Source organism: Eschrichtius robustus, chromosome 6, assembly GCF_028021215.1.
Source record: "Eschrichtius robustus isolate mEscRob2 chromosome 6, mEscRob2.pri, whole genome shotgun sequence".
Classification (NCBI taxonomy): domain Eukaryota; kingdom Metazoa; phylum Chordata; class Mammalia; order Artiodactyla; family Eschrichtiidae; genus Eschrichtius; species Eschrichtius robustus.
In genome coordinates, this window is record NC_090829.1 from 99,871,078 (window position 1) to 99,943,166 (window position 72,089).

A 72,089-nucleotide genomic window follows, 5' to 3' on the forward strand; every position below is an offset into this window, starting at 1 on the left:
AGATCCAAAAAAATATTGCTACAATTTATGTCAAAGAGTGTTCTGCCCATGTTTCCTTCTAGGAGTTGTATGGTTTTCAGTTTTACATTTAGGTCTTCAATCCACTTTCAGTTTATTTTTGTATATGGTATTAGAAAATGTCCTAATTTAATTCTTTTACATGTAGCTGTCCATGTGCCAGTCTTCAAATATACAAAGGGACTGTATTCAGTGAGTGGCAGCCAGCTGTTTGCAAACCCAGATGTGCATAGAACAAGATAAAATGGGTGTAAACTAAATTAGGAGGGACTTAATTTTGTTTGGAATAGTTTCTTATAAGCAATGAAGTTATTGAATAAATATTCTTCTTTAAAAGTGATGAGAGTTTCTCCTTTATATTTAGAGGGCTCGCATGCTGCTGCTGAAGGAGATGCACAGATTATGTATCTTAAAGGTTCTTCTCACAACTTTCTATTGTCAAAACTTCAGTAGATGGGACTATCCCAAAGCAAGCTCTCCCTCCCTTTATAGGCTCTCATTTACCCCACCTAACAAAGCCATCTGTAAATTTTACATCTGTGAGAAATTTTTAGTATAGCAACGAAGCCTTCTGTGAACTAAGTTTGTCATTGAGACAGATAAGATTCTAGTTTCTGAACAGCCATTCAAAGAAAAAAATTAGCTGCACATAAAGAAATGTGGATAAATTATCATTACTGATATTTTTACTAGAGTCTTTCCTTAAAATAATTTATCTTCAATTACTTTTTTTTCTAAAGACTTACATTTTAGACTTTGGCATTTGGTCCAATTCTGCATAATTTTGAATTACAGAAAAAAGAAGATGTATTAACTGACTGGTATGTTGTAAAAATCTTTTTCTAAGATACAAGGAATAGATTGATTGAATAGCTTTTTAAAATAGGTGTAAAATCTTTAAATCCCTATTCTGTCACAGCTTTCCTCACAGAAATGACAGTAATCTGACTGAACTTCTTAACTAAATTATGCAGAATCATCCACATTAAGCAACACTCATTTTATTCATGGTATAGAGAATCATAGTCTGGCAGTGTTAGGCTCACAGTATAAACAAAGATATCGAGGTTAATTCCTTTGTCTGGTGTTACTTGCTAGGTCCTCTGGCAGAGCCCTGATTAGATCCCAGGCCTCTTGATTCCCAGGTTAATACAATTTCTAGTAAATCAGGCTGCTTCTAACCTATTGGTGTATGTCTCCTACAACTAATTCACCAACATTGGGTGAAGTCACTTAAATGATTATGTAGCCAAAATAGCTCTGAAGGAAACTTCCCTGGGAAGGTTTCAATACTTGCCTTTTAATATTCATTGTTCCTTCTGAATCCAAACAGGCTTGCTCTGAAAGTATTCTTCCCATAATCATTGGTCTTCAAAGCATACCTATTTTGAAATCAATACTCATTTAACAGCTGAAAAATATTCCTAATAAATTGTTTGGTGAGGAAAAACATTATACAACAAAATGTAAACACACAAACACACACACAACACTTCTCTGAAAAAAGAAAGCAAACAAAAATATTGACCAGTCCCATCTCTGAGTGATCATATTTTGAGCGGTTCTTTTTTTCCGATTTCCTTGCTTAGCTATAATATTTAAAATCCAACAATGAGGCCAAAAAAAAAAAAATCAAAAGGCTCTCAAGTCCCAATCTTCTTGTGATTTTGATTGGGAACATAATTTAAAGTGAGCGTACTTGAGAACTCCTTAGCATTTTGTAGTTCAAATGGAGAGCAGCAATGAACAGCTAACATTTGAGGCTATCAGACAGTCTGCCTACTTGTGAACATTATTCTAAATATAATTTTCCAGTGAAATGATTTGGTTCTTAATACTGCTCAAATATGCCCTCAAATATTAATATCTTAGTGGCTAAAAAGCTACTCAAATTTGACATTCAGTATATTAGGTAATCTGAATTAAAAGCACTACATTCTGAAAGAAGGTTTGATTATTATTAGGGCAAAAGCAGCCTACTAAAAAAATACATTCTTAGTTTTCAATGTATAATTATAATTCTATTGTATAAATGTCATTAATTTGCCTCTAAAATTGTAATTACTCACTATTTCATGATCTATTCAAATGGTTCAATCAACACTCTTTCACTAAAGAGGTAAAATCATAGAAATAAACCCAAAGTATAAAAGGAACATAAAACATTATTTTTACATTATGGTGCTGGTTGAACATATTTTAGGAATAGATGTCCTTCTAAACTCTCTTGGCGTGTCAGTATATAATGAATCACCCTTAGGACCTATGACATCTTTAAATCTAACCTAACTTTTAATCACTAGTGTAAGTCTGCTTACTGGTATTTGGTTTTCAGTATAAGGCAATGTACCAGAATCTTGTTTAAAGTGGATTTTTATATTCTTGAAGCAAACCAGAGGTATAGCTCTATTTGAATGGCCCCTGCTTTGACTAAAATCATTGAGGCTGGAAAGATTTTTATGTAACAATTTGTTTAAGGGCTCTAAATCAATCTCTGCCGATTATTAATAATCAATTAGTAAATCAACACTGGGACTTCTTTTCTCTGGAACCAAAACTTTAACCCTATAGCTCTTGTTATCTGATTTAATCTTCATCCCATTAGTCATTCTTATTATTTCCTGGATTGTTCTGTGTATCATTTCCAGCTGAGTTCTTCTGAAATTATTTCTTTGTTATTACCATGATAGCTCAGCTGTGGAGAGGCCTTCATATGACTGGAAATCTTAGGCCTCTTGGGGCTTGCTAAGGAATGTCTAAAATCCCACTGCTCCAAATACATCTCCACGGTTTCACTGTTTTAAAACTGTTCCCTTGGTAATCTGGAGAGTGTTAAGAGGTAGGGAAGGAGGGAGAAGTAAATTCTCCCAATGCAGTAGAAATAGTTAAGGGCTGAATTTGAGGAATTGTGTCTCCCAGCGTAATGTTGGTTTGGGCTCTGGTGTCAAGATTATATCTAGGAATATGAACATCTGGGCCTAATGAGATATCAGCATGCATTTGGATCGTGAATAAACAACCTTCCTCCAACCTGGTCACCGCTGGCTACATCAATAAAAGGCTTGTCGATGATTACAAAAATCATTCTCTGACACCTATTGACCAACTATCTTCCCCAAACAGGGCAGATTTAATCACTCTGGAAAGCAATTCCATTCATGGATTATAGTAAAAATGAGATAGGCAATTTCTAGCTGTTTTTCGCCCAAAAACAGTCACACACACACACACACACACACACACACACACACACACACTCCTTGTGTAGAGAGCTCTCCTGCTTCTTGGAGCACCCATCAACCTCACTGGAGGGGTCCTGAGGAAGGATTTCACACACAAATGACTGGACTAGCAATATTAGTGACTGCTATTCGGACAGCTTTTAAAATGCAAGTGTTATTCAAGGTGAGAAATATAGCCTCCTCTTAACAGGCCTTTTCTTCGTTGACCCTGGTTATTTTGGCAGAGACCAGAGGACACATATGTTTTAAAGACAAGAATTGGGGAGGAAAGGTCTCAATTACAAGTGTGTTGCTTCCACAGAGCACAGATGCGAGGCAGCCTAGGAGCTGAGGGAGGGGCTCTGAGTGGAGGAGAAATGCCACCCTCCACCCTCTTAGGCTTCTGCACAGCCCATGTCCCGTCCGATGTGAACAGGTCTGGTCGCACCCTCAAATGATTTCTAAGCTTTCTGTCAATAACCTAGGATTCACGGAGTATGAGAGTGAATCTTTTCCTTCTTCCCTCTGCACTTAGTGGTTAACTCGAGAAAAAAAAATGTAGTCTTTGTTTCCAATGTTGTTTTAGGAATATCAGGAAATTCATTTGAACAAGATGTGTTAAAATATTATTCCTATGTAAATGAAACAAGTATGGAAGTCAGGGGGATAAAGAAATACAAAAGATTAAAAGCATTAAAAATTATTCTAAATCGGGTAAAGTCTGGATCTGAGGTGCTGCAAAGTCCCTTCCAACTCTGAGATTCTAAAGCTTTATCACCTATATTTGTATGGCATATCAAATTTACAAAGTACTTTCACATTTATTCTCTAATTTGAATTTTACAATTACCTTAAATCAAAGCACATGAGCCCCACAGATAAAGAAACTGAGGCCGAGAGATTCTGGATGGTTCCTCCAAAGTCACCAACTCCTTGCAACGGTTGAATTCTGATTATGAGCAAGGTTTCCTGACTCCCAATCCAATGTTTTACAGCCTTTAATTCACACAGTACTCCATGCAAAGATATGAGATAAGTTATACCAACATATTGGAAAGCCTCTTGGCTAAGATAGGGTTCTAAATGAGCAAATTTGTGCAGATAAACTCACTAAAGCTGTTTTTATTCTGTTGCCTTATTAGCATGCCAAAATCTGGTAGACGTATGGTTCCAGCCTTCAAGAATATTAGCTGTTAAAGATAATAGAATTATAAATTAGTTCCCTTTACACTTATATTATTTAGACTCACTCAACAAACAAGGGGCAAATATACTCAGGTTCCGGGTGGGGTTTATAGTTGGGATAAAAGGAGAAGTAAGAAAGGAACCTGGTCTCCTAAGGCTTTAAGGAGAACTGGGACATCATTACAATGATTACAACTGCATCTTCACAGTTCGGGATCCACAAAAGCTGGAGAAGTGAGAGAGCATCTCTGGGAAGCCAGTGTGAGTGCACATCTCCTGTGCCCAGGACTCACCCTTATAGCCCTGCTTCTTTCTCTGGTTGTTTCTTTATCTTCCATGTAAATTAACCTGTCTATACTCTCCTTTTCTCTGTCTCATATCTTTTATTGATTTGAGCTGATTATTATTGCCTTCTTGGGTAATATTATTACCCAAAGTAATATATTACCTTCTTTAATTTTTCTGAGCTATTCCACTTTTGACTTACCTCTGCTTAGAGGATCAGTTTGAATGTGTTAGTTACCAGGACAGACTTACTGGGGCTCTGACCACCTTTATATATAGGTCTATTGCCTATATCTTTGGCTCATGTCCCCCATCCTCAGCTTTCCCAAGGGTTGTGAGGTCACGTGGCACAAACCATAGTTACCATAAGCAAGGACTATTTTTTTTTGGCAGTGTTTTTATTTTTTTATTTTTTTAAACTTTTTATTTTATATTGGAGTATAGTTGATTAACAATGTTGTGATACTTTCAGGTGTACAGCAAAGTGATTCAGGTATACCTATACATGTATCTATTCTTTTCAAATTCTTTTCCCATTTAGGTTGTTACAGAATACTGAGCAGAGTTCCCTGTGCTATACAATAGGTCCTTGTTGGTTATCCTTTTTCAATAAAGCAGTGTGTACATGTCAATCCCAAACTCCCTAACTATCCCTCCCCCCAGCGCTTCCTCCCTGGTAATCATAAGTTCATTTTCTAAGTCTGTGAGTCTGTTTCTGTTTCGTAAATAAGTTCATTTGTATCATTTTTTTTTAGATTCCATATATAAGCGATATCATACGGTATTTCTCCTTCTCTGTCTGACTTACTTAACTCAGTGTGACAATCTCTAGGTCCATCCATGTTGCTGTAAATGGCATTATTTCATTCTTTTTAACAGCTGAGTAATATTCTATTGTATATATGTACCACATCTTCTTTAACCATTCCTCTGTCCATGAACATTTAGGTTGCTTCTATGTCTTGGCTACTGTAAACAGTGCTGCAATGAACATTAGGGTGCATGTATCCTTTCGGACCATGTTAAGCAAGGACTTTATCCCAAGGATGGGGGCAGGCTAGAAGTCAGAGACCTCTCATGCACTATACTTCCTGGTGTTCCTTATTTTTTTAATCTTAACTTGCTAAATTTTTGTTAGTATTTCATTTTATTTTGAATAATCTGATTTATTGCTTCCTGTCTATCCTCTTGGACCCAGTTTCAAATAAACATATGTAAATATAAATATTTTAGTAACACTTCAGACAGTAAGAAAATTGGATAGCAGTAATAACAAAATCAAATAAAGTAGAAGTCCTCTTACCTTATGCAATAAGGACCAGTAATTGGTTAGTAAAAAAGGCATTTAATGTGAGGGATATTTTTTAAATGATATATTGTTTAAAGATCATATTTTAACTTAATACATGTAAATATCTTTTTATCAGAGTGTTCCGTAGTTGTCCATGTTGTATAAAGACCATCATTCCTAATACAACATCTCTAATTTCTAACTCTGACTTCTTTAAAGTAAAATGAAAATTTAACACATTTGCAAATTAATGTTGGTGTGTAAGTTTTAAGATTTTGAGAAAATTTTCCCAATCATTTATAAATTTCTTATCTATACCTCATTTACAAAGAAAATTTCATTTAGAACCACAGATTATCATGCCTTAATCAGAGAACTGGACTTAGTTTTGATAGAAATAACTTTGTTTTCCACTCATGTTTTACTCAGTTATATATTTGAATGCATTAAAAATTTTAAAATAAAACCATTTAAAATAACATTAAAATATTAAGTAACATAAGGCAGCAACAAAAGTGATTCTTGATATGTCTGTGACACAACTGATGGAAGCAATAGTACCAATATGGCTTGGAGAATAAAGTAGTCTTCTGGTCATGAGTGTTTGCTGTGCCATGAGCCTCAGTCACTGTGCTTTACAGAGAGAAGAGAGAGAATCCATTCAACCAGCAAGTGAGCTAAGGAGTTTTCCTGAACATATATATTCAACATGATTCATAATTTCTCTTAGGTTATAATAACATGTAAGGTTCAAAATGGAGAGGAAATTCCACTGGTGAATTTTAAATAAAAGTGATTTCCGTTAGAAGAATACAAAAGAACACACAATTAAGACTGGTCAGTATAGGTAAATAAACAATAAGAAACAGAAATAGGAACCTCCTCAGAATACACACAGAAATAAAATCCAAGTGAATGAAGTAAAAGTAGACTTCTGTTTGCCAAAAATTCAAGAAGCAGAGAACATGTAGGAGTATTTCATAACAGACATTCTTTAAATGCACTGGAAAACCAGAAACGACAGGGAAACCAAAAAAAGAGAAACAAATACCACGTACGTGAGCTGAGGCGTAGCTGCTCTTGGAGATGTGTTAATCTTGGATTTTAACACAGATTGAAACAGTAGCAGAGACACCGGAATTCAGAAATGCAAGGAGTTGGAACTGAGATCACCAATATAAGTTGGAACCTGAAGGGCCTGCACTCAATGAAAAGGTTAAAAAGAAAAAGGAAAAGGAGAGCCTCCGGGCACAGGGAGAATGTAAGGAAGTTTACTTTAGTTTGGATTTTGAGGGGCTAAAAAAAAATTTCCCTGCATTGGGGCTGTACCAAACGTTGTCTGGTTTGGACAAGAAATCGCCATAGAAATCGCCCTTACACCAGGAATACTTCTGCTAAGAGTCATGGGATCAAAAAAACATAAAAATTCCCTGATAGGACATGGTTTCAACCTAGGCTGCACAGGATTCCTATGAGAATGAAAATGAGTTTACAGTGCAATTATAAAATAACAGGAAACAATCTACCAGGAATCGGACAGCATATACAACAGGAGATTTCAAATCCCAATAATAGCAGAAGATAGAATGATCTGACAGAGATTCTGAAGTAAATTGTTACGATGATTAAAGAGAAAAAAAAAAAAACTAGAATTGAAGATGTAGACAAAAGGACACAAAAGCATACGAAAATAAGATGTAGTGATAAATGGATATAGAGGTGGCCAGATGGACAAATATGTGTACATCAAGTGTCGTAAAATGTTCATAGTAGAATATAGCTGGTGGTTATACAGGTGTTCAATGTAAAGTGACTTCTTATCTGTTTGAAATTTTTCATAGTAAAATACTGGGAGAAATATACCACGAACAAAGAATGGCAAGATACAAAAAGAATCAACTCAACAACTATAAAAGCTGGAGAAATATTTACAAAACTGTTTGCAGGCATTAGCCATCAGCAAAGAAGGACCACAATAAAATACCGAGGACCACAATAAAACTGAAATAAGCAAGTTTGGGAACAAATCAGAACCATCTCACCAGAAGTACACAACTCAAATGATAGAGACCAAAGTTTAGCATAGAGCACCGGCAGTGGTCCTCAGATTGTGGTCCCCTGACTAGCAGCATCACCATCACCTAGAAACTTGTTAAAAAAGCAAATATTCAGGCTCCTCCACAGAACCACTGAATCAGAGACTCCAGGGGTAGAGCCCAGCGCTCTGATTCTGATGCTCTCTTATGCCTCAGAGAATCACTGGTTATAGGGAAATAGAACTTCTGATATAAGGTAGCTAACAAAAAATTAATGATAACATTAATGATAACACATAATCTTGAGAGAATTCCCTTTCAAGTCCAAAATGAGTAGCATTATCACTTCTTTCAATGGAGTACTTGAAAATAATTTTACTTTCTACATTAAAAATGTTGGTGAATTTTATTGTCAAACTATTAAAACTGATAAGGAAGTTCAGCAAAGTCATGCTGGATATAGGATTAATACACAAGTTATATAAAATTTAAATGTGGTTCTACAAGGCAGAACTATTTATAAAATGTAATTTTTAAAAGATATTTATTATATTTATTATTTGTTATAAATATATTGTATTTATTATATTTTTTATAACCCAACTATAACAAATCTAAACCTAGTAATCTACACTATAATAACTTTCACTATATTTATATTATTCATTCACAGCTCAGCTACCACTACATTATCACCATTACACGCAGGAAACAAAATACCTGTTATCACAACCCTTACCCTAGTTACCCTGCTATCAATAGGAGGACTCCTGCCAAGATCAGGGTTCATACCCAAATCAATAATCATCCAAGAAATGACAAAAAAACCCACATTATTTTGCCCACACTAATAGCCATCACAGCACTACTTAACTCGTATTTCTACATGCGACCCACTCCACAGCACTGATCATGTTCCCCTCCACAAACAACACAAAAATAAAATGGCAATTTGACTCTACAAAGCAAATAACCCTCCTACCAACCATGATCATAATATGCACTATACTCCTACCCCTCACACCAATACTGTCAGTATTGGAATAGGAATTTAGATTAAACCAAACCAAGGGCCTTCAAAGCCCTAAGCAAGTATAATTTACTTAATTCCTGCCTAATAAGGATTGCAAGACTATATCCTACATCAACTGAATGCAAATCAAACACTTTAATTAAGCTAAATGCTCCCTAGACTGGAGGGATACATCTCCCAGGAATTTTTAGTTAACAGCTAAATACCCTGGTCAATTGGCTTCAATCTACTTCTCCCACTGCCAGGGAAAAAAAAGAACTTCGAGATGGGATAATCCTATCATCTCAGAAGTCCTCTTTTTTACCGGCTTCTTTTGAGCCTTCTACCACTCAAGCCTCGCCCCTACACCTGAATTAGGTGAGTGCTGGCCACCAACAGGCATTCGCCCTCTAAATCCACCAGAAGTACCGCTCCTTAACACTTCCGTGCTACTAGCCTCTGGTGGATCTACTACTTGAGCCTACCACAGCCTTACGGAGGGAAACCGCAAGCATGTACTCCAAGCCCTTTTTATTACAATCGCCCTAGGCATATATTTTACACTCCTACAAGCTTCAGAGTACTATGAAGCACCCTTTACAATTTCAGACAGAGTATATGGATCAACTTTCTTCATAGCCACAGGATTCCACGGACTGCAAGTAATTACTGGGTCCACCTTCCTCATTATCTGTTTCCTACGCCTATCAACATATCACTTCACGTCCAACCATCACTTTGGCTTTGAAGCCGCTGCTTGATACTGGCATTTTGTAGATGTTGTATGACTATTCCTTTACGCATCTATCTATTGATGAGGCTCATAATACTTTTAGTATTAATTAGTACAATTGACTTCCAATCAGCTTCGGTATAACCCGAAAAAGAATAATAAACTTAATACTGGCCCTATTGACAAACAGCACTGGCCTCATTGCTCATACTCATCGCTTTCTGACTCCCCAAGCTGAATATTTATACAGAAAAAACAAGGCCTAATGCGTGTGGATTTGACCCCATAGGATCAGCCCACTTGCCTTTTTCTATAAAATTCTTCCTAGTAGCAATCACATTTCTTCTCTTCGACCTAGAGATTCTCCTTCTACTGCCCTTCCCCTGAGCACCTCAAACAAATAATCTAAAACCAGTACTCACCATAGCCCTGCTCCTAATCTCATTATTGGCAATTAGCCTGGCCTATGAATGAACTCAAAAGGCCCTAGAATAAATTGAATATGGTATTTAGTTTAAAACAAATGATTTCGACTCATTAGATTATGACTAAATTCATAATTACCAAGTGCCTTTAGTATATACAAATATTATTATAGCTTTCACAGTATCTGTTGTAGGACTGCTAATATATCGATCCCACTTAATATCCTCACTATTATGTCTAGAAGGCATAATATTATCGCTATTCCTCGTGGCAACCCTAATGATCCTAAATTCACACTTCACTTTAGCCAGCATAATACCAATCATCCTGTTAGTGTTCGCAGCCTGCGAGGCCACACTCAGATTATCCTTACTAGTAATAGTATCAAACACATATGGCACCGACTATGTACAAAACCTTAACCTCCTCTAATGCTAAAATTTATTGTCTCTATGATTATATTAGTACCCCTGACTTGGTTATCAAAAAATAATATAATTTGAATTAACTCTACAGCCCATAGCCTACTAATTAGCCTCACAAGCCTGCTTCTCCTTAATCAGTTTAATGATAATAGCCTTAATTTCTGATTAATGTTCTTTTCCAACTCCTTATCTACACCACTATTGATCTTAACGATATGACTCCTACCACTATTATTAATAGCCAGATAATCTCACCTGCTCAAAGAGTCACCGACCCCAAAAAAACTATATATCACTATACTAATCATATTACAAACATTTTTAATCATAACATTTACAGCCACAGAACTAATTTTATTTTACATTATATTCGAGGCTACACTAGTTCCTATACTCATTATCATCACTCGATGAGGTAACCAGACAGAACACCTTAATGCAGGACTCTACTTTTTATTCTACACACTAGTCGGGCCACTCCCACTTCTAGTAGCATTAGTGTATATCCAAAACACTACAGGCTCTCTAAATTTCTTAGTACTCCAATATTGAACCCAAGCACTACCCAATTCCTGATCTAACGCTTTCATATGACTAGCCTGCATAATAACTTTTATGTTAAAAATACCCCTCTATGGCCTCCACCTTTGACTACCCAAAGCACATGTAGAAGCCCCCATTGCAGGCTCTATAGTCCTTGCAGCCTATTACTAAAACTTGGGGGCTACTGCACACTGCAAATTACAGCAATACTCAATCCGCTGACAGAATGCATAGCATATCCCTTTCTTATGCTTTCCCTATGAGGAATAATCATAACCAGTTCAGTCTGCACCAAACAGACCTAAAATCACTTATCACATATTCTTCCATCAGCCATATAGCGCTTTTCATTGCAGCTATTCTTATCCAGACGCCTTGAAGTTATATAGGAGCCACTGCTTTAATAATCGCCCACGGCCTCACATCATCTATGCTACTCTGCCTAGCAAACTCAAGTCACGCGCGAGTCCATAGCTGAGCAATAATCTTAGTCCAAGGCCTACAAACCTTCCTCCCACTAACAGCCACTTGATGACTGCTAGCAAGCCTAACAAACTTAGCCTTATCCCCAGCTATTAGTCTGGTTGGAGAGTTGTTTGTGGTTATATCGTCCTTCTTGTGATCAAATTTTACCATTATCTTAATAGGAGCCAACATTGTAATTACAGCCTTATACTATCTATATATATTAATTACAACACAATGTGGTAAATACACACACCATATTAATAACATTACACCCTCTTTCACACGAGAAAATGCCCTTATAGCCCTTCATGTTTTATCCCTCCTACTCTTGTCACTAAACCCCAAAATTATCCTAGGCCCCTTGTATCGTAAATATAGTTTTAAAAAAACACTAGATTGTAAATCTTGTAACAGAAGACTGAAACTTCTTATTTACTGAGAAAGTATGCAAGAACTGCTAATTCATGCTCCCATGCCTAACAGTATGGCTTTTTCAAGCTTTTAAAGGATAGTAGTTATCCGTTGGTCTTAGGAACCAAAAAATTGGTGCAACTCCAAGTAAGAGTAACAAACCTATTTTCCTCTTTCACTCTGGTCACACTGCTTATACTAACAATCCCAATTATAGTAACTAATACAGATCTTTATAAAAGCAACAAATATTCATCATATGTAAAAAATACTGTCTCATGTGCTTTCATTACCGGCCTAATTCCAAGAATAATATTTGTCCACGCAGGCCAAGATATAGTTATTTCAAACTGACGTTGGATCACTGTTCAAACCCTTAAATTAACACTTAGCTGCAAAATAGATTACTTCTCAATAATATTCGTACCAGTAGCATTATTTGTCACATGGTCCATTATGGAGTTCTCAATATGATGCACACACTCAGATCCCTACATTAACCAGTTCTTCAAATATCTACTCCTCTTCCTCATCACCATGCTAATTCTTGTTACTGCCAACAACCTCTTCCAACTTTTTATTGGGTGAGAGGGAGTTGGAATTATATCCTTCCTGCTCATTGGGTGGTGAGACGGGTGAACAGACGCAAACACAGTTGCTCTCCAGGCAATCCTATATAACCGCATTGGGGATATTGGATTTATTGTATCAATAGCATGATTCCTGTTTAACCTAAACACATGAGACCTGCAACACATTTTTATACTAGACTTAAATCACTCAAATCTCCCCCTCATAGGACTCGTACTAGCTGCAGCTGGAAAATCAGCCCAATTTGGACTTCACCCCTAAATCCCTTCAGCAATAGAAGGCCCTGCTCCTGTATCAGCCTTCTCCACTCAAGCACAATAGTTGTAGCAGGAATCTTCTTGCTTATTAGATTTTACCCTTTAACAGAAAACAACAAACTTATTCAAACCATAACACTATGCTTAGGAGCCCTTATCACCCTATTCACAGCAATATGTGCCCTCACCCAAAACGACATTAAAAAAATGGTCGCTTTCTCCACTTCAAGCTAATTAGGCCTAATAATGGTAACAATTGGCATGAACCAACCCTATCTAGCATTCTTGCACATCTGCACACATGCTTTTTTTAAGGCCTGCTATTCATATGCTCCAGATCTATTATTCACAGCCTGAATGACGAACAAGATATTTGAAAAATAGGAGGCCTATTCAAAGCTCTTTCACCACAACAGCCCCTATTATTGGAAGTTTAGCACTGACAGGAATGCCTTTCCTCACCAGCTTCTATTCTAGAGACCTGATCATCGAAACTGCTAACATGTCTTGTACCAATGCCTGAGCCCTGCGAATAACGCTAGTTGCCACCTCCCTCACGGCTGTCTATAGTGCTCGCATTATCTTCTTCGCACTGCTAGGACAACCTCCCTTCTCTCCCTTAACCTCAATCAATGAAAACAACCCACTCCTAATTAACTCCATCAAACACCTATTAATTGGAAGTGTCTTTGCCAGGTTTATTATCTCCAGCAACATCCCCCCAACAAAGGTCCCCCTAAAAACCATGCCCCTATACCTAAAATTAACTGCCCTTACAGTGACCATCCTGGGCTTTGTACTAGCACTTGAAATTAGTCTTAACACACAAAACTTAAAATTTATTTACCCTTCAAATACCCTCAAATTCTCTAGTCTTTTAGGATATTTCCCCACTATCATGCACCATTTACCTCCCTACCTAGACCTATCAATAAGCCAAAAATCAGCATCCTCCCTCTTAGACTTAATCTGACTAGAAAAGATTTTACCAAAAACCACATCCCTTATTCAATTAAAACTCTCCATGCTAGTCTCAAGCCAAAAAGGCCTTATCAAACTATATTTCCTATCGTTCCTTATTACCCTCATCCTTAGCATGCTTTTACTTAATTACCATAAGTAGTCTCCGTAATAACTACAACAGGAATAAACAGCGACCAGCCAGTAAGAATTACCAACCAGGTACCATAACCATATAATGCTGCAAGCCCCATAGCTTCCTTGCTAAAAAAACCAGAATCACCAGTGTCATAAATAACCCAGTTTCCCAGCCCATTAAACACAACCTCCACCTCTTCATCCTTTAAAACATACAGCACCATTAAAAGCACTATTACCAATCCTGAAAGAAGTGTCCCCAAAACAATCTTATTAGGAACCCAAACTTCAGGATACTGCTCAGTGGCCATAGCCATCATACAACCAAACATATCCAAAATCCCTCCTAAATAAATCAGAAACACCATCAAGCCTATAAAAATGAACCACCAAAATTCAACACAATCCCACACCCAGCACCGCCACTCACAATCAACCCAAAGCCCCCATATATAGGTGAAGGTTTTGAAGAAAACCCCACAAAACTAATCACAAAAATAACCCTTAAAATAAATACAATGTATGTCATCATCATTCCCACACGGATTCTAACCATGACTAATGACATGAAAAATCATCATCGTCATTCAACTATAAGAACACCAATGAGCAACATCTGAAAATCACACCCACCAATAAAAATCATCAACAGTGCATTTATTGACCTCCCAACCCCATCAAATATCTCGTCATGATGAAATTTTGGTTCTCTACTAGGTATGTGTTTAATTCTACAAATCCTAACAGGCTTGTTCTTAGCAATACACTACACACAAGATACAATAACTGTCTTCTCATCAGTAACACACAACTGCCGAGACGTTAACTATGGATGAATCATTTGATACATCCATGCAAATGGAGCTTCCATATTCTTTATTTGCCTTTACATTCACATAGGATGTGGTCTATATTATGGATCCTACACCTTTCTAGAAACATGAAACATTGGAATTGTTCTGCTATTTACAGTTACTGCCACTGCATTCATAGGCTACGTGCTACCATGAGGACAAACATCATCTTGAGGAACAACAGTCATTACCAACCTTCTCTCAGCAATCCCATATATTGACACTACTCTTGTCAAATGGATCTGAGGTGGCTTTTCCAGAGATAAGGCAACTCTTCCACGATTTTTTGCCTCCCATTTTATTCTCCCTTTCATCATTACAGCACTAGCAGCGGTCCACCCACTATTTCTCCATGAAACAGGATCCAACAACCCCACAGGAATCCTGTCCAACATAGACAAAATTCCATTCCACCCCTATTACACAATCAAAGACATCTTAGGCGCCCTGTTACTAATTCTAGCCTCACTAATACTAGTCCTATTCTCACCCAACTTACTAGGAGACTCCGACAACAATACCCCAGCAAACCCACTCAACACACCACCACACATTAAACCAGAGTGATATTTTCTATTTGCATATGCAATTCTACGAACAATCCCTAACAAACTAGGAGTCCTAGCCTTAATACTTTCAATCCTAATTTTAATATTTGTCCCAATACTCCACACATCCAAACAACTAAGTATAACATTCCGACCCCTTAGCCAATGCTTATTTTGAGTGCTAGTAGCAGATCTACTAACACTAACATGAATCAGAGGGCAACCTGTAGAACACCTCTTCATCATTATCGGACAACTAGCATCTATTTTATGCTTTCTTCTAATCCTAGTACTAATGCCAGTAACTAGCATCATTGAAAACAATCTCCTAAAATGAAGAGTCCTTGTAGTATATCATATTACCCTGGTCTTGTAAACCAGAAAAGGAGAACAACACACCTCCCCAAGACTCAAGGAAGAAGCCCCAAGCTTTACCGCCAGCACCCAAAGCTGGAATACTACTTAAACTATTCCCTGAAATTTTATTATAGGACATTTACAGAACTGTTAAGTACTATGTCAGTATTAAAACAGTTCATCTTATCACAAACTATTATGTACATCGTGCACAACTGTACTACCACATCAATAAGTACATACACCCCATATGTATGTATTACATTATATGTATAATCGTGCATTACATTATTTACCCCATGCTTATAAGCATGTACATCATATTATTAGTATTACATAGTACGTATAGATTATTAATTGTACATAGTACATTAAGTCAAATCATTCCCAGTCAACATGCCTATCCTGTCCATTAGACCACGAGCTTAAGCACCAGGTGGGGGTTTCTATTAATGAACTTTGTTCATTCTATTAATGAACTTTGGTTCTTACTTCAGGGCCATCTCATCTAAAATGGCCCACTCTTTCCCCTTAAATAAGACATCTCGATGGACTAATGACTAATCAGCCCATGCTCACACATAACTGCGGTTTCATGCACTTGGTATTTTTTAATTTTTAGGGGGGGATGCTTGGACTCAGCTATGACCTTAAAAGGTCTTAACACAGTCAAGCAAATTGTAGCTGGACTTTAATTGAAAATTATTTACCAGCATCGACAATCCATGGTGTGCAATTCAGTCAGTGGTTATAGGACATAACAATATTATATGTATATACATGTGCAATCAACACTAGCATTCCACTTTCCCCACCTCGTCTAAAAATAAGCACCCATCAAATCAGGCAACCTCAAAAACACCCCCATCATACCAATAAACTATTTAGATATTCACTACCCATATAGACAGACATCCCCCTAGATTCATTAACCACTTTATCAAAAATTTAATACTAAATCCGACACAAACCACAGAACACAGCCATATAAATATCACCTGTACACAACAAGTTGATGTAGCTTAAATCTCTAAAGCAAGCACTGAAAATGTCTAGATGAGCTTGCTAGCTCCATAAACACACAGGTTTGGTCCCAGCCTTTCCATTAATTTTTAATAGAATTACACATGCAACTATCTATACTCCAGTGAGAATGCCCTCTAAATCACTAAGATTAAAAGGAGCAGGTATCAAGCACACTATACCAGTAGCTCATAACGCCTTGCTCGACCACATCCCGACGGGAGGCAGCAGTGATAAAAATTAAGCCATAAACGAAAGTTCAACTAAGCCATGTTAATTAAGGTAGGTAAATTTCGTGCCAGCCACCTCGGTCATATGATTAACCCAAGTTAATAGAAATACGTCTTAAAGCGTGTTAAAGAGTAATACAAAATAAAGTTAAATTTTAATTAAGCTGTAAAAAGCCGTAATTAAAGTAAAGATAGACTACGAAAGTGACTTTAGCACGTCCTGATTACATGACAGCTACGACCCAAACTGGGATTAGATACCGCACTATGCTTAGCCCTAAACCCAAATAATTATAAGAACAAGATTATTCACCAGAGTACTATTAGCAACAGCTGAAAACTCAGAGGACTTGGTGCTTCACACCCCTCTAGAGGAGCCTATTCTGTAACCGATAAACCCCGATAAACCTCACCAGCCCTTGCTAATCCAGTCTACATACCGCCATCTTCAGCAAACCCTAAAAAGGAAAAAAAGTAAGCGCAACTATAGCACATAAAAACGTTAGCTCAAGGTGTAACCCATGGGGTGGGAAGAAATGGGCTACATATTCCACACCAAGAACATTTTCTTACCTGCACGAAAGTTTTTATGAAACCTAAACACCAAAGGAAGATTTAGTAGTAAATTAAGAGTAGAGTGCTTAATTGAGTAAGGCCATGAAGCACACACACACCGCCCGTCGCCCTCCTCGAGTATATAACAAAAATCATAACCTACTGGCAAATACTAGTTTATTCTGTGAAAGGAGATTAAGTTGTAACAAGGTAAGCATACTGGAAGGTGTGCTTGGATAAATCAAAGCATAGCTTAAATAAAGCACCTAGTTTACACCTAGGAGATTTCATAACCTATGAATGACTTGAACTAAATCTAGCCCACACCCCTTCCCATTATATTAGCATGAACTGATCAAATAAAACATTCACCTAACATTTAAATTATAGGAGATAGATTTAAATACTTATGGCACTATAGAGAAAGTACCATAAGGGAATGATGAAAGAAACGTTAAAAGTAACAGAAAGCAAAGCTTACCCCTTGTACCTTTTGCATAATAATTTAACTAACAAAATTTTAACAAAGAGAACTTAAATTAAACCACCTGAAACCAGACGAGCTACTTATGAACAGTTATTAGAACAAACTCATCTATGTGGCAAAATAGAAGATTTATAAGTAGAGGTGACAAGCCTAATGAGCCTGGTGATAGCTGGTTGTCCAGAAAAAGAATTTCAGTTCAACTTTAAATAACACTAAGGACCCCTTATAGGTTTTAATGTATATTTAAATGTTAGTCTATAAAGGTACAGCTTTTCAGAAATGGGTACAACCTTAACTAGAGAGTAAAAGTAAACAGCACCACAGTTGGCTTAAAAGCAGCCACCAATTAAGAAAGTGTTCAAGCTCAACAATAAATATACCTTAATATCAATATTAAATAAATTAACTCCTAGTCTTATTACTGGACTAATCTATAAAATTATAGAAGCAATACTGTTAATATGAGTAACAAGAGATATTTCTCCTTGCACAAGTTTACATCAGCAACTAATAATATACTGATAGTTAACAGTAAATAAATACAGCCCAACACTAAACTATTTATTAAATACACTGTTAAGCCAACACAGGTGTGCACCGAACGAAAGATTTAAAAAAGTAAAAGGAACTTGGCAAACACAAACCTCGCCTGTTTACCAAAAACATCACCTCTAGCATTATTAGTATTGGAGGCACTGCCTGCCCGGTGACAACTGTTAAATGGCCGTGGTATCCTGACCGTGCAAAGGTAGCATAATCATTTGTTCTCTAAATAAGGACTTGTATGAATGGTTACATGAGGGTTTTACTGTCTCTTACTTTTAATCAGTGAAATTTACCTCCCTGTGAAGAGGCGGGGATACCGAAAAATGATGAGAAGACCCTATGGAACTTCAATTAGTTGATCCACAAAAACATGATTAAACCATCAAGGGATAACAAAATTTCACATGGCTTGACAATTTTGGTTGGGGTGATCTCGGAGGACAAAAAAAACTCCTAGTGGTTAAAGCTTAGACTCACTAGTCAAAGCATAGTATCATTTATTGATCCAAAAAATTGATCAACAAAACAAGTTACCCTAGGGATAACAGCACAATCCTATTCTAGAGCTCATATCAACAATAGGGTTTACAACCTCGATGTTGGATCAGGACACTCCAATGGTGTAACTGCTATTAAAATTTCGTTTGTTCAACGATTAAAGTCCTACGTGATCTGAGTTCAGACCGTAGTGATCCAGGTCGGCTTCTCTCTATTATGTATTTCTCCCAGTACGAAAGGACAAGAGAAATAAGGCCCACCTTAAGAAAGTGCCTTTAAAATAATTAATGATATAATCTCAACTTAATAAGCAAACACAAAACAATCACCTGAGACCAGGGTTTATTTAGGGTGGCAGAGCCTGGTAATTGTGTAAAACTTAAACCTTTACACCCAGAGGTTCAAATCCTTTCCCTAACAAAATATTTATAATCAATATTCTAAGGCTTGTTATCCCTATTCTTCTAGACATATCATTTTTAACATTAGTAGAATGAAAATTCTAGGCTACGTACAACTCCGAAAAGGACCAAAAATTGTAGGACCACATGGCCTACTTCAACCCATTGCTGATGCAATCAAACTATTCATTAAAGAACCACTATGACCAGCTACCTCTTCCATCTCCATATTCATCATCACGCCAGTTCTGACTTGACTCTATCCCTAACAATATGAATCCCCTACCCATGCCATACCCCCTCATTAAAGTAAACCTAGGGGTGCTATTTATACTAGCCATATCAAGTCTAACTGTGTATTCTATCTTATGGTGCGGCTGAGCCTCCAACTCAAAATATGCACTAATCAGGGCTCTATGAGCAGTGGCACAAACAATCTCATACGAAGTAGAACTAGCAATTATTCTCTTATCTGTGCTCCTAATAAACGGGTCTTTCACTATATCAACCCTCACCACAACACAAGAACAACTATGGCTGATCTTTCCATCATGGCTACTGGCCATAATATGATTTATTTCTACCCTAGCAGAGACCAACCGAGCCCCGTTCAACCTAACAGAAGGAGAATACAAGCTTGTGTCTGACTTTAATGTAGAATATGCAGCAGGCCATTTCCCTATGTTTTTCCTAGCAGAATACACTAATATCATCATAATAAATATATTCACAAAAATCCTGTTCCTGGGAGCATTTCACAACCCACATACACCGGAACTATACACAATCAATTTCATCGTCAAAACACTGTTATTAACAATATCCTTCCTATGAATTCGAGCATCCTACCCTCGATTCTGATATGACCAGTTAATACACCTACTCTGAAAAAAATTTCCTGCCTTTAACACTAGCCCTGTGCATATGACAAGTATCACTACCCATCATAATGGCAAGCATCCCCCCACAAACATAAGAAATACGTCTGATAAAAGAGTTACTTTCATAGAGTAAATAATAAGGTTTAAGCCCTCTTATTTCTACAATTATACGAATTGAACCTACCCTTGAGAATTCAAATTCTCCATGCTACCATACTACAATAAACATAAGGTTCCTATAAATAAAGATAATAAAAGATATGCAAAAAATTTATGAAGAAAATACATAAAATCTTACTGCAAATCATAGAGAAATCTATGAGAGATATCTTACTGAATGGGAAGATTCAATACCACAAGAATATAATGCTCCCAGAATATGCATGTGTACATATGTATACATACATGTGTTTTATATATATATATATACACATACGTATGTATAAATACATATTTTATATATACATACATATATTACATATATACATATGAATGTGACTTTAAAATATCAGGTAATTCCAATCAAATTCCCAAATATGTTTTTAATTGAGAAACTGGTCACAAGATGTATGTGAAAAAAGAATCAAGAACAACAAAGAAAATCTTAAAAGATAAGAGCTGGTTTACCATGAAGACTTGCCATAATTAAAACAATGTGGTACTGAGAATGGAGCCCGCATTTCCTCAGAGCTGGACCACCTGGCTCGGGGTCTCTTCCCTCCACTGTCACTGAACTGCCCTGGAGCCTGAGGGGAGGGCAGCCTCACTGAGGCTGCCAGCTCTGGAGGGGCCCCAGCAGCCGAAGCCACGACAGTCCTGGGGACCACGGGCTGGATCACACATCCTGGGGTAAGCCAGCTGCCATGTCATGAGGACATACAAACAGCCCTAAGGAGAGATCCATGTGGCAAGGAAATGAGACCTCCTACATACAGCCACATGACCGTGTGGTTGACAGGCTCTTGGTGCTCCAGCCAGGCATCAGGGCTGTGCCTCTGAGGTGAGAGAGCCAAGTTCAGGATATTGGTCCACAAGAGACCTCCCAGCTCCATGTAATATCAAATGGCGAAAATCTCCCAGAGATCTCCATCTCAACGCCAAGACCCAGCTCCACTCAACAACCAGCAAACTACACTGCTGGACACCCTATGCCAAACAACTAGCAACACAGGAACACAAGTCCATCCATTAGCAGAGAGGTGGACTAAAATCATAAAAAGGCCACAGACACCCCAAAACACACCACCAGATGTGGAACTGCCCACCAGAAAGATAAGATCTAGCCTCATCCACCAGAACACAGGCACTAGTCCCCTCCACCAGGAAGCCTAGACAACCCACTGAACCAACTTTAGCCACTGGGGACAGACACCAAAAACGAGTACTACAAACCTTGAACCTGTGAAAAGGAGACCCCAAACACAGCAAGTTAAGCAAAATGAGAAGACAGAGAAACACACAGCAGAGGAAGGAGCAAGGCAAAAACCAAGCAGACCTAACAAATGAAGAGGAAATAGGCAGTCTACCTAAAAAAGAATTCAGAATAATGATAGTAAAGATGATGCAAAATCCTGGAAATAGAATGGAGAAAATACAAGAAACGTTTAACAAGGGCCTAGAAGAACTAAAGAGCAAACAAACAGTGATGAACGACACAATAAATGACATTAAAAATTCTCAAGAAGGGATCAATGGTGGAATAACTGAGGAAGAAGAATGGATAAGCGACCTGGAAGAAAAAATAGTGGAAATAACTACTGCACAGCAGAATAAAGAAAAATGAATGAAAAGAATTGAGGACAGTCTTAGAGACCTCTGGGACAACATTAAATGCACCAACATTCGAAGTATAGGAGTCCCAGAAGAAGAAGAGAAAAAGAAAGGGACTGAGAAAATATTTGAAAAGATTATAGTGGAAAACTTCCCTAATATGGGAAAGGAAATAGTTAATCAAGTCCAGGAAACACAGAGAGTCCCATACAGGATAAATCCAAGAAGAAACACACCAAGACACATATTAATCAAACTATCAAAAATTAAATACAAAGAAAAAATATTAAAAGCAGCAAGGGAAAAACAACAAATAACACACAAGTGAATCCCCATAAGGTTAACAGCTGATCTTTCAGCAGAAACTCTGCAAGCCAGAGGGGAGTGCAGGACATATTTAAAGTGATGAAGGAGAAAAACCTACAACCAAGATTATTCTATCCAGCAAGGATCTCATTCAGATTTGACAGAGAAATTAAAAACTTTACAGACAAGCAAAAGCTAAGAGAATTCAGCACCACAAAACCAGCTTTACAACAAATGCTAAAGGAACTTCTCTAGGCAAGAAACACAAGAGAAGGAAAAGACCTACAATAAAAAACCCAAAACAATTAAGAAAATGGTAATAGGAACATACATATGGATAATTACCTTAAACATAATGGATTAAATGCTCCAACCAAAAGACATAGACTGGCTGAATGGGTACAAAAACAAGACCCGTACACATGCTGTCTACAAGAGACCCACTTCAGACCTAGGGACACATAGAGACTGAGAGTGAGGGGATGTAAAAAGATATTCCATGCAAATGGAAATCAAAAGAAAGCTGGAGTAGCAATTCTCATATCAGAAAAAATAGACTTTAAAACAAAGACTATTACAAGAGACAAAGAAGGACACTACATAATGATCAAAGGATCAATCCAAGAAGAAGATATAACAATTGTAAATATTTATGCACCCAATATAGGAGCACCTCAATACATAAGGCAAATACTAACAGCCATAAAAGGGGAAATTGACAGTAACACAGTCATAGTAGGGGACTTTAACACCCCACTTTCACCAATGGACAGATCATCCAAAACGAAGATAAATAAGGAAGCACGAGCTTTAAATGATACATTAAACAAGATGGACTTAATTCATATTTACAGGGCATTCCATCCAAAAATGACAGAATACACTTTCTTCTCAAGTGCTCATGGAACATTCTCCAGGATAGATCATATCTTGGGTCACAAATAAAGCATTGGTAAATTTAAGAAAATTGAAATCATATCAAGTATCTTTTCGGACCAAAACACTATGAGACTAGATATCAATTACAGGAAAAAATCTATAAAAAATACAAACACATGGAGGCTAAACAATATACTACTTAATAACCAAGAGATCACTGAAGAAATCAGAGGCAATCTGATTGCCTATGGGATGCAGCAAAAGCGGTTCTAAGAGGGAAGTTTATAGCAATACAATCCTACCTTAAGAAACAAGAAACATCTCAAATAAACAACTTAACCTTACACCTAAAGCAATTAGAGAAAGAAGAACAAAAAAACCCAGAAGTTAGCAGAAGGAAAGAAATCATAAAGATCAGATCAGAAATAAATGAAAAAGAAATGAAGGAAACGATAGCAAAGATCAATAAAACTAAAAGCTGTTCTTTGAGAAGATAAACAAAATTGATAAACCATTAGCCAGACTCATCAAGAGAAAAAGGGAGAAGACTCAAATTAATAGAATTAGAAATGAAAAACGAGAAATAACAACTGACACTGCAGAAATACAAAGGATCATGAGAGATTACTATAAGCAACTGTATGCCAATAAAATGGACAACCTGGAAGAAATGGACAAATTCTTAGAAAAGCACAACCTGCCGAGACTGAACCAGGAAGAAATAGAAAATATGAACAGACCAATCACAAGCACTGAAATTGAAACTGTGATTAAAAATCTTCCAACAAACAAAAGCCCAGGACCAGATGGCTTCACAGGCGAATTCTATCAAACATTTAGAGAAGAGCTAACACCCATCCTTCTCAAACTCTTCCAAAATATAGCAGAGGGAGGAACACTCCCCAACTCATTATACGAGGCCACCATCACCCTGATACCAAAACCAGACAAAGATGTCACAAAGAAAGAAAACTACAGGCCAATATCACTGATGAACATAGATGCAAAAATCCTCAACAAAAATACTAGCAAACAGAATCCAACAGCATATTAAAAGGATCATACACCATGATCAAGTGGGGTTTATCCCAGGAATGCAAGCGTTCTTCAAAATATGCAAATCAATCAACGTGATACACCATATTAACAAATTGAAGGAGAAAAACCATATGATCATCTGAAAAGATGCAGAGAAAGCTTTTGACAAAATTCAGCACCCATTTATGATAAAAACCTCCAGAAAGTAGGCATAGATGGAAATTTCCTCAACATAATAAAGGCCATATATGACAAACCCACAGCCAACATCGTCCTCAATGGTGAAAAACTGAAACCATTTCCACTAAGGTCAGGAACAAGACAAGGTTGCCCACTCTCACCGCTATTATTCAACATAGTTTTGGAAGTGTTAGCCACAGCAATCAGAGAAGAAACAGAAATAAAAGGAATCCAAATTGGAAAAGAAGAAGTAAAGCTGTCACTGTTTGCAGAGCACATGATACTATACATAGAGAATCCTGAAGATGCTACCAGAAAACTACTAGAGCTAATCAATGAATTTGGTAAAGTAGCAGGATACAAAATTAATGCACAGAAATCTCTTGCATTCCTATACACTAATGATGAAGAATCTGAAAGTGAAATTAAGAAAACACTCCCATTTACCATTGCAACAAAAAGAATAAAATATCTAGGAATAAACCTACCTAAGGGGACAAAAGACCTGTATGCAGAAAAGTATAAGACACTGATGAAAGAAATTAAAGATGATACAAATAGATGTAGAGATATACCATGTTCTTGGATTGGAAAAAACAACATTGTGAAAATGACTCTACTACCCAAAGCAATCTACATATTCAACGCAATCCCTATCAAACTACCACTGGCATTTTTCACAGAACTAGAACAAAAAATTTCACAACTTGTATGGAAACACAAAAGACCCTGAATAGACAAAGCAATCTTGGGAAAGAAAAACGGAGCTGGAGGCATCAGGCTCCCGGACTTCAGACTATACTACAAAGCTACGTAATCAAGACAGTATGGTACTGGCACAAAAACAGAAATATAGATCAATGGAACAGGATAGAAAGCCCAGAGATAAACCCATGCACATATGGTCACCTTATCTTTGAGAAAGGAGGCAAGAATATACAGTGGAGAAAAGACAATGTCTTCAGTAAGTGGTGCTGGGATAACTGGACAGCTACATGTAAAAGAATGAAATTAGAACATTCCCTAACACCATAAACAAAAATAAACTCAAAATGGATTAAAGACCTAAATGTAAGGCCAGACACTATCAAACTCTTAGAGGAAAACATAGGCAGAACACTCTATGACATAAATCACAGCAAGGTCCTTTTTGACCCACCCCCTAGAGAAATGGAAATAAAAGCAAAAATAAACAAATGGGACCTAATGAAACTTAAGAGCTTTTGCACAGCAAAGGAAACCATAAACAAGACAAAAAGACAACCCTCAGAATGGGAGAAAATATTTGCAAATGAAGCAACTGACAAAAGATTAATCTCCAAAATTTACAAACAGCTCATGCAGCTCAATATCAAAAAACAAACAACCCAATTCAAAACTGGGCAGAAGACCTAAATAGACATTTCTCCAAAGAAGACATACAGATTGCCAACAAACACATGAAAGGATGCTCAGCATCATTAATCATTAGGGAAATGCAAATCAAAAGTACAATGAGATATCATCTCACACCGGTCAGATTAGCCATCATCAAAAAATCTGCAAACAATAAATGCTGGAGAGCGCGTGCAGAAAAGGGAACCCTCTCGCACTGTTGGTGGGAATGTAAATTGATACAGCTACTATGGAGAACAGTATGGAGGTTCCTTAAAAAACTAAAAATAGAACTACCATACGACCCAGCAATCCCACTACTGGGCATACACCCTGAGAGAACCATAATTCAAAAAGAGTCATGTACCACAATGTTCATTGCAGCTCTATTTACAATAGCCAGGACATGGAACCAACCTAAGTGTCTGTCAACAGATGAATGAATAAAGAAGATGTGGCACATATATACAATGAATATTACTCAGCCATAAAAAGAAACGAAATGGAGTTACTTGTAGTGAGGTGGATGGACCTAGAGTCTGTCATACAGAGTGAAGTAAGTCAGAAAGAGAAAAACAAATACCATATGCTAACACGTATATATGGAATCTAAAAAAAAAAATGGTCATGAAGAACCTAGGGGCAGGACGGGAATAAAGACACAGACCTACTAGAGAATAGACTTGAGGATACGGGGAGCAGGAAGGGTAAACTGGGACAAAGTGAAGAGAGTGGCATGGACATATATACCAAAAGTAAAATAGACAGCTAGTCGGAATCAGCCACATAGCACAGGGAGATCAGCTCAGTGCTCTGTGACCATGTAGCAGGGTGGAATAGGGAGGGTGGCGGGGAGGGAGACGCAAGAGGGAAGAGATATGGGGATATATGTATTTGTATAACTGATTCAGTTTGTTATAAAGCAGAAACTAATACACCATTGTAAAGCAATTATACTCCAATAAAGATGCTCAAAAAACCCAAAAAAACAAAAAAAAAAATGTAGTACTGATGTAAGAAGTGACCAAAAGAACAGTTTTGATAATATAGCCTAGAATCTTACTTTTGTATACACAGGGGCTTTGAAAATAGTGAGGGAATTATTAATTGTTGGAGAGTAAACGAGCTGTCCAACATAAATGTGAGACTGCCCATATGGTAGAAAGATAAGATTACATTTTTACTTCACATCATATTACATATAAAAATAAGATGATTGATGATTTAAAAGCTAAATATGAAAAGCCCAATTTTAAATTTTTTTGAAGAAAATATCAATATCTTCATGACACGCAGTAGCAAAGGATTACTTAATCAAGACACGTAGAGCCAAACAGAATAGAGAGCCCAGAAATAAACCCACGTACCTATGGTCAATTAATCTACAACAAAGGAGGCAAGAATATACAATGGAGAAAAGACAGTCTCTTCAATAAGTGGTGCTGGGCAAACTGGACAACTACCTGTAAAATAATTAAATTAGAACATTTTCTAATACCATATACAAAAATAAACTCAAAATGGATTAAAGACCTGAATGTAAGACTAGAAACCATAAAACTCCTAGAAGAGAACACAAGCAGAACACTCTTTGACATAAACCATAGAAATATTTTTTGGATCTATCTCCTAAGGCAAAGGGAGCTAAAGCAAAAATAAACAAATGGGACCAAATTAAACTTGAAAGCTTTTGCACAGCAAAGGAAACCACTGACAAAATGAAAAGACAGCCTACTGAATGGGAGAAAATATTGATATTTGCAAATTATATGACCAATAACAGGTTAATATCCAAAATATATTAAAAGTTCATACAACTCAATGTCAAAAAAAAAAAACAACCCATAGAACCTGATTAAAAATGGGCAGAAGACTTGAATAGACATTTTTTCCAAAGAAGACATACAGATGGCCAGCAAGCACATTGAAAGGTTTTCCACATCATTAATGATCAGAGAAATGTAAATCAAAACCACAATGAGATATCACCTCAAACCTGTCAGGATAGCTATCATCAAAAAGACCACAGATAACAAATGTTGGAGAGGATGTGGAGAAATGGGAAGCCTCGTGCACTGTTTGTGGGAATGTAAACTTGTGCAGCCACTGTGGAAAGCAGTATGGAGGTTCCTCAAAAAACTAAAAATAGAGCTACTGTATGATCCAGCAATTCCACTCCTGGGTGTATATCCAAAGAAAACAAACACTAATTTGAAAAGATACATGCACCTCAATATTCATAACATCATTATTTACAATACTAAGATATGGAAGCAACCTTAGTGTCCATCAGCAGATGAATGGACAAAGAAGATGTGGGGTGTGTGTGTGTGTGTGTGTGTGTGTGTATATACATACACACACACACACACACAATAGAATATTACTCAGCCATAAAAAAGAATGAAATTTTGCCATTTGCAAAAACAGGGATGGACTTGGAGGGTATTATGCTTAGTGAAATAAGTCAGAGAAAGACAAATATTATATCACTTATATGTAGAATCTAAAAAATAAAACAAGCTAGTGAATATGGCATAAAAGGAGGAGACTCTCAGAGATAGAGAGCAAACAGGTGGTTACCAGTGGGGAGAGAGAAGGGGGGAAAGGCAAGATAAGGTTAGGGGATTAAGAGGTACAAACTACTATGTATAAAATAAATAAGCTACAAGGATATATTGTACAGCACAGTGAATATAGCCAATATTTTATAATAGCTATAAATGGAGTATAACCTTTAAAAAATTGTAAATCACTATGTTGTACACCTGAAATTTATATAATATTGTAAATCAACTGTACCTCAAGTGAAAAAAGAAAAAAACACACAGAGCCAAAACATGAAGGAAATGATGGATGTATTTAACTCTGAAGTTCTTTCATTTGACAAAAGAAACCATAAATAAAGTGAAATACCAAACCATCAATTGGAATAAAATATTTATAGTGCCTAGAACCAATAAATAATTAGTATCTAAAATACATAAAGAACTCATAACTCAATAAGAAGAAAAACTCAGTAGAAGAATGGATGAAGGCTATGAATAGTCAATTCACAGAAGAGTAAACCTGAATGAGCCAAAATATATGAAAATGAGACATATTTTTTCATTGGTTTTTCATCCTTGCTGTTCAGTATGGGTAGTGTACAGGAGGGCAATAAATGGATATTGTCAATCTTCCATTTTAAACTTTAAATCTATTGTTTTGCATCAGTAATTTGAATATTTTTGCAAAAGATAGGACCAAGTCACTGCCTACTCATCCACTTTTGATTTGAAAGCTTACTTTGGATGAATGTATACTCTAGCAGCTTTTCCTTTCCAGCTAGACCTAAGAAAATTCATTCATCTATTGATTTAATAACTTCATTTCTATATAACTCATTGAGATGTTTTTTTTCTCACAGTACCCCACATTAGCACCAGCTAAGAGTGGGGAAAAGTCAGAAAGCTGTTTTTTTTGTGTTGTTTGTTTTGTTTTGTTTTTAATGTCTGCTTGTGTGTCTCACAATTAAGACTCATTCCCTGAGGACATTAAAAACTTTGGTGCAGGAAAAAAATGTGTAAAAGTTTACGCTTAGAGAAGCGATAGAAACACTGACGCTGAGAGCGTTCCAAATTAGGAAATTAGGTTATATTCAAAGGAAGTAATCTAGGGAAGCCAAGGTCAAATGGGAAAATTAAGTGGAAATTGAGAATAGCTAAGGATTAGGAGAGTAACTCACTGATACTTTGTTGTTACAAGCTGACTTTTTAAGACTCATTTACCTCTTGTTGTTTAAATATGGCAGTTTTTAAAATTATTTTTTATTGGAGTATAGTTATTTACAATGTTGTGTTAGCTTCTACTATACAACAAAGTGAATCAGTTATACATATATCCACTTTTTTAGAATCTATTCCCATAAATATGACAATTTTAATAGGGAATTTTTTGTATTAAAAAAAATCACTTGTGGGGAAGTTGTTCAGATTTCTATTTTAAAGAATGGTTAGTGGGTTGGCAGGTTACATTGCCTCTTGTCTCAGTTTCCTTATCTGCAAGATGAAGTGGTTAATAGCACCTACCTCATAAGGTTATTATAAGGACTAAAGGAGCTAATACAGGCAAATACAAAGTGTCTGCAAAATACTAAACACTGGATAAAACTTAGCTATCTAAATTTTACCATATCTAAAGGAAGCCTGCCTGTTTGGATCTCTAGTATATAACTATGGTTTACCGGTTGCCAATGTTTGTGCCTGAAAAGTACTAAATGGTCTGTTTTTAAGAACTGGAATTAAAAATTGTATGTTAAGAGAAAAGACACATCAATGAAGATAACATTTATTACCAAATAATTTCATAGTTAATACGGCTGAACCCTAAACACTTGTGTGTTTCTGAGGGAATATACATAGATTAGGTTAGATCTGACCACGGATACTAAACACACACAGAGACACACACACACACACACACTGTCTCTCACACACTTACACACACACCCCAAATATGTGGGTCGGCCAAAACCTGGGTACGCATAATTTGCATGCCTAAAAGCCATGGAAACAAACCACTATGCTGAAATTGACATTCCATATAGTCTTTGTTGTTAACCAGAAGTTAAAATACTTTCCAACATAACTAAAACATGATTGAAACTACAAAATGTGGGGTATGCATTTTAAAACCATTTTGAACCCAAACCATTAAAACCAAGCTTTTTAAATTTACAGACGAGGGAACTTAGTATCACAGGTGTTACACAGGGCTAGAACATAGGTCTCTTAACCATCTGTCCAATATTTTTCCCAGCCCGCAGTTCAATGATGACTTTTCCAGTTGTGTTTATTGTAAATCTAAGGGATACATTCATATGGCTGCTTATAATGAAAAGTATATATTCAGCATAAGCTTTGTGCCCAGCACTCAGCTAGACACACTGGGGAGATGTGCAGTGTTTATACATGGCAATTTTAATAAAGAGAGCTGGGGATTTTTTCCAAAAGATGACCGAGTGAAAAGTAATGCATGATATTTTCACTTTCACATAAAGTATTGTGGTTAAAAGTGAAGGGTCTTAATTGACGCTGGCAGCGTTCCAATATAGGTTTTACTAACTCCTAGCCATGAAACTTTGGTCAAGTTATTTAACCTTCCTTCAGCCTCAAATTTCTCATCTTGTAAAACAGGGTTTGTGGATCTTGAGGGCATTATGCTAAGTGAAATAAGTCAGACAGAGAAAGACAAATACTGTAGGATCTCACTTGTATGTGAAATCTTAAAAAAAAAAAAAAAAAGACTCACAGATACAGAGAACAGACTGGCAGTTGCCAGAGGTAAGGGGTGAAGGGTGGGCAAAATGTGTGAAGGTGGTCACAAGGTAAAAACTTCCAGTTATAAAATAAATAAGTCCTGGGGATGTAAAGTGCAGTAGGGTGAATATAGTTAACAATAGTGTATTGTATAATATATTCAGAAGTTGCTAAGAGAATAGATCTTAAAAGTTCTTATCACAAGAAAAAAATTTTAACTATGTGTGGTGATGGATGTTAACTAGACTTATTGTGGTGATCATTTCCCTGGTGGCACAGTGGTTAAGAATCTGCCTGCCAATGCAGGGTACACGGGTTCAAGCCCTGGTCCGGGAAGATCCCACATGTTGCAGAGCAACTAAGCCCGTGCGCCACAACTACTGAGCCTGCGCTCCAGAGCCAAAAAGCCACAACTCCTGAAGCCCGGGCACCTAGAGCCCGTGATCTGCTACAAGAGAAACCACCGCAATGAGAAGCCCGCGCACCGCAACGAAGAGTAGCCCCCGCTCACCGCAACTAGAGAAAGCCCGCACACAGCAACGACGACCCAACACAGCCAAAAATAAATAAATAAAATTAATTAATTAATTTTAAAAAGTTATAGAATGCTCTCCATTATTAGAAAAAAAAAAGGGGAGGGGAATTCCCTGGTGGCACAGTGGTTAAGACTCCGTGCTCCCAATGCAGGGGGCCCAGGTTAGATCCCTGGCCAGGGAACTAGATCCCACATGTATGCCGCAACTAAGAGTTCCCATGCCACAACTAAGGAGCCCACGAACCACAACTAAGGAGCCAAATATCAAACAACTATCAAATTATGATGTTGTATACCTGAAACTAATATAATATCATATGTCAATCATATCACATTTAAAAAAAAAAAAACAGGGTCTGCATCTTCCTCAAATAGTTGTGAGGATAAAATGGCATAAATTAGGCAAAGCACTTGTGGGCCAGTACCAAGAATAGAGTAAGTGATCAATAAATATAAAATTATCATCATTATTGTTACCATTCAAAATGTTATTAAAGTTCAGCATTTCTTCTTGAAATGGAAAGAATTCCAGAGGTCCTTCCTTTTGGCTATTAGATAATGATCACAAACAAATTCTTTAGCTAGTCTCTATTTTGTTCATAAATTTAAGCAAGAATATCTCAAAGGGTTATTGTAGGATTCAAATAGATAATCTACATGGAGTGCCTAGGAAAGTGTTTGGATTTGATCAAACTTAGGCCCCCATCCTTTCCTTACTCCATTCACAAAGAATAGGTTATAGATATTTCTGTAAGTAGGCAAATCTAGGAATATTTTCCCCCAATAAAATGCTTAAAATACATGCCTGCAACTTCTAGATGTGATGGAAATGAGACAAGTCAAAGGGGAACATTATAGTGACTGCTGACAAGTTGGATGATGGCAATGAATGGAGACAAGACTTAAAGAGCCTCTGGTTCTTTTCCTTGAACCAGAAAGAAAAGAACTGGTCCCAGAAATGAGGAGCTTGCTAAAATGGTTACTTTGTTACTGAAGAAGGTAAATAATTTGGTATAGATAGGGAGTGTGAAGTGAAAAATAGATGATTTTAAAATCTAATATTTTGTTATTCTGTAAGCATGTTGGATAAAGCTGCCAGCCAAGAAGCTAAACCGACTGTAAAATCCTGTAATGATTAACAAGAGTTCAGAAATGTCCCCCAAAGCAACAAAAGCTGGGGCAGATATTTAATATTATGAATTACGTATCCATTCTGAAGGGCAGAACATGAAAGGACTAAGGGTGGAGGGCCCACCAGAGACAGAAAGACCTAGAAGGAGGTAGCAGGATAAGAGAAAGCAAACTCCTCTTCTTCATAATTTAGCCAAGAGCCTTCCATAGAAGTTTATTATTAATGCAACTGAGCCCTGGTTCAAAGTGTAAAACCAACACCACTAACAGGATTCTCCCCCCACTAGGAATATTGGAAGCCATATGTTATGGGTTGAATTGGGTCTACCCCAAATTCACATATTGAAGTATTAACCCCCAGTACCACAGAGTGTGACCTTATTTGGAAATAGGGTTATTGCAGATGTAATTAGTTAAGATGAGGTCATACCAGAATATGGTGGCCCCTAATGCAATATGACTAGTGTCCTCATAAAAAGGGGAAATTTGGACATAGACATGCACACATAGAAGATGTGAAAATGAAGGTAGAGATCGGGTAGAGATGCTACAAGGCAAGAAATGTCACACTGCCAGCAAACTTCCAGAAGCAGTTGAGAGACATGGAACAGATTCTCCCTCACAGCCCTCAGAAGGAATCAGCCCTGCTAACACCTTAGTCTTGGACTTCTAGCCTCCAGGACTGTGAGACAATAAATGTCTGTTTGTGGTAGTATTTTGCTATGGCCACCCTAGCAAGCGAATACAGAGTTAGCTTTTCTGGTAATATCCCAGTGCTGATTAGCATTGCTACTTGATATAAAGAACTATGTGTCTTCTTAAAAAGAAGAATTATTTGATGTAAATGGAAGAATTCAGAGAATGCTAAAGAACAGATATTTTTCTGGGTTTTTAGGGAGGCCTAATAAAGCTGGAAAGCAAGTGATATGCAAAGGAATGCCTGCCTATATCCAGTGAGCAGGCTAAAAAGAACAGGAAGGATCCAAAGATGTTGGGTTGATTAATTTCATACAAGTAAAAAATATTAGCTTGTTGTATATCATAGTAATAATTAATACATACAATTAATTTTGCAAAAACATTTAGGGAGGAAGGGTTGACTCTTTTGTTCTATCCTAGGGCCCAAATATTCTGTAACTGATAGAATTTCAGAACAGTAGATGACGTTAGACAGTATCTCATCTTATAAATGGAGAAGTAAGAACAAGAAATATTTAAAGGGGCCTGTGCCAGCATGATGCTGGCCAAGGCCAGAAGCCTTTTGTCAGAGAGACTGAAAAGCATTTGAAGTCTTTGAATTGAGTCAGAATCTCTGTCCCTATACATTGCTTGGAGTAAAAGCATGCTTATTCAAAGCATGGTCCTGGAAGTTAACCATGCCAGAATGGTAATGAAACTAATTATTTCCATAGCAACTTTGACCTAACTTTATAAGCCACTGAATAATCATGACACTAGAATCCAGCTAGTTTGTGCCGTTCCTAACCTGGTTATGGGAATGCTGAACTTGAGCAAGGAGAACTTCTAGAGCTGATGAAAAAGCTTCACAGACATGGCATTTGGGAAGGAACAAAATCTGCAAAGTTTTCTCATTATTAACTGTGCTCACTTTCTGTCTTCTTCTCATCACCCCTTGAAGATTAAGAACTATGGAGTAGAATATATCATAGAGAGTCAAACCCCCTCGATTTGCAAATAAGGAGAAGGAGACCCAGAGTGACTGTGCCTTGCCTGAGGTTATACAATGAGTTTTAGAAGAACTGGGCTAGACCAAGTTTTCTTGATTCCTACCTAGCTCAGCTCTTTTTAAATAACAGCACACTGCCATCCCAGGGAAGACTCTATGTATGTATATTTTTCAATGTGAAGTGAAGCAAGCATCCGTGCCTTGCTACTGACCCCTTTAGAAATTGATAACTCTTACGTATGAAGAATAGATAGTAAACAATGCACTGTCGTTGTACAAGTCTGGCCAACTCTTGACCCTTTATGCATTTCATTATCAAAGCCCCAGCTTACAGAGCAAATAGATCCTCTTCCAATCACGTCCATTCAAGGATATTATGTTTCCGTATAAAAGCTTAGGCGTACTGATAGGTACCATGAAACTATACAAATGAATAGAGTAGACAAACTTGTGCCAAACATACATTTGGCCTTGTTCTATGACTCAGTGTGTTTTCAAAGTACTCTAAAAGCAAAATAGTTCTTTGGGGACTAGCCAGAGCATACTTTTATACCCTCTGTGCCAAGATCTCTGCAGTGCAGCTACTAACTGACAATGGTTGGCAGTCCTAAATTCATTCAATCCAAGTGTACGAGGGCCCCACTTTCAATATAATGTCTGGCTCAATGCTGTGGTGCAGAGCCTGCAAGAATTCCTCTGAAGTTAAGAGGTCACACTCCTCTCAGTGTGGAGGGGAACAAGCAAAACCAGCAGTCAGAATCTACTGAACTTAACACTGCTCCTAATTCATTTTTCCGGTGACTCTAGTCTGAATTACTCAATACGTAGACCATAAATATTGAGTGCTAAGGAGCATTCCTAGAGTTTTATTAACCTTTGTTATTCTAAGTGCTTTTCTTCCACATGTCCGCATTTCAACTGGATTGTAAGAGATTAATTGGTAGCCTCACAAAGTGCAAGCATCAAAAGGAGAAAAGGAAACAGAATCCTACATGGCTGTTTAGGCTAGAACATAATCAAGTTAGCAGTTCTACCATTGATAAAATCTAACCCTAGTTTAAATGAAACAGATAGCTTTTCATAAATCATAAACCTTTTCTGAGCGTCTTCTTTTCTCCCAATGTTTTCCAAGGAAAACACTGATTTTGGTTAGGACATTGAATTTGCTGCTCTTCAACACTAGGCCTATTTCTGCTTATTCATTTTTAGATTTCTCTGTCTACTTTCAAATGCCTGAAAATTCTTAGAGAAACAAAACTTTTTAGTCCATAAGTAGAGATTAAAGACTTAATACATCTGAATATACTAGGCTACTCAATAAACATTAAATGAATGAACAATGTCACTAAGGGAAATACTTTCTACGTAAATGGTTTACAACAACTCATTTGCTAAAACTCTTTGATTTTACTGAATTTGAATTCACATGTAACCATTTCTTGCTAAGAATCTAAAACTATACATTGTTGCAATTTTTTAGGGATGGTGAGTGGACCCTTATACACATTGAAACAGAAAACAACAGTGTGGAATCCTCCCTCATACAAGGAAGCTTCCAGCTGTTGTGGAAGAACATGTGGGAATACAGTTCTGAAATCCGCCTGACAACCAGTAGAAAAGCAATAGAGCCACAGCTTCCAAAAAGAATTTCCATTTCCAATATTAACAATTTTAACGTGAATTCCCCATTCACACATTTAACGAAGACAGTTCCTCATTTAATGAATTTGAATAGAGGAGCAATATTACACCTAGGAGAAAGAATATCTTTGAAAAATATTCTGGCCTCTAAGTATTTTCTATAAAAATATAATCTCTTCCCTTTAAAATACCTTATATAACAACACTCAAAAATGTTCATGGCATTCCTCTATGTGTTTGATTTTTCTGTACAGTTTTTTTTAACTGATCTAGCCTTGCCTAAAATTCTAGAAGCCAGATCCTGTCTAGAACGGAGTTTAAATCTCAGCAGGATTCTCTTTTCTGAGGGAAAACTATTTCTTGTCATTCTTGTTTTGGATTGGGGGAAAGTAGCCAGGAATTTTCATAGGTAGAGTCGTTTGGTCAGCTTGCGTAATTTCTGGAATCAAAATATGTCTTCACTGGACAGGGTTGTGAAGGTGATATTTATTCAGTTCTCACATCTGGGGATAAGTGGATGCCCTCACTTAGGAAATGTGGATGTCTGTCCAAGAGGTGTGGGAGCGTCTGCCACAGTTTCCTTTCCAGAGCATTTCTCTCACTGGGTTGCTGCGTCTGGAATTCCTCAGCTTCCTTATGAAAATGTTGATGTTTATTCAGACTTTCTGAATCTTGACAACGATGGACAGATGCCTGTGGCCACCTACGTCTCTGCATGAGAGGCTGGCAGCCCTCAGGACCACTTATTCTGCTGTCTGCTACACATCACCAGAGATTTAAAAACAGACTGGTCAAAGTCAAGTCCAGATAGATGATGTGTAAATGTTTATTAGTCTGAGGTATTTTTTTAAATCTGTGTCTCTTTCTCTTGACAGCTTAAACTCACCCTCCTAGATTAGTTGGTCCAGCTTGATCCTGACAAAGTGAGATGTAGTCTATTTTTTTATATTGGCCCTACAAAAAGTAAGACTCTTTTCTGATGTGAACATGGAAGGAAGTTGTGAGAAACCTAGGTAGGACAACTGAAATCGGTAGAGTGACTGTACCTTTTAGAAAGATAAGCAATTCATTCAAAATATACTGCATAAGGACATGCATATGATTAAATATGCATCACATTTACACATTTTATTCTAAAATCCCAGTGCACTCCAATCCCAGGCTTCTCACCATGATCCCTGAACCCCAGGGGCCATCTGTGTGGTAAAGAATGAATGAAGAAAGAAGTATCTGTAATTGGTCTGAGGATGTCCATGGCTAATCCCACTGTACCTGGATGAGTTTCTTCTTAAACTGTAGTTTGTTTATTCCATGATTAGACAAGGTTCACATCTAAAATCAAACCAGTTTTTTTTTTTTTCTAGCTGTGCTTCTACAACTATAGCAGAATTGGAAAATATACAGTTGTAGGCATTTTGATATCGTGGTTCAATATGACCCTCTGTGAGCATCAGGCCAGCTGGCCAGACTAGTTCAGCTTTTCAAGGCAAGGGTAAAAAACAGTCCCAAAACAGGAAACTCTACTATGGAAATGATTTTGTAATTCAGGGGCTATCTGGGGAACCAAAGATTTAAGTGAAGCACTTGAACTTACCCAACCTTTTGGTGTTCCATAATTCTAGTCTAATCATACAGATGTCTTAGAGTTAAAAGATGAGGCATAAAATCTGTTTGCTGAAAGACAGACATTTCCAACTTATTAAATATCAACACGTCAAGGAAGAAATTACTGGAACCTCTTATAGCTGCTTACATTGGGCAGCAGCCAAAACAAAACATTCATTATTACTGGGTAAAGCTTTGTGTATCTAAGTGGACTGATTTTCAGATAGAATGCATGTATAGATTCAGCATCTGGAAAACTTTTAATAATCTTCAAAAATCTTGGTTCAATTTTCTTTTTTTTTAAAGACTTCTATTTGGAGCTGTTTTTTGTTTTTTTTAAATGGGATTTATTTATTTATTTATTTATTTATTTATTTATTTATTTATTTATTTATTTATTTATTTATTTATTTATTTATTTATTTATTTATTTATTTATTTATTTATTTATTTATTTATGGCTGTGTTGGGTCTTCGTTTCTGTGCGAGGGCTTTCTCTAGTTGCGGCAAGTGGGGGCCACTCTTCATCGCGGTGCGCGGGCCTCTCACTATCGCGGCCTCTCTTGTTGCAGAGCACAGGCTCCAGACGCGCAGGCTCAGTAATTGCGGCTCACGGGCCTAGCTGCTCCGCGGCATGTGGGATCTTCCCAGACCAGGGCTCGAACCCGTGTCCCCTGCATTAGCAGGCAGATTCTCAACCACTGCACCACCAGGGAAGCCCTTGGTTCAATTTTTAACGGTGGACTAACCACAGCTATTGAGATGCTTGGACTACACTTCCACAAAGGATGTTTTAGGTGAAGTTAGGCTAGCATCGTCGGGACTTCACTTCATACCTAGCCGTGCTTCTCCCAACCAGCAGGTGTTGGAACTAACAAAATCAAGGGGGTGACGATCGACAGGACATCGAAAAAAATGAAATTGACATAGAGCCACCATCCTCACTGGTGTGCTTGGTGAAATACTCAGCTCCTGGACACATACATTTCTACCCATGTTTCATTTCTCACTATTTACTTGGTTAAAAAAAAAAAAAAAAAAACTTGATATGTGAATAGATATGTTTACAAGGTTTTAGTCATTCTCAAAATAATATCAATATAATTTCTTCATTTATGTTGAGAAGGAAAAAAATCTATACAGAGAGTTGGAATTTTTCTATTTATATTCATATATAAATATGAATGAGAGAGAGAGATCTTAAGGAACTGGCTCACTCCATTGTGGACACTGACAAGTCTGAAATCTGCAGAGCTTGGAAATTCCAGCAGGAGTCGGTGTTGCAGTTTTGATTCCAAAGGCAGTCTGAAAGCAGAAACCCTTCCTCTTCTAAGGACCTCAGTCTTTTCTCTAAGGCCTTCAGCTGAATGGATAAGACCCACTCACATTATAGAGGGTAGTCTACTTTACTCAAAGTCTGCTTACTAACTTAAATGTTAATCACATCTAAAATATGCCTTCACAGCAACCTCTGAACTGGTGTTTGACCAAACAGCTGGCACCGTGGCCTAGCCAAGCTGACACATAAAATTAACCACCACACTATCTCATGCATAATTCAAATTTTTATCACTAAATATGCTCAGAGGAGTGTGCAGAAAACTATAAATCTACAAATATATAAAATATGAATGATTGATAGGCTTGTCATAAATTATTTCAATTTAATAATTCTAGTTGTCATTGGCTCCTTACTAGACCTTGCCTAGAAAGGGTAGTATTTGGAAGTTATCATCCTTAAGCCTATAGATATGCCAAAATAGGGCAGCTAATTGAAACCTAAGTCAACACCATAAGTAAATTTTTCAATAATAAAGAAATAAAGAATTCAAATTTCCACTAAAACTGAGCTCAGTGTGGAAATGATATTGATACTTAGTTCAAACTCAGTTATAGGTTTTTGGGTTCCAGTTGATAACCTCTGTCTCTGGAAAGGTCATTAACTTACAGTAAGTTTCTGAAATAGCAATAGTTTCTAGGGTAAAGGGTGACATTCTCTGATGGGCAGAATCTGCCAGTTTAACTCTGAAAATTAAAGATGGACAAATATTGCAACCAGATGGCAACCTGGCATACCAAAATGCCGAAAATATCTCTGTCTCCTTACTTTTTTACTAAATACTCACACTCTCACTCCAATTGGAGAACAAAAGAGAAAACTCTTGTCGTTTCCAATGAGCTTTAAATTCTATCTTCTAGTGGCCTAAAGATGTACAACACATAAAAGTGCATCTGTTGCTATTGAGTTGATTAATATTTTATTATAATATAAAGCTGTAGGAAAAGCAAGCGTTTCTCAATGTTCAGAACAAGATTTTTTTCTGTCTTCTGTGTTACTTTTCTACCTCAAATGTAAAAGATACAAAACAAAAACAAACCAAAAAAAGGCGGAGAGAGTGATTGCCTTAGCTTTACAAATCAGAAAACCCTTTTTACTTTTCTCCCTGACTGGTTAGGAATGAGCCATTAGGACATGGGAAGACCACTGAGTTAAGAAAAGAAAGCAAAGTAGATTCTTCTGGCACTTGCTCTATGGAAATGTTTTGTTTCGTACCTGATTTTTTTGGTATGCTATGATCGGTCATTGATGACCAAGAGTCTTTGGTCTGGAAAAGTAATGAAATAAAAAAACACTTGAGTTCCACACTTTCCAGCATCATAAAATTCACCTCATTAAGAAAGAAGTAAAGGTTTCGAGAAAGCACAAAGCAAAAAGGATAAAAATGCAAAACTTCTTTAGGATGAGGATATACCTTTTTCCACTATTTTATTTTTACTTTGCCAAAACATTGTCCTTCGTGGAGTTACTTCTGTGGCATCTAGTACACTGCTGGCTTTTAGGAGGGTGAACATCCTGCTTCTCTGACACTTTAGTGCTGTGGCCTCAAACTTTTTTGATCACATGCCTCTATCAATAAAATTATTGAGCACACAACCACAATGTATAATATATATGTATTTATAAATTATAAAACTGTACCATTTTATAATATATACATTATAAAACTACATACACATAATTTTAAATAAGAAAAATATTTAAAAGTTCTCATATTTTTCCTATACCCTAGTGACTCATTTTGTACCTCACTGGGAGAATACACAGAATCCCATACCCTGCATTTTGCAGAGCAACGCTTCAGCAAAGATTTCCCTTCTATGAGTATTTTGCTCCCAGTAAATTTCCCTTAATTTTAATTTTAAAAAATCTGCACCTTCCTACCCCTCACTCCTCTCCCCTGAAGAGCCAGGTTGCATCCATTTCATTCGCCCGACCACCACATAAATCTCTGTCACCATCAGTATTCTAATTATACCCTTAGCAAGGCCAGTCCCTTATTTCTTCACCAAATGGATGGAACTGTTTCAGACTGTATCCTCAACCTTGTTGCTGCCCTAGATAGTATTAACCACAATCTCCTTAAAATGCTTTCCTCCCTTGATTTCTGCCTCAGTCTGCAATCACTGGCTGCTGGGAACTCAAACCACTCAAGGCAGCCTAAGTAACAGAACTCACATGTGGGTACCCCTCTGAGCAACTCACTGGAACCAGAAAGTTGCAACCTAATTTTCTTTCTCAAGTACGCTATGCCCACTGAATCTCTCATCATTTCTCCTCAGATCAGTTTTTCTCTGTTTTAGCACTGAGTGGCTCTCCTGATCCTGGATTCCTATGGCCTCTACAATAAAAACCCAGTAAAATGGCTAGAGTCTCTCATTACAGTTACACCCATCAAGAAGAGGGAATCTGCTTGACCCAGCTTGAGTCTTATGTCAAGTCCTGATCTCCAGTCAGTTGTGGTCAGTAGTTTGAGGTCTTTTGAGGGTGCGGACTCAGATTGTGGTCAGGGGTGGGCATGCTCCCCAACATGGCGGCAGGAAGGGTGCGAGCTGCATCTCTAGGACAGCTTCTGTGGCTCTCCTCTCTATTATTGTCCTCCCTCTCATGTCCTTCCTTCTTGGATTCTTCCACGGACTCCTTTTCTTCCACCCAGTGTTTAGGGTGTTTCCTCATTCTGTCCGTGGTTCTCTCTCCATTCTGCATACTCAGTCCATTCACCTGGCTCCTGCCACCACGCAACACTGATTGATTTTCACCTCATAAGGCACACAGCACCGCATACCTTCCGTACTTGTGTCTCCAGTTCTAAGTCTGTCCTGAGCTTGAGCCCTCTCCATGCCTACCTGCTGCCTCTCTATCTGATTTCCCACAGCCATCACAACCCAGGCTGAGCTCACCACCTTCAGCTCCATCACTGATCTTCCTAGATATCCCATCCCTAGGGTCACCATCCCTAACCAGCCACCAAAACCTGAGAGGAATTTAATTAGACTCCTGCTCTTGTCTGGACTATGTGTTTTGGCTCTCACTTGAGATTTCTTTTGAAACGTAAATTTCTATTGCTTTAAAATATATGATAAAGCATCACGGTATTCAAAATCCTTATGCTTAAATAACAGAGTGAACTAATATTGATTAACTTATTATAAACGAATTTAGCATATGTCTTCCCAGTTAACAAAGTAACTGTGGACAAGGCCCCAGGTCACTGAGGACAGTGATGCTGGAGAATGCCTTGGAGAACCATGAGATAGTAGCTCTCATTTATTATTCAACCCAACCATAGAATGTAAGTATTTTTAATATTCCCATTTCACAGGTAAAGAAAGATACTGCTCTGTAGAGAGTTTGAATAATTTGTGCAACACTACAGATCCAGTAAAGTGCTGAGGTAGGATTTTGACCCATATCCCAGAGCCCAAACTGCTAATCATGACAGTATGCTTCCTCCTTCTATGTTAAGGAAAGTGGCATATGGTTAAGAATACAGGCTTGGAAGAGATACAAAATTGGTATGAGTTACTGATCACATGCTTGGCCCAGTTACAAAAGCTCTCTGTGCTTCCGCACCTGTACAATGGGAATAATAGAGAGCTGGGGGAGGAGGCGCTTTATAGAGTAAATAGGAATGATGGATGTCGAGTGGTGAGCAAAGGGTCTGACATATAGTTATTGCTCAATAAATGGTACCTGTTACCCTAAATGAAGCCGTGTGGTTGAGGTGAGCACAGCATGAGTTACAACTCTGCTCAGCCAGTAGCACTTTCGGTTACCTTAGACAAAATTCCTTAACTCCCAGGTAGTTACGTTTTAAAGATGCATATCAAATAAGGTTTCCAGTGGTGAAATGCCAGTAAATGTGCTGGGCAGAAGGGCCTTAGATCCTGTGCTACACAACAGGCATTGATGGATATTATTTCCTTTCCCCTTTCAGATGGTGATGTAAAAATAGTAGAACCTGGTCATGGTGTCATAATGGGATCCAACAATTCAACTGGGGAAAATGTGGAATTGCATTTATTGCATAACTGCAGTATTGCTGCAAGGTTAATGAAATGACAGTGAGCCAACCAGGAATATCAGGGGCAGGCTCCCCAATCCAAACCTGTTTGGGTCTAACTAAAAAGTGGAGGTTATCCATTTCAGTTTAAACATGGAAAGCACTCTGGCTCTTTGTGGTTGATTAGGAACTCCAGGATGGTGACAGCATTTCAAGAATCTCCCACACAGTTGGTACTAGTGTTGTGAGCTCAAACCTAAAAAATTACTACAGGATAATACTGGAGTGCAGAGGTCTACCCTCTCCCTCTCCAGTTCTGGAGATTCGTTTCCCTGATACTGCATACCCAGCCTGCTTCTCTCCCCAGAAGATGAGAACTTTTAGTCCACCTCACTTTGAGATCAGGGTGCTATAGCCCAATTTGAGTTACCTAAACGGATCCTTTTTCTTCTTAGATGTTTATAATATAATATTATAGTCTATCATGACTATACTGTGCATTAGATATCCAGGTCTTATTTATCTACCAGTTACAAGTTTGTACTCTTAAACAGCATCTCTCCTATTCTCCCAACACCCAGATTTTGTTAACCACCTTTCTACTCTCTGTGTTTACAAGTTGGGTCTTTTTAAGTTTCCACATATAAGTAATATCATTCAGTATTTGTCTTAGTCTGTCTGACTTATCTCACTTAGCATAATGTCCTCAAGGTCCATCCATGTTGTCACAAATGGCAAGATTTCCTTCTTTCTCATGGCAGAATAATATCCCATTGTGTATGTGTGTATGTGTGTGTGTATCACAACTTTTTTATCCACTCATCTGTTGATGGACATTTAGGTTCTTTCCTTATCTTGGCTATTGTGGATAATGCTGCAATAAATGTAGGAGTGCATATATCTCTTCCATATCCTGTTTTCATTTCCTTTGGATATATACTCAGAAGTGGGATTGCTGGTTCATATGGTAGTTTTATTTTTCATTTTTTTGAGGAACTTCCATACTGTTTTCCATAGTGGCTGCACCAACTTACATTCCCACCAACAATGAGCAAGGGTTTCCTTTCCTCAACATCCTCACCGACGCTTGCTAACTCTTGTCTTCTTGATATTAGCCATTCTAACAGATACGAGGTGACATTTCATTGTGGTTTTGATTTGCATTTATCTAATGATTAGTGACATTGAGCACTTTTTATGTACCTGTTGGCCAGTTATATGTCTACTTCGGGAAAATGCCTGTTTAGTTCCTCTGCCCATTTTTAATCAGATTGTTTGTGTTTTTCTGTTGTCATCAAGTTGTGTGAGTTTTTATATATTTTGAATATTAACCTCTTATCTGATATATAGTTTGCAAATATTTTCTCCCATTGTGTAGGTTGCTTTTTCATTTTGTTGATCATTTATTTTGCTGTGCAGAAGCATTTAAGTTTGATGCAGTCCTGCTGGTTGATTTTTGCTTTTGTTGTTTGTGCTTTTGGTGTCCTGTCCAAAAAAGTCATTGCCCATTGCCAAGACCAATGGAGGAGCTTCTTCCCTATATTTTCTTCTAAAAGTATTATGGCTTTAGATCTTATATTTAAGTCTTTGATCCATTTAGAGTTAATTTTTGTGAGTAGTGTAGATAGGGGTTCAATTTCATTTATCTGTATGTGGTTATTCAGTATTCCCAACACAATTTGCTGAAGAGACTATCCTTTCGCCATTGGGTGTTCTTGGCTCCCTTGTCAAATACTGGTTGACCATATACTTGGGGGGTTAATCCTGGGATCTCTATTCTATTCTGTTGATCTACATGTCTCTTTTTATATCAGTACCATACTGTTTTTACTATAGCTTTGTAGTATAATTTGAAATCAGGAAGTGTGATGCCTCCAGCTTTGTTCTTTCTTGGGATTGCTTTGGCTATTCAGGGCCTTTTGTGGTTCCTTACAAACTTCAGGGTTTCCTTCTATTCTGTGAAAAATGCCATTGGAATTTTAATAGGGATTGTGTTGAATCTATAGATGGCTTTGGGTAATATTGACATTTTAATCATATTAATTCTTCTGATCAATGAACATGGGATGTCTTTCCACTTGTCTGTGTCTTCTTCAGTTTCCTTCAACAAAGTCTTATAGTTTTCAGTGTAGAGATCTTTCACTTCATTAGTTAAATTTATTCCTGAGTATTTTATTGTTTTAATGTTGTTGTGCATGGGATAGTTTTATTTCTTTTTCAGATGTTTCATCGTCAGTTTATTGAAATTCAACATATTTCTGTACATTGATTTTATGTCCTCCAACTTTACTGAATTCATTGATTAGTTCCAACAGTTTTTTTTTTTATTAAGTCTTTGGGATTTTTCTATATGTATATAAGATCATATATTCTTCAACTAACAACAGTTTTAATTCTTTATTTTCAATATGGATGCCTTTCATTTCTTTGTCTTGCATAATTGTTCTTGCTAGGACCTCCAGTACTATATTGAATAAGAGTGGTGAGAGTGGGCACCACTTGTCTAATACCTAATCTTAGAGTAAAAACTTTCAATTCTTCTCCATTGAGTATAATGTTGGCTGTAGGTTTGTCATGCTTGGCCTTTACTATGTTGAGATATGTTACTTCTATATCCAATCTGTTGAAGGTTTTTATAATGAAAGGATTTTTTATTTTGTCAAATGCTTTTTCTGTATCTGAGATAATTATATGATTTTAATCTTTTATTCTATTAATGTGGTGAATCACATTTATTGATTTTCATGCATTGAACCATTCTTACAACCTAGGGATATCCCACTTGGTCATGGTTTATAATGCTTTTAATATGTTCTTGAATTCAGTTTGCTAATATTTTGTTGAGAATTTCTATATCTAGCTTCATCAGGGATATTGATCTATAATTTTCGTCTCTTGTAGTATCCTTATCTGGTTTTGGTATCAAGGTAATGGTGGCCTATTATGAGTTTGGAAGTGTTCCCTCTCCTTCAATTCTTTGCAAAAGTTTGAAAAGAATTGTCTTTAATTCTGATTTAAATGTTTGGTAGAATTCACCCTGAAGCTGTCTGGTCCTGGGGTTTTCTGTGTCGGGAGGTTTTTGATTACTGATTCCTTTCTTTACTTATTATTGGTCTGTTCATATTTTCTATTCCTTGATTCTGTCTTCGTAGGTTGCTTGTTTCTAGGAATTTATCCATTTATTCTAAATTATTTAATTGTTCATAGGAGTCTCTTATAATCCTATGTATTTCTCTAGTATCAGTAGTGTTTCCTCTTTCATTTCTGATTTTATTTATTTGAGTCATCTCTCTTTTTTTCTTTGTTAGTCTAGCTAAAGGTTTTTCAAGTTTGTTTAGCTTTTAAAAAACCCTCATAGTTTCATTGATCTTTTCTATTATTTTTCTGGTCTATATTTCATGTATTTCTGCTCTGATATTTATTATTTCTCTTTTTGTGCTAACTTTGATGAATAGATTCTGATGAGCATAATACAATCAACCTTTCTGAAGTGATAGGTCCAGGATGGATTCTCATTTTTATAGGAATATCTAGTTGAGATTCTCCTTGCTTAGAGAAAAAGAGAATATCCTCCCAAAACTCTTTCCAGGGATGTAGTAAAATATTGTGCCACCCAACCCTTTAATCAAATGACAGTAGCATTTAAAACATCCTATACTTCAACATTTTTATTATCTAGATCCTTGTCTATGGTACCCAAATAACAGTTCATTCTACAAATTCAGTGCAGCATGGGTAACCACCCCATTCAGCCAGGATACAGACTTTCTACCCAAAAGCCAAAATTGCCAGGAAGACATTTGTGGCAGGAACTTCTAAGTACCAACTTAATCTACATTTTTCCCATCTTCTTCACAAACAGAACCCTGATTTTATTCTCAGCGGCAATAGGCCCAGCTTAAAAATTATATTCCCCAGCCTCCCTTAAAGCTAGGGATGGCAGAGGTACTTAGGTGGATGTCTGGGAAATCTTAAGGAGCACTGATTCATCTAGGAGAGAAGACTTCTTACCTTTTTCCTTTTCCCCCTTCTTCCTTCCTATTACCTGGAACTCAGATGTGATCACTGGTACTCCAGCAGCCATCTTACATCAGAAGCAGATCTTGAAGCTAAGTTTGGTGTCTTAGTTAACTTGGGCTGCCATAACAAAACACCACAGGCTGGGTGGCTTAAACAACAGACGTTTATTTTCTCACAGTTCTGGAGGTTAGGAAGTCCAAAATCAGAAACGAAGACCCAACACAGCCATAAATAAATAAATAAATAAATAAAAATTAAAAAAAAAAAAAAAAGAAATAATACTAATGAGATGAAGAGGATATAAACAAGGCTAAAGGACAGTGTATTAACTTCTATCCATTTCAGTTTCAATCCAAATTGTCAAGTGAGCTGTTAACCATCTGCAGACTAGCCTGCATGGACCTATCACTAAAGCAAAACTTACCCCATTAAATAGTATTTCTTGAAAAATGTTTTTGACATTTTTGACAGAATCGTTAGGCATATGTAGAAGAAATTTGGTGACGTCATCAGGTGTCAGGCCTTCTGAGCATCCCTGTGACAAGTGCAGGCTTCCTACTTGCTGCTGACTTTCCTTGAGTCCTTGGCTTTCCTCCATACTGACATCTCTCTACCTAGACCAGTGGCCCCAGGAGGGTTGCTCTGCACCTAGCCTGTTAACGTGGATCTACTCTCTTACCTTCTGTCTGCTCATCACACTCCCTTATTTTCAAATGGATCTCCTGAGACATGATACTATGTCTCCTTGGACATGAACTAATGTTATTGCCATCTTGGTGTCAAATTTCTGAAGCTAAATAAATTAGCCTGCATTCCTGGTAGAGAGTTCTACTTAGATATTGATACCTATTTGATTCTGAACTGTGAAAAATGTCATGGTTGGCAACTCTCTGGGAGTGCTGTTTCTACTCCTATTTTCCCCCTCAGTGTGACCTCCCTTTCTTGCCCACATGCACTCCTCTAGCATTAGATGGAGGCACACATTCATCTCTTTCTAGGAAATGAAGCTGATAAATGAGAGCATATCAAAAGCAGAATGGAGATGAGTTGATGACCAATCAGTTAGAAAATCAAATTGCAACAAAAGCACAGAAAGATTGGCTTTTCTTTGACACAAACAATGAGGGCATATTTTATGATATTTATTTGAAAATCACAAAGAGCATCATGCAAATACAATGCATTTATAGTTCTTTGCCTTTCCTCATCCATTGATTAAGCATGCAACATTTTTTCTTAAATTTGAAGCTTGTTAATTACTTTTGGATTGCAGATTTATTTTATCTGAACATCTCCGTAATGTCTAAATCCACACATCAATTACACACACACATAAACACACACAATCCACATACGATTTTATTCGAAGTCAAACCATGTAAAAGATAAAGTGGGAGACTCCAAAGAAAATGTGATTTCTTTCTAAGAATTCCACTGTGTTCTGATTTCAAATATTAACTTTTTTTCTGGAAATCTCCTATTGTTTAAACTGTCTACATACCAAGCTGGGTTCTCGGCTGGAACACTCAAAATCAGGGACATGTTTCTGTACCTATTTTTAAAGTTCATTCACATGTTGTTTGAAAGGTGCAATAAATCAACTGAATTTAAATCACTTCATAAGCTCATACGCCCCTATAAACTCTCCTTTTGAATATAAGCCATGAGGATATACTTTCTTTTTATTCACTTTTTCTATTTCAGTGCTGTTTCAAGAGTTCAATGTGTGTTTACTTGCATTGTTGATGTATTTATTCATTCACCCATTCAGCAAACATATATTGGACATCTACTATGTGGCAGATCCTATGTTGGGAAGTGTGGTGATATAAAGATTAATAAGATTAACCTTATAGAGATTAATATTAATAAGAATTAATAATTATTATGCTCAAAAGACTCTCAGTCTGGCAGGAGAGCTAATATTACCTTGCATTTTTTCAGGGCTTTGTAGTTTACAAAGCATTTTCAAATGCATTCTTACATTCCAAATGTCTTTTTAACAACTTGATGAATTAGGCAAGGTAAGTGTTATTAACCCCATTTAGCAGATGGGCAAACTGCATCATCTCTCATGAAGTCCTACTTTGTACTTATTGACCATGACAGTGGGTTTCAACCCAAATACAGCGAGAATTATCTGGGAAGCTTAAAAAGGTGACCAATGTCTGGGCCCGACCTCCAGAGATTCAGGTTTTATTGGTGTGGGGTGAGGCCTGCGCATAGGCAATTTTTTAAAGTTCATGAGATGATTCCACTATGCGGCAAGATTGAAGAACATGGCTTTCACTTTACTGAACTCTTTGTGATTCTTCTTGGACACCATACTGTTTCCCATCTCTGTGTGTCTGCTCATTTACCCCTGCATTTACTACTTTATATTGACACACACACACACACACACACACACACACAGCCTTGAACTGTGTCGTATTCATCTTTTAAGCCCAGTTCCTAGCGTAGTACGTCATGCACAATAGGAGCTAAATAAAAGTTTCTTGAACTAATGTCAACTTGATCACAAAATATGCTAATTTGTGTTATTGCTTCTACCTCTCCTGGTCCCCTCATCATGGTCTCCCTTATTCATCTGATCAGGTCGCCTAGTTCAGTTTTGTCCCTTACTTGCTAAGACCTGGGTCATTTCCTGGATCAAGGCAAGAGGACAAATTAAGTGGCTCAAAAGCATCCCTCCTCACTCTTTCCCATCCTCCCATACGCCACCCAACTCTCTCTCCCCATTCTACATTTTGCAGAAGAGTAAGGGATGTGTTTAAAAATGGGACCTCAAAATCAGAAATTGTTAGTTTAACTGAGGAGGAAATGCTAGTCTTGACCTCCAGCTGCCCAGCTCATCCAGCCAATGTTGCTGTCAGAAACCTCACCAGATCGTCACTAAAACATGATTTGTCACACTGGCCCTTACAGATACACCCAGCTGGGTCAAAATTCAAAAAGTGCACCTAGTTTAGGCCTTAACTCTGGAATCTACAACATCCACCCAATACTCAGGAAATTTATGTCTGAATAATAGATCATATCAGTATATTTTTCTAACAGGATTAATTTGTTTCTAACAAATATAAAATCAAGAACTTTTATTCTGCAAACAAAGTAAACTACCACTATCTCTAAAACAATTCTAAAAGTTAATCCCATAATAGAAATAAAATATAAATGCTTTATACTAGTTTCTGGACTTAAAACTGACAGCTTATCTGGTTGTAAATATCAATTTTTACAAATATCAGTAGGATAAATTTGTTAAACATTAATATCCTATTGATTTTGCAAAATTGGCATATACTACATGTGTATGTAGTATATCTCAATATGTGTGTGTATATATAGTATATGTCATATACACTGACAGAAAACATGAGATCTCCGAATTAGAGAACAGACAGATTACCCTCACAGAGCACCTTAGCTCCTATTCCCCAGAGGGCACCAGAATGAGGACCAATTTTTCACCTGGGTATGCGTGGGATTTGCATCAGAGGAGAGGAACCCTGAAATTATGACTCAAAGTTTATATACGGCAGCTGGCACATCTACCCCTCCCTCTTCCTTTCCAGAGAGAGAGAATTTCACTCTGAAATGTAACCAAATTTTCTCTGGGGAATGGAAGGGAAGGGCTCTACCCTGGAATGTAAACAAATGGGTCCGGGGAGGGAAGTCTGTAAATCTCTCTGGAGTAATGCACAATCTCTATCTTCCTGCATTTATGATTCAATCATAAAGCCCAACTATGCAAAAATATGAAAATATCCTTGGAGAATTATCTCCCAATAAGACTGTGCACAGATATTTTTCTATAGATATTTTGGAACAGTAGACCAGCATCCTTACTTTCTTGATGAAGCTGGTATTTCATGACTTTCCACAAATTCTAGAAGCTAAGCTAGAAGTAGCCACATATCCACTCAGTAGTGACAGGTACAGCAGCGTCTGCAGCTAGGCCATTTTCCCCACACCTGAGATCCTGGACCAAGGCTTGAGAAAACCTGCTCTTTGTCTGCCAGATTATTGAACATTCTGGATTTAGTGACACATGAAAGTAAAATGGTTTTCTATTTTGCTAACGCTGCTTTCACTCTGCCATGAGGAATTTCCATTTCCTGTCTCTTTGTGAAATCTCAGCTCCCACAGTCACTTTCAGTTTTCTTGTGACTTTCAGTTTTCTTGTGACTTTCAGTTGTCAAAGAGTCCAGTCTAATTTAATCATTTCAAACTTTAACCTCATATCCTCCTTTCCCCCAGCTCAACTTTAGCTTTGGCCTGAAGCATATGGAATGAGTAAGGAACATGGGGACATGGGGTGCTCTTAGAACACCACCTTGGCCCCTTTCTGGGTCCCTTTCACTTTTGGCTTGTTGGGAGGAGAAATGGCATGTCATAAGTGGTTGTTTCTTACCTATGTTTTGCTACAGTAGTCTTCTCTGTGAGATGATCTTGATTTGATGGCGCTCTAGTGAGCACATAAGTGGGTTCTTTAGAGGACTCTTGTAGGGACTTCTAAATGCACAGCTTCTGCATGGGAGATTTGTTCCAGCTTGACCCTTTCAGTCTCTATCAGCAGATTCTTTTTTTTTTTTTTTTTAAATGATAAGAGGTTTCTTTTTTTTAAAATTTTATTTATTTATTTATTTATTTATTTATTTATTTATGGCTGTGTTGGGTCTTCATTTCTGTGCAAGGGCTTTCTCTAGTTGTGGCAAGCGAGGGCCACTCTTCATCGCGGTGCGCGGGCCTCTCACTGTCGTGGCCTCTTTTGTTGCGGAGCACAGGCTCCAGACGCGCAGGCTCAGTAATTGTGGCTCACGGGCCCAGTTGCTCCGCGGCATGTGGGATCTTCCCAGACCAGGGCTCGAACCCGTGTCCCCTGCATTGGCAGGCAGATTCTCAACCACTGCGCCACCAGGGAAGCCCTATCAGCAGCTTCTTATAGTGATCTTGCTTCTGGGTTGCCCTTGCCCGGAATACCTTTGATCCACACGTATCAAGTCCTCTGCCGGGGCATACAACCCACCAGATAATGAGATGCCAGGCTCCCATTATGGCTGACTCTAGAAGTAATTCTTTCAGATCTCTTGATTTGGGGACCGCAAGAAAACACTATTCTACCCTCTCCATGGAGAGGAAGGAAAAGTTGCAGCTCTCTCATCTTAGACGCCAGTCATTCTCAAATTTCTCTGGTCTGCTCATCTAGACTGGTGGGCAGGGTACATTGATGTCTGAAGTAAAAGAGCCAGTTTGGTCACCTTTTAATAAGACCTGAAGAGGTCTGGCCCCAATAGGATTCATTCAATAAACTTATTAGAACATTAGGCAGGCTAACCTGTTGTTTTCTTCTTATTCACCTAGTTGTTCTACATATTGTAATTCCTAGTCTTATACTTTGCTTCTGATTCATATAAATGCTCTCTATTTACTTATGTCACCTAGTCCTTTGCTTTCTGTCATTCAAAACTTCCTAAAACACATTACTTTTCCTAGAATAAGTAACAAATTAACTTTACACTTTATGCTAAAAGTGATTAACACTTTCAATAAATTTTTTTTTTTAAAGTGATTTGCACTAAAGAATGTTCCAACTGAAAAGCGTTGTCATGAACTCAGTCCAATTCTCTCCATTAACTGGTAAGAACAGTGGGTTTCAAAAGGTAAAATTGTTTATCCAAGGTTATTGAGTCACTTAGTGACAAAGATGGCACCAGAATCCTGGCTTCCTGATTTCTGAAAGAAAAAATTCCCCAGTACATCATGATGTTTCTCATGCCCAAATCAACATGCCCCAACAGCAAAATTCATATGAACTGAAAACATCCAGTTAATTATACTTATTTGGTGACATATCCACTGAGTATCATGACGTTTAAGGGGCATGAAAAGATCATTATATACCACTAATGGTCAAATAGTCACTTTCTATGTTTTATAATGTCATAAGCCATGCGTTCTGTGAAGTCAGGCAAGTTAAACACTCATGCTGAGTCATACTTAAAATTGGCACATTGTGTTTTGGATGCACTTGGGAAAGACATCGTTGCACAAAAGTGTGTATTCAGAAGAGATAGCAAGTTTGGATTAAGACCATAGAAACCAAGTTTCCGGGCAAAGTGTGTCATTTTGCAGCTGTTTCCTGCATCTGTAATAACCTCACTACAATTGACCAGTTTAAGCTGGAGGTGTCAGGATGTAACCTGAGAGTATGCTTCATGATGACTCCTCTGGGGTGCTGGGGAATTTTAGTACAAGCAATCACTAAAATATCTATAATAAGCTATTGTAAAAGATACCAAGATCAGTGAATAAGAAGAACTATGCCCCAAAACTATTTTTCTACAAGCTTCAAGAGGTTGAACTAACTTTGCTAAAACATTTATGGGAAATATACTTCTCTTAGGAAAACTGAGGTGTGCATATTTTTCAGGAATGTCTTTGAAAATATTTACGAGAGAGTAATCCTGACACCAGGGGTAAGGAGTCCAGCCCAAGAAAACTAATTTACTTCTGTAAAGTGGACATTCCAAAGTCCAAAAGCAGGGAGACACAGGGCAGAGGAAGGGAACTGTGTATATGGAGTAGGAGATTTATAGAGTATTTATATTTGTAGTGATACAGTTCCTCAGCCCAGCTTCCCTATTTGGACTCATTCGTTTAACTAATTTTGAGGTCCTAACGTCTACCAATAGTGGGAATATAAGACTGTTATACAAGACATGGTCTCTACCACTTAGGAATTTATTGCCTCTTTGGAAAATAAATGTGTTCACCAATCACTACAATGCAGCCAACACTAATAGTAATGCCTCCTGCATCTTGCTGCGTGTCTCTCTTGTTCCTTGGGTATGCTTCTATTTTCCCACTACAGGTTAAGCTCTTAGGGAATCGTGATGGTGTTTCATTGATCTTTGAGCCCTTGTAGTACCTGGAAAAAGACAAATAAATCACAAATAAAAGGGATCACTTTGTGAATGAAGTTTTATAGTTTATGAAAAGTCCATGAAGCCACTTGGCTAAGGGCTACCATAACCCTATGAGGTGGGCAGGCCTATATATTTGCTCCCTTTTCACAGTCAATGAAAAGCGGGTAGAGAGAGCTCATAATGGTTTCCAATATAATAAGTGGTAGAAATGGGGCTATAGCTTAGCTTCCCATTCCCTTTGTTCTTCCTACAGCCTTGTGCTGCATCCTTAGTATGTGATAAGTGATCTGTGTGATGAATGTTTGGAAAAGAGAGAGTTTATGTGAGGAGTAATCAAAAAGACTTCATGAAAAAGATGGTACTGAGCTTTAAGTTTCACTTCAGGACTTCTATATTATTAACTTTATTTCAGCTAACATATTTTTTGCCATTTTATTGGTTTTTTCCTGCATCATATTGAAGATGTAATTTTTAACGTGAAAGCTTCTAATGAAAAAGATACTTTTTTGTATATGGAGAATATTATTCTGAATACCTGCTGGTAGTAAGTAGTTGATTTTCAACTCCTGAGTAATTGCCTATTTTAAAATTTTAAGACTTAGATGCATATAATTATAGACCTAGAAGTGACTGTAGAAATAATGTAGTAAAGTGGTCCCTAACATTTTTGCCACCCAGTGGCCTTTTTATGAACCACCCCACCAATAATCCTCCTTGTTTTAAAATATTTTGCTTATTTTATTTAATCCAAAGCCAAAGAAAATATGGAGCCAGTCTTCAAGGAACTCACAAACTAAAGAGAGATATAAATCTGTAAATAAATAACTGTATAATAAATATATCCTCTGCTTACCATATTCTCTTTTAATCTTCATCCCAGTAAATGGTGTCACTGTTCATCGAAATGCCCGTGTCTCAAGCCTAGATTTTATTCTTGATTCCTGTTTCTCTCAAAGCCCACATCACCCTTTAGAAGTTTACCAGTATGACTCCTGCACTTAATTTAAAAATCTATTCAGGAATTTCAAGATGGCGGAAGAGTAAGAAGTGGAGATCACCTTCCTTCCCACAAATACATCAGAAATACATCTACATGTGAAACACCTCCTACAGAACACCTACTGAACGCTGGCAGAAGACCTCAGACTTCCCAAAAGGCAAGAAACTGCCCACGTACCTGGGTAGGGCAAAAGAAAAAAGAAAAAACAGAGACAAAAGAATAGGGATGGGACCTGCACCAGTGGGAGGGAGCTGTGAAGGAGGAAAGGTTTCCACACACTAGGAGCCCCTTCGCAGGAGGAGACTGTGGGTGGCGGAGGGGGGAAGCTTTGGAGCCACGGAGGAGAGCGCAGCCACAGGGGTGCGGAGGGCAAAGCGGAGAGATTCCCGCACAGAGGCTCGGCGCCGAGCAGCACTCAGCAGCCCGAGAGGCTTGTCTGCTCAGCCGCCGGGGCGGGCGGGGCTGGGAGCTGAGGCTCGGGCTTCGGAGGTCGGATTGCAGGGAGAGGACTGGGGTTGGCGGCGTGAACACAGCCTGAAGGGGGCTAGTGCGCCACAACTAGCCAGGAACGAGTACAGGAAAAGGTCTGGAGCTGCCGAAGAGGCAGGAGACTTTTTCTTCCCTCTTTGTTCCCTGGTGCGCGAGGAGAGGGGATTCAGAGCGCCACTTAAAGGAGCTCCAGAAACGGGCGCGAGCTGCGGCTATCAGCGCGGACCCCAAAGATGGGCATGAGATGCTAAGGCAGCTGATGCAGCCACCAAGAAGCCTGTGTGTGAGCACAGGTCACTCTCCACACCTCCCCTCCCGGGAGCCTGTGCAGCCCGCCACTGCCAGGGTCCCGTGATCCAGGGACAACTTCCCCGGGAGAACGCACGGCGCTCCTCAGGCTGGTGCAACGTCACGCTGGTCTCTGACGCCGCAGGCTCGCCCCACATCCGTACCCCTCCCTCCCCCCAGCCTGAATGAGCCAGAGCCCTCGAATGAGCTGCTCCTTTAACCCCGTCCTGTAAGAACAAAGAACAGACACCCTCAGGCAACCTACATGCAGAGGCGGGGCCAAATCCAAAGCTGAACCCCGGGAGCTGTGCGAACAAAGAGAAAGGGAAATCTCTCCCAGCAGCCTCAGAAGCAGCGGATTAAAGCTCCACAAACAACTTGATGTACCTGCATCTGTGGAATACCTGAATAGACAATGAATCATCCCAAATTGAGGAGGTGAACTTTGGGAGCAACGATATATATATTTTTTCCTTTTTCTATTTTTGTGAGTGTGTATGTGTATGCTTCTGTGTGAGATTTTGTCTGTATAGCTTTGCTTTTACCATTTGTCCTAGGGTTCTGTCTGTCCATTTTTTTGGGTGTTTTTTTTTTTTTTAGTATAGTTTTTAGCACTTGTTATCATTCATGGATTTGTTTTTTGGTTTGGTTGCTCTCTTCTTTTTTCTTTTATTACTTTAAAAAATTGTTTTATTTGTAATAATTATTTTTTATTTTAATAACTTTATTTCATTTTATTTTTCTTCCTTTCTTTCTTTTTTTCTCCCTTTTATTCTGAGCCGTGTGGATGACAGAGTCTTGGTGCTCCAGCCGGGCATCAGGCCTGAGCCTCTGAGGTGGGAGAGCCAAGTTCAGGATATTGGTCCACCAGAGACCTCCCAGCTCCACTTAATATCAAATAGTGAAAATCTCCCAGAGATCTCCATCTCAACGCCAAGACCCAGCTCCACTCAACGACCAGCAAGCTACAGTGCTGAACACCCTATGCCAAACAACTAGCAAGACGGGAACACAACCCCATCCATTAGCACAGAGGCTGCCTAAAATCATAATAAGGCCACAGACACCCCAAAACACACAACCAGACTTGGACCTGCCCACCAGAAAGACAAGATCCAGCCTCATCCACCAGAGCACAGGCACTAGTCCCCTCCACTAGGAAGCCTACACAACCCACTGAAGCAACCTTACCCACTGGGAGAAGACACCAAAAACAATGGGAACTATCAACCTGCAGCCTGAGAACAGGAGACCCCAAACACAGTAAGTTAAGCAAAATGAGAAGACAGAGAAACACACAGCAGATGAAGGAGCAGGTAAAAACCCACCAGACCAAACAAATGAAGAGGAAATAGGCAGTCTACCCAAAAAAGGCTTCAGAGTAATGATAGTAAAGATGATCCAAAATCTTCAAAATAGAATGGAGAAAATACAACAAACGTTTAACAGGGACCTAAAAGAACTAAAGAGCAAACAAACAATGATGAACAACACAATAAGTGAAATAAAAAATTCTCTAGAAGGAATCAATAGCAGAATAACTAAGGCAAAAGAACGGAAAAGTGACCTGGAAGATAAAATAGTGGAAATAACTACTGCAGAGCAGAATAATGAAAAGAATTGAGGACAGTCTCAGAGAACACTGGAACAATATTAAACGCACCAACATTCGAATTGTAGGGGGCCCAGAAGAAGAAGAGAAAAAGAAAGGGACTGAGAAAATATTTGAAGAGATTATAGTGGAAAACTTCCCTAATATGGGAAAGGAAATAGTTAATCAAGTCCAGGAAGCACAGAGAGTCCCATACAGGATAAATCTAAGGAGAAACATGCCAAGATACATATTAATCAAACTATCAAAAATTAAATACAAAGAAAAAATACTAAAAGCAGCAAGGGAAAAGCAACAAATAATATACAAGGGAATCCCCATAAGGTTAACAGCTGATCTTTCGGCAGAAACTCTGCAAGCCAGAAGGGAGTGGTAGGACATATTTAAAGTGATGAAAGGGAAAAACCTACAACCAAGATTACTCTAGCCAGCAAGGATCTCATTCAGATTCGATGGAGAAATTACAACCTTTACAGATAAGCAAAAGCTAAGAGAATTCAGCACCACTAAAACCAGCTTTACAACAAATGCTAAAGGAACTTCGCTAGGCAGGAAACACAAGAGAAGGAAAAGACCTACAATGACAAACCCAAAACAATTAAGAAAATGGTAATAGGAACATACATATCGATAATTACCTTAAATGTAAATGGATTAAATGTTCCAACCAAAAGACATAGACTGGCTGAATGGATACAAAAGCAAGACCTGTATATATGCTGTCTACAAGAGACCCACTTCAGACCTAGGAACACATACAGACTGAAAGTGAGGGGATGGAAAAAGATATTCCATGCAAATGGAAATCAAAAGAAAGCTGGAGTAGCAATTCTCATATCAGACAAAATAGACTTTAAAACAAAGACTGTTACAAGAGACAAGGAAGGACATTACATAATGATCAAGGAATCAGTCCAAGAAGGAGATATAACAATTGTAAATATTTATGGACCCAACATAGGAGCACCTCAATACATAAGGCAAATGCTAACAGCCATAAAAGGGGAAATCGACAGTAACACAATCATAGTAGGGGACTTTAACACCCCACTTTCACCAATGGACAGATCATCCAAAATGAAAATAAATAAGGAAACACAAAGTTTAAATGATACATTAAACAAGATGGACTTAATTGATATTTATAGGACATTCCATCCAAAAACAACAGAATACACTTTCTTCTCAAGTGCTCAGGGAACATTCTCCAGGATAGATCATATCGTGGGTCACAAATCAAGCCTTGGTAAATTTAAGAAACTTGAAATCGTATCAAGTATCTTTCCTGACCACAACGCTATGAGACTAGATATCAATTACAGGAAAAAATCTGGAAAAATATACAAACACATGGAGGCTAAGCAATACACCACTTAATAACCAAGCGATCACTGAAGAAATCAAAGAGGAAATCAAAAACTACCTAGAAACAAATGACAATGAAAACACGATGGCCCAAAACCTATGAGATGCAGCAAAGGCAGTCCTAAGAGGGAAGTTTATAGCAATACAATCCTACTTAAGAAACAAGAAACATCTCAAATAAACAATCTAACCTTACATCTAAAGCAGTTAGAGAAAGAAGAACAAAAAACCCAGAGTTAGCAGCAGGAAAGAAATCATAAAGATCAGATCAGAAATAAATGAAAAAGAAATGAAGGAAACGATAGCAAAGATCAATAAAATTAAAAGCTGGTTCTTTGCGAAGATAAACAAAATTGCTAAACCATTAGCCAGACTCATCAAGAAAAAAAAGGAGAAGACTCAAATCAATAGAATTAGAAATGAAAAAGGAGAAGTAATAAACAACACTGCAGAAATACAAAGGATCATGAGAGAATACTACAAGCAACACTATGCCAATAAAATGGACAACCTGGAAGAAATGGACAAATTCTTAGAAATGCACAACCTTCCGAGACTGAACCAGGAAGAAATAAAAAATATAAACAGACCAATCACAAGCACTGAAATTGAAAGTGTGATTAAAAATTTTCCAACAAACAAAAGCCCAGGACCAGATAGCCTCACAGGCGAATTCTATCAAATATTTAGAGAAGAGCTAACACCTATCCTTCTCAAACTCTTCCAAAATATAGCAGAGGGAGGAACACTCCCAAACTTATTCTATGAGTCCAACATTACCCTGATACCAAAACCAGACAAAGATGTCACAAAGAAAGAAAACTACAGGCCAATCTCACAGATGAACATAGATGCAAAAATCCTCAACAAAATACTAGCAGTCAGAATCCAACAGCACATTAAAAGGATCATACACCATGATCGAGTGAGGTTTATCTCAAGAATGCAAGGATTCTTCAATATATGCAAATCAATCAGTGTGATACACCATATTAACAAACTGAAGAATAAAAACCATATGATAATCTCAATAGATGGAGAAACAGCTTTCAACAAAATTCAACACCCATTTATGATAAAACCCTCCAGAAAGTAGGCATAGAGGGAACTTAACTCAACATAATAAAGGCCATATATGACAAACCCACAACAACATCATCCTCAATGGTGAAAAACTGAAACCATTTCCAGTAAGATCAGGAACAAGACAAGGTTGCCCACTCTCACCACTATTATTCAACATAGTTTTGGAAGCTTTAGCCACAGCAATCAGAGAAGGAAAAGAAATAAAAGGAATCCAAATCAGAAAAGAAGATGTAAAGCTGTCACTGTTTGCAGATGACATGATACTATACATAGAGAATCCTAAAGATGCCACCAGAAAACTACTAGAGCTAATCAATGAATCAGGTAAAGTAGCAGGATACAAAACTAATGCACAGAAATCTCTTGCATTCCTATACAATAATGATGAAAAATCTGAAAGAGAAATTAAGGAAACACTCCCATTTACCAATGCAAAAAAAACAATAAAATACCTAGGAATAAACCTCCCTAAGGAGACAAAAGACCTGTATGCAGAAAACTATAAGACACTGATGAAAGAAATTAAAGATGATACAAACAGACGGAGAGATATACCATGTTCTTGGATTGGAATAATCAACATTGTGAAAATGACTATATGACTCAAAGCAATCTACAGATTCAATGCAATCCCTATCAAACTACCACTGGCATTTTTCACAGAACTAGAACCAAAAATTTCACAATTTGTATGGAAACACAAAAGACCCCGAATAGCCAAAGCAATCTTGAGAAAGAGAAATGGAGCTGGAGGAATCAGGCTCCCTGACTTCAGACTATATTACAAAGCTACAGTAATCTAGACAGTATGTTACTGGTACAAAAACAGAAATATAGATCAATGGAACAGGATAGAAAGCCCAGAGATATACCCACACGCATATGGTCACCTTATTTTTGATAAAGGAGGCAAGAATATACAATGGAGAAAAGACAGCCTCTTCAATAAGTGGTGCTGGGAAAACTGGACAGCTACATGTCAAAGAATGAAATTAGAACACTTCCTAACACCATACACAAAAATAAACTCAAAATGGATTAAAGACCTAAATGTAAGGCCAGACACTATAAAACTCTTAGACGAAAACATAGGCAGAACACTCTATGACATAAATCACAGCAAGATCCTTTTTGACCCACCTCCTAGCGAAATGGAAATAAAAACCAAAATAAACAAATGGGACCTAATGAAACTTAAAAGCTTTTGCACAGCAAAGGAAAATGTAAACAAGACAAAAAGACAACCCTCAGAATGGGAGAAAATATTTGCAAATGAAGCAACTGACAAAGGATTAATTTCCAAAATATACAAGCAGCTCATGCAGCTCAATATCAAAAAAACAAACAACCCAATCCAAAAATGGGCAGAAGACCTAAATAGACATTTCTCCAAAGAAGATATACAGATTGCCAACAAACACATGAAAGAAATCTCAACATCATTAACCAGTAGAGAAAAGCAAATCAAAACTACACTGAGATATCACCTCACACCAGTCAGAATGGCCATCATCAAAAAATCTACAAACAATAAATGCTAGAGAGGGTGTGGAGAAAAGGGAACCCTCTTGCACTGTTGGTGGGAATGTAAATTGATACAGCTACTATGGAGAACAGTATGGAGGTTCCTTAAAAAACTAAAAATAGGACTACCATATGACCCATCATGTCACTACTGGCTATATACCCTGAGAAAACCATAATTCAAAAAGAGTCATGTACCACAATGTTCATTGCAGCTCTATTTACAATAGCCAGGATATGGAAGCAACCTAAGCGTCCATTGATGGATGAATGGATAAAGAAGTTGTGGCACATATATACAATGTAATATTACTCAGCCATAAAAAGAAATGAAATTAAGTTATTTTTAGTGAGGTGGAAGGATCTAGAGTCTGTCATACAGAGTGAAGTAAGTCAGAAAGAGAAAAACTAATACCGTATGCTAATACATATATATGGAATCTAAATAAAAATGGTCATGAAGAACCTAGGGGCAGGACGGGAATAAAGACGCAGACCTACTAGAGAATGGACTTGAGGGCATGGGGAGGGGGAAGGGTAAACTGGGACAAAGTGAGAGAGTGGCATGGACATATATACAATACCAAATGTAAAACCGATACCTAGTGGGCAGCAGCCGCAAAGTACAGGGAGATCAGCTCCGTGCCATGTGACCACCTAGAGGGGTGGGATAGGGAGGGTGGGAGGGAGGAAGATGCAAGAGGGAGGAGATATGGGAACATATGTATATGTAAAGCTGATTAACTTAGTTATAAAGCAGAAACTAACATACCATTTGAAAGCAATTATACTCCAATAAAGATGTTAAAAAAAAAAAGACGATTCTGTGGAAATATATTTAAATGCATGGAAAGGTGTTCTTACTGTACTAAGTAAATAAAATAAATTATAAATTAAAATAAAAAATAATAATAAAATAAAATATCTATTCAACTATCACCTCCTTATAAAGTCCTTCCCTGACCTCTTGATTTAATGTAGCTACCCTCCCCAATCTCTTTCGCCTTCTATCCTCTTAAAATGCTTGATTTCTGTTCCTGGCACTGTCACTACCTGAATCATACTATTTCAACCTTATTTATTTATTATGTATTTATTTCATACTAGAATGTATTAAAAAAATCCATGAGGGTAAGGATTTTGTATGGTTCTCTGCTGTATTATCAGGTTCTGGAATACATAGGAGACTCTATAAATATTTGGATAGATAAATAGATGGATGAATATATGGAAAAAATGAATGATTAAATGGATGATTACATGAAGAAAATGATACAGTGGGGAAACAATGAAAAGGAATGACTAATTGTACTTGAAATAAAAGCTAAAGATAAGTGGCAATGAGCTGAGCTATAAAAAAAAAATGGGTAGAGGTTAACAAGACAGAGTAGGGAGGGAGGAGCATTGCTGACTAAGGACGCTGACAAAGACCTGAGAGTGTGTGTGGGTGTTTCCATGAGTGGTTAAAATACAAACTGTGGATCAGAAATACCAGTAAATGAGTCAGTGTGTCAGACTGAGGCCATGTGTTAAAAGGCCTTGTACGCTTGCTTGGGATTTGGACTTGCTCTCTGGGTAGTATGGAACAGACTTTAAAAACAGAAATACTGTGATCAGATCTGTGGTGGCCATGGATTGAATGTACTTTACAGAGGAGAGGAAAGGAGACAATGTAGGACATTTTTATAATACTACCAACTGTGAGTGAGTGATATGTCTGAAATAAAATGAAATGATGGAATTAAATGGCTGCATTTGGACAAAGAAAGAGATGAAGAAAGTAAGAGTGATTCTCTAATGCCTTTCTTAGGAATTGTGAAGAGGGTGATGGGTTCATGAAAATAGGGAAGTCAGAAGAAGAGGCAGGGAGAATGAGAGAGATGAGTTCAGTTTTAAGCAACAGTACAACATCTAGCAGTTGATATGTGTCAGGTAGTTGGATATCTGATTTTGAAGCTTAGAGAGAGAGAGATTAACCTTGAAAATAAGGGTTTGTGGTCATAAGAGTATAGGTGGTAGTTGAATCCATGAAACAAACATCACGAATTCATAATTAGTTTTGCACCTTTAGCATACAAAACAATTTCTAGTCAGAGCCACTGATTAAGAACCAATGCTAACACAATTGCTGATAACTTAACAAAAACAAAGAAACTTGAATTTTTAATTAGTCTTTGGCAGATATACTATTTTTGAATTTTTTAAAAAAACACACTGTCAGTAACATACATTCCTTATTCTTCATGGACATCTGGGAGGGAGGGAGTCAAAAGCCTTTAAATTAAGAACCAATGGCCCAGTCCAATTTTGGGGGGGAAAAAAAATTTAAACCCTCGAGCAATATATCAGTTTAACATTAATTCTTACCTTGAAATTGGACATGTAGGCTCCATGGCCATGGAAACTCCTTGGATCATTTTTAGGACTTCCCCTCAGCTCATTTGATACAACAGTAAAAAAAATATGGGTTGAGCAATGTTTGGGCCTAAAGACCACTACATTCTGGCACAGCTGCCATCCTATCTTTACCTGTGTCCCTTATTCAGAGGATGAGGGAGATGTACAGAAGGCGAGGAACAGGACTGTGGGAGAAAGGCACAAGAGGGCCACAGACAAATTTTGCAAGCTCCTGTCCATAAGAAGGAGACAATGCAATATTAGGAACTATTGTCCGCAGTTTCTAGAGAATATACCTAGTTGTCAATTTTGCGGAGCTAAGATAGAAGAATCCCAGATCAAGTGTTTAAAAATGGGACCTCTTAAAACCAGAAATTGTGCAGTTTAACTGTGGAGGAAATGCTAGTCTTTCTTAAAGATTAAAACCTTATTTGAGGATTATTAGGAAAATTATGCTTTTGCATAATGCCTGTATCTACAATATTTTTTTAATTTCAAGTTAATTTATTATTCCCTGTTGTTTAGTATTGTCTGTCCTTTTAAAACACCCAGCAACATTAAACATGATCCCCACACCACCACTCTATGGCGACTCACCATGGGAAATATGACTTTGATGCCACATGGCATGTACGTAACATTAGTTACTTTGTCACACCTGTAACGTGGGTATTTTGTTCTTGCCATTTTAAGCACCTTTCTCTCAACTCTTAGAAATCCAAGGTATTCAGAATTTCATTTTCTAAGATTTCTGACTTTTAACTCTAAATTACTTTTCCTCTGATATAAGTACTATAGGCTAATTTTTGAGAAGAGGTGTAGCCCAAACTGGTTAGAAATCCCACTCTGGCATTCCCTAGATGACCTTGGACAAGGTGTGTAACCTTTGTAAGATTATTTTCCTCATCCACACGGTACGGATAATTTATCCATATAGTAAGGTTGTTTTGAGGATTAGATGAGATGCTGCAAGGAAGGTCCTTAGCACCACAGCTGGCATATAAAAATGTTATAAAAAAAAATTAAAATACACTGTTTAAAAAATTCAACTGAAACCTAAATAAGAAAGACTGGCCGGCTTAAAATGTTCAGGGTATACTCGCACTTTAAAATTGGAGTCTATAGCCAAATTAGTTTCTTATTCTTTTTTTTTTTAATTTTAATTTTGTATTGGAGCATAGTTGATTTAAAATGTTATGTTAGTTTCAGGTGTACAGCAAAGTGATTCAGTTATACATATACATGTATCTATTCTTTTTCCAATATTTTTCCCGTTTAAGTTATTAAAGAATATTGAGCAGTGTTCCCTGTGCTATACAGCAGGTCCTTGCTAGTTATCTATTTTAAATATAGCAGTGTGTATGTGTCAATCCCAAACTCCCAATCTTATTCTGATTCAATAAATAACAACAAACATTTATTATGTGACTAGATTCAAAGACAAGGTATCTGACTACAATTTACATGAGAATTTTCCCAATTTTTTCTATTACCCCAAAATCAGAAGAAAAAAAAAAAGTGAAGCAGCACTTTTCTACCCTATAACCAATAACTGATTATGTCAAAAGAATGCTTCAGAGAGGAAGAACAAATGTGAAATCAAGGAAATGCTGACATCAAAGAAAGCAAGAAAGGAAGAGGCAATGGAGAAAGACAGCCCAAGATTAGCCAAAATTCTCTATTTGGAGACTTCTTTTTGTAATCAGTAAGATAATGAAAGCTAAAGGCAGAAGAAAGTCACTTTAAAATTGAAAACAAACAACAACAAAAGTCTGATTTAAACTTTCAAAAATGAGTTTTGCCAGCAGATAAATCAGCACCAGAGTAATATTCCCAATTTGCCCATAATGTTTCATCATTGAATTAGGAATAAGGATACCAGGTTTTTGTTCCTGCTCTGTGACCCAGTAGCTCATTACACAGGAGAGAGGGAGGTAGAAAGCATGTGAGGGTAGAAAGCCTGCCCCGTGGGAAAGAAACAATAGTGTAGGGAATAGTGTAAGGATTCTCAAAGCCAAACAACGGGCTCAGAACAATGCTTACTAGGTACATCAGCAGCTGCCCGCGTGATTTTCATCATGGAATGGGTAGCCAAAGACTGTCACCTGAGATGTGTCCTTTATGACTGCAAGGAGTATCTAACTTCCTACCTCTGCTGCCTTTAGGGCACAGATACAATCATCTTAAAGAGAAATTAAGCAAGAAAGAAAAGAAAAAATTCTTTCATAGCACACCGTCATTTACATATTTCATTTATAAAGTGAGCAGGCTAGTTGAGATAATTTCTGAGTTCTTTGAAGCTCTATTGCTCAATGATAACTTGAAGAAGGAGTGACATGCTGTGTATCTCTCATAATGGAAAAATAATGAGAAATTTTTAGAAGATACGTTTATGCTACAAAGATGTTTTTGTAATTTGCAACAGTGAGAATTTGAAAACAACTAAAATATCAATCAATAAATGTTGAATACTCTACAGTATATCCATCTTACACACTGTTATGTAGCCATTATGTAAAATTTCAGTTATGGTAATGAAGAGGTTATATGTAACACGGACAAATGTTTGAATAAAAATAAATGACACATGCTAAAATTATGAGGTAATTCACACACTGTGTACCATGTAGAGCAAAATGAATACTCAATAAATGCTAAAAAAAAGTAGTTATAATATCCAGTCCTTGTGAAATTGTGGTGAAATGTGATAATTTGCAAGTTTGCAACCTTCCATTGTTGATTTTTGGAAAGTGGTCTGACTGTGTATCAGGAATCAAAAAACTGCCCATGGACATTTGTCACCTTTGGGAATTTATCCTAAGGAAATAATTCAAGAGAATAAAAAATATATATGCACTAAGAAATTCATACCACCATTATTTATGATGGCAAAGAAATGGAAACCCAGGGAACACCTGGGACTTTGGATGGTAAAGGAATGATTCAACTATGGTACAACAAATTGATGGAATATGATGCCCATTAAAATGATAATTATGAAGATCAGAATATTAGGAAATTTTGAGGCATTGTCATGTTAAAGAGGATACAAAATAGTATCTATTCTGTGATCAGCTTTGTATCTCTATTGTCAAGTTCTACAAAGGAACATAATAAAATGAAAAAAAAATAAATGACAATATATACGTATATCAAATCATCACATTGTACACTGTTACACAGTGTTCTATGTCAATTATACCTCAGTAAAGCTGGGGGGAATAAAATACTAAATGAGAAAAGGCAAATATAAAATTTTATATACAACATCATCATAATCATGATTGAAAATGCTTAGGAAAAAAGATGGGCTAGAAATAGACTAGCTGCTACTGTCGGTTGTCAATGGGTGGGAGGAATATGCATGTTTTTCTTTCTGCTCTTCTAATTTCTGATTTTCTATGAATGTGTTATTTTTATAAAAATTAAAAATAAAATAAATTTTTGATCACCTATGTATATTTGGGAATTTCTTTCTTCCAAATGTGTAAGCTACTTTAGATTGCAGCCAGCACTGGGTAAGAGAGAACAGGCAGGCCTTGGTCTTGGCCATGAGCTGCACATACTAGAAGCCTTGCCTAGTAAACTATGGACACAGTCACGTCACCTGCTTGTATGCAGACTAACTTAATTGCAATAGAGAACCCAGAGATCACTTCTAATCCTCTTCTCTCATCTTATGACACTTTATTATTTGTTAGTGATAAGGTTCCTACTGATGGAATCCAAAACCATCTCACCAGACATCACATATCCTTCATTACAGTAAAAAGTGCTGGGGTAATTCTTTCCTTCAGTGTAATCTAGACTATGTCTCGACTTCTGGCCAATAATACAATCTAAATTCATTAGTGCCACACCTTGCCTTGATGTAAGCAAATATACAAAGCAAAACTTGTTCTTCTTCCTATAAATTTGTTTTTACTTTTAAAAAGTCACTTCTGCAGGCTCACAGATATAGAGAAGAAACTAGTGGTTACCACTGGGGAAACGGGGAGGGGCAATACAGGGGTGGGGGAGTGGGAAGTACAAACTATTGGGTGTAAGGTAGGCTTAAGGATGTATTATAAAATACAGGGAATAGAGCCGATATTTTATAACTGTAAATGGAAAGTAACCTTTAAAAACTGCATAAGAAATTTTAAAAATTAAAAAATTATAAAAATAAAAAGCTACTTCTGGCCTCATGAGAGAAAAGCACAAGGATAGCAGAAGCTAAACTTTGTCACCATTCAGACTTTTCAAGAGCTTTCAGGCCACCGACTTGCAGAACTTAAGAAATACTAATGAATTTCAATAGAGGGAAAATACCATCAATCACTAATTTGCTCAATTTTGTTAGCCGACTCCTTTTACCCTCTGAAGAACAGAAGTAGCGACTCCAAGAGGAATAGGGAGATATGAATATATAACCTCAGGTCTCAAAACCACATTCCCTTGCAGCCATCCCCTGCAGCCATTGGGGGTTTGTTTTAAACCTTATGCACCAGCAGTCTCTATCTTGGAAAATCTTGCCTGGGTATCAGTCAAGCAGCAGGAGATGGTCTCTGTTTGCCTAAGCAAAACATTGAGAGAGAAGTCAAGGATTCTAACAGCACGCTGCCTCTGCCCACATTGAGGGACCTTCTCAGACTTAGTGAAGGCTGATATCAGTTGCCAAGAAAAGCCTTCAGGGTTCAGTTAAGAGCAATGACATGTTGGAAAATGCTTGACAAAAACCAATCTCCCAAACCAGCATAACATGTGAAAATTCTGGACACTGCGGGCAATATATCCTGCCACATCCTTCTGATTATGTTTGGTGTATAATTGGAACTTCTTCACCAGGAAAGTTTGGCCCTCTTCTGAAGTAGGAGGGTGTACAAGACTCCAAAGGTGTACCCTAAATAACCCAGGTTATAAGAGAACAGGAATTCTTTTAAAAAAGAAATAAATACCTACTGAACAAATATTTCCAAACCCATGGCTTAATTTAAGACCCAATTTCAGGGATATCTTTGGGGTGACCATCTTTTTTAACAGACTTGAATTAACTGAATATCAAACATCTTGAAATCATAGAATGTTAGAACCAGATCTTAAATATCAATTATTCCAACCGCCTCATTTTCTCAGGAAGCCACTGAGACCTACTGAGGTTTAATTGATGGCCTAACATAATACAGGGTCAGAGCCATTGAAATAACCTCTCACACTATGAGTACAACTTTGAGAATCTCAAGCACTTTTTCATCTAATGGCTCCTTTGATCCTCAACTATTTCAGAAGCATGATGGCAGAGACTAATCAATGGGTTGGTTCTTATATTTCTGACACCCTTTCAAGCAAAATAACATAGCACTTGGGAGGGAAAAAGAGTTCAAAAACTGAAAAATGTTCCTCTCAATTCAATTTTGTGGGTACATTTATAATAATGACAGGAGAGTCTATGTTCTTATTTGTGTTCTGTCTCAGAATCATACCAGGATGGATGACCACCTGACCATGAACTCTGCTAAAGTAGGAGGGATTCAGGTTTTGAAAGGAAAAGCCCTTATAATTTGTATTCATTAAAGAACAAAATAGAATGCTTTCCTCTAAAAAGAGGAGCTTTTTTAGAGTTGGGTAGATACTCATCTGTGGGTAAGAGTTGAGGCAGTCTTTTCTGGAATTGGGGGTGAGGTCCCTTCAGTTCCTGGAAGTTAGGATTCTTTGGCTTTATTTTCTTCAGTTCAATAGGACAGTTTTTATTTTCAGCCTTAATACTTCTCAGAAATCTTCTGATTCTGAAATTCATTAAAGTCTGAATTCACCTAAAAGTTGACTAGTTTAGCCATGGTATTACCTATCAAGTGCAGAAATTAAATTGGGCCTAGCCTGAGACTCGCTCTAAGCACGATTAATGTGACTCTCACTCCTTTCCCACTTCTTCTCTGAGGACTGATGTGGAAAGCAAGACTACATTGATGCCTAAATAAACAGAAACTTTCTCTCTTCGTTCCACTTTTAAGCATCATAGTTTTCATAACGTATGGATTAAAAACATTTTAATCATACTTCAAGTAATGTCTTTAAATTTTTCCCAAATAAAATAATCTCATTCCCCAATGCCTGGTTAAACTCTTTTCCTGTAAAAGCTACTAACTAATATCCAGCTAGAGTAAACCAACAACTCTGTGCTTTGCATGGCAGTAGAACGTGAATGTACACTGAGTCAGACTTGAATAACCAGGGAAGTTTAATGAAATTAAGTACAGATGTGGAATTACAAACATTCATATTTCTCAAATGTGGCACAATATGGTATGTATCTTTCATCTTCCCTGACTTGTGAGGTTTTGCTATCACCACTCCTTGTTAACTCATGTGAGGTATAATTGGTCCAAGTCTCACACTCCTGTCAGTTGTCTCTTTTGGCCTGTGTGTCATCAAATATACCTCATAAGAAATAATGATACAGGGTATACAGTCTGAGGGGCACTAAACAGAAGCTTCACGTTTCACACCAAGACTACCTTTCATGAGAAGCTTTTCCGTCCAATTTTATTGTCCAGTAGACAAACTGAGAGGTTTTTTGTTTTGTTTTGAGGAAAAAAAAATTGGTCTTTACCACACTTCTAAATTGCAACATCTGTGCTTCTGTGTAGGCTAGATAAGTCTGTCCAAGGCCAAAAACAATGTCAAAAATAAAAACAAAATTATTCCATAGAAAATACCAAAATCCATTTTTCTCCTCTCCAATTTGTACCTGGACCAAACTGTAAATGTTGAACCCAGAGGCAATCTGTCTGGAAAGGAATCTTTAAAAACACATTAACAGCATTCCCATTTCATTCTTCCAGTTGAACTTGACTCAAGGCATTTTGAACAACCTAGTCAATTATCATTTCCACATAATAGATGCAGAAACATTCTCCTCTCTATATTTCTCCCTTCTACATTTTGTAGTCTGTGACTATTTTTAAGATATTTCTAATATATAGTATCGCTGAGGGGAAAAAAAGAAAAGACGAGTATAAGGAGTCTCATAGTTGCAAGTGTCTTTACATTATCTCTTACTTGATCTTCATTTTTGCACTTAAGTAGTCTACTAGACTGCAGTTACAATGAACATTACATGTTCTGACCCCTCTATTAATCAATAACATTATATTGCCTGAAGTTGGAAATAGCTCCAATTATAAAATCTAATACTGCATAAAAAAATAATGAAGAGAAATAATGAAATCTCCTATTACATTGACTTGGATTGGAGATATTTCCAAATCCAAAATCTAATATTGAACAAAAACTAATGAAAAGAGATATTTAAAACTCTTCCTGAATATAAAGTTATTAGGTGAACTGTGCAACCTACTAAGAGAACAAGTCCAGACTGTTGTCACTTTTTGATCTATATAAGTGCTTAAGCACTCCATTTTTAGAGGACTCCAAACTTTTAAAAAAAAAAAAAAAAAAAGTAGGGGAGGCATTTAAAAGCAATTTAAATTTTTAAGTTTCTCAAAACGTTTCCAAAGAGAATTCCACTCATAATATACAGCAAAATGTCTCTAAAATCTTCTTCAACCATTTTTCTCTCCATGCCCCACACTGAACAAATTCCATTGCCTAAATTTCCTCTGTTTCTTTTACAAGATCCCTGAAAACTCTCCTTCAAAACGCAGCAAACCTCACTTCCTCCTTTTGGCCTTAACACATTTTCTCCCATAAATAGGATACTACCTATATACAGTAGAGGAAGGGCTGGTGCAAGTTTAATTTTTAAACATTTTGTAAGACATTGCCTGTATCTCTTAATAAGCCTTCCCAAAGAAGATATTCTACTAGCTGCTGAGACAAACTCGCATTCAGTCTTTGTTTTTGAGTCCCCACAGTCCTATGGAAAGTCAAACCAAGCAATTCCAACTCACACTACTGGCACTGACTGTGTAAGACTTGAATTTCAGGGTTTCAAAACAAGGCTTTGGTGCCAGCTTGTCCCATGGCAGGAAGAAAAGCAAATGAAGCCACAGAGACATGCCAGTTTTAATTTGATTTCCGTCTCAGCAACCCAACCCTGGTATGAAAATAAAACCTAAAACCCAAATCTCTCCTGTAGTAACCAGCAAAGAATGCCCTCTCCCGTTTCTCCCTGCAAAAAGAAGCCTTCAGAATTTTTCCAAACCCAACTGATGGGTGTAATCAACTTCTCAGAAGGAGAGCTGTGAATCACTGTGTCTTTTCAGGACC